Source organism: Sphaerodactylus townsendi, linkage group LG12 (assembly GCF_021028975.2).
Source record: "Sphaerodactylus townsendi isolate TG3544 linkage group LG12, MPM_Stown_v2.3, whole genome shotgun sequence".
In the NCBI taxonomy this organism is placed as follows: Eukaryota; Metazoa; Chordata; class Lepidosauria; order Squamata; family Sphaerodactylidae; genus Sphaerodactylus; species Sphaerodactylus townsendi.
The window spans coordinates 39507234-39578064 of NC_059436.1; the positions used below are offsets into that span (position 1 = coordinate 39507234).

The 70831-nt window shown below is 56.5% G+C and overlaps 2 protein-coding genes across 2 annotated transcripts; one reads left to right on the forward strand and one right to left on the reverse strand.

Moving 5' to 3' along the window:
• Nucleotides 1-3888: 3888 nt before the first annotated feature.
• Nucleotides 3889-6674, reverse strand: B3GALT9 (beta-1,3-galactosyltransferase 9). Its single transcript, XM_048512087.1, has 2 exons — nt 6646-6674; nt 3889-4998 (listed from the first exon to the last, which is right to left on the reverse strand). Exons 1-2 carry the CDS (start codon nt 6649-6651, stop codon nt 3889-3891), a joined length of 1116 nt encoding a protein of 371 aa, XP_048368044.1. The 5' UTR covers nt 6652-6674.
• Nucleotides 6675-14403: 7729 nt separating this feature from the next.
• Nucleotides 14404-44506, forward strand: LOC125441973 (kelch-like protein 20). The gene is made up of 8 exons (XM_048513052.1): nt 14404-14698; nt 16182-16273; nt 26032-26215; nt 33861-34004; nt 37750-37883; nt 39187-39395; nt 41414-41520; nt 43250-44506. The coding sequence occupies exons 1-8, from the start codon at nt 14622-14624 to the stop codon at nt 43350-43352; spliced, it is 1050 nt and encodes a 349-aa protein (XP_048369009.1). The 5' UTR covers nt 14404-14621; the 3' UTR covers nt 43353-44506.
• The last annotated feature ends 26325 nt before the right edge of the window (nt 44507-70831 follow it).

The window sequence follows — 70831 nt, forward strand, 5'->3', positions numbered from 1 at the left end:
CCCCCCCCCCCACCCCCCCCCCCCCCCACCCCCCCCCCCCCCCACCCCCCCCCCCCCCCACCCCCCCCCCCCCCCACCCCCCCCCCCCCCCACCCCCCCCCCCCCCCACCCCCCCCCCCCCCCACCCCCCCCCCCCCCCACCCCCCCCCCCCCCCACCCCCCCCCCCCCCCACCCCCCCCCCCCCCCACCCCCCCCCCCCCCCACCCCCCCCCCCCCCCACCCCCCCCCCCCCCCACCCCCCCCCCCCCCCACCCCCCCCCCCCCCCACCCCCCCCCCCCCCCACCCCCCCCCCCCCCCACCCCCCCCCCCCCCCACCCCCCCCCCCCCCCACCCCCCCCCCCCCCCACCCCCCCCCCCCCCCACCCCCCCCCCCCCCCACCCCCCCCCCCCCCCACCCCCCCCCCCCCCCACCCCCCCCCCCCCCCACCCCCCCCCCCCCCCACCCCCCCCCCCCCCCACCCCCCCCCCCCCCCACCCCCCCCCCCCCCCACCCCCCCCCCCCCCCACCCCCCCCCCCCCCCACCTTCCCTCCCCCCCCCCCCCCCCCCCCCCCCCACCCCCCCCCCCCCCAACCCCCCCCCCCCCCCACCCCCCCCCCCCCGCAACCCCCCCCCCCACCAACCCCCCCCCCCCCAAAAACCCCCCCCCCCCCAAACCCCCCCCCCCCCACACACCCCCCCCCCCCCCCCCACCCCCACCCCCACCCCCCCCCCCCCCCACCCCCCCCCCCCCCCAACCCGCTCCCCCACAAACCCCCCCCCCCCACACGCCCCCCCCCCCCAAACCCCCCCCCCCCCCACATGCTGGCAGGGGCTGATGGGAATTGTAGTCCCTCAGGCTATCTGCCCTGAGAGCCACAGAGTCCCAGGCTACAATCTCTAAGGAAGAGACCAAAGTTCACACCCCCATTTAGCCATGGATGTCTGCTGTGAGACCCAGGGGCAGTCACACATTCTTGGTCTCACCAATGGTGATCCAAAATGGCTGATCAGTTACGCCGTTCTCCATTTTATCCTACAAATAGCCCTGTGAGTTAGCTTAGGCTGAAAGTGTGTGATTGGCCTAAGGTAGAGGTGGCCAACCTATGGTGCTCCAGATGTTCATGGACTACAATTCCCATCAGCCCCTGCCAGCATGGCCAATTGGTTGGCCACTCCTGGCCTAAGGTCACCCAGCAAGCTTCCATGTCAGAGTGGCAATTCGAACCTCAGTTTCCCAGATCCTAGTCTGATACCCTAACCACTACACCATATTTGCTCTCACAAATCTGTGTGCAGAAAACTGGCAGTAACACTAAAGCAGGTTGCATACATTGATTGGTTTTAATTCCACGTTCAGATTTTGCACCCGGGTTAACTGGATCTGACTGCCGTGCCAGTGACAAATATGCCATCTCTCCTTCCCTGAACTGAAAAAAAACCAGCCCCAAGAACTAGAAGCAATGGATGTATCTCGTTGAAATATTGGCTGTTTTTCCGGCTCCTTGATCATGCTGCTCAGTTTTAAGCTTGTTTGCCTTTTAAAAGCCATTTTGTTGCTGCACCATTTCTGGCGATATTTCAGAATCCCAAATTTCTTGAAAAACGAAAAATTAACATTCTCTCTCTCTTTTTGTAACACGTATCAGCTTAAATTCTCATGTTTGTGGGCCTCATTCTCTGAAAACATCTAGACTGTTTGCTTTGAGACTGTTTTAAATAATATTGTCATTAAAAGTTGCTTCAAGCAGGAGAATACATTGATCAGATAGACTTTAACTCAGTTCTCAACCTTCCTAATGCCGCGACCCTTTAATACAGTTCCTCATGTTGTGGTGACCCCCAACCCTAACATTTATCTATTTTACAGATGGAGAACACTGATGCAGAGAGTCTTAGGGGACCCCTGTGAAGGGGTCGTTTGATCCCCAAAGGGGTCCCGACCCCCAGGTTGAGAAGCACTGCTTTAACTGCTTGGGTTCATATATCGCCATTATACTTTGTGTCTGATTGAAATGGAAATGTGAGAGGACTCCAGCAGAGGTTGTGATTTCCAGCAGATGCAAGAAATACAAGCACAATTCATCAACTAGCATTTCTGAATGAGAAGCAATTTTTTAAAAAAACTTTAGGATAACCTCCTGGGGCATCCTATCACTGGTCCATCTGGTAGAATAGTCTGCTATCCATCATGGCTCACTAGATGCCTCTGAAGCTCATAAAACTTCTCAGTACTACTTGCTGCTCCTGAACATGAAGGCTTTCTTTATCTATATGGGGTTAATCCATCTGAAAGCACCCTCCCACCAATTAGTAAGAACTCGGGGAAAGAGGCAGTAATTCTGGCATGGCATCATGCTGCCTTGAAGAAAGAACTTTCTCATGACATAATAATTAAATGTGTGAGGAAAACAAATCTCAGGGACTAACTTTTACAAAGACATTCCATTAAAAAATGAAACATAAAAGGAACAGACCTGATAGTCTTCAAAGAAATCCCGAAAATGTTGCTACAAGAAAGGAAAAATTACACGGAACTAGTAGAATTTCTACAGCATAACAATGTTGTTTTTCGATGGCTCTTCCCAGAAGACTTATCTGCCCATTTAAACAATAAATTACAACATTGAGAATACAGAAAGGGCACAGGACTTCCACTATATTACAAAAATATTTCAAAACACTCAATAAATGGATATCGAATTCTTTCCCGGAGTGACATTATATGTTAAATAAATTTACAATTTCAAAGAAATATGTAATGATTCAGAAGGGTAATTTTTAAAGATAGAAATAAAATGGAATATGGGAACCGGTTTGAGAAAGACAAGAAAGACAATATTCCTATATGAAGGAAGACAAGATACACATGCTTTACCAATAAAATATAGTTGTCAGGAGGCCTGCATTTAGGGGGTTTGCTTATGCTGCACTGTGTTTCATTGGAGGGAGGTTGGTAGGGGTTAATGCTGTTTCTAACTGTCTTTTCTTACTACTGAAGAATGTGTGCTGAAGACCAGGTGGATTCAAGGTCACTGAATGCTTTCCTTAACTGTTATCTATATGTGTTTTCTTTTAGGCGCTCTTTCCAAGGCTGTGGGGGGTGGGGGAAGTGTCTGTGCTCTTATGTGCTGTTTGAGCGGGAAAGCCTCAGTCTTGGCTTTGCCACAGTAGACCCTTATTTCAATAAAGCTGCTGTTCTACAACAAGAGTTTTGTGGATTTATTGGGGTTCTGACAATAGTATTGTCAGGTGATGGAACACTGTCAAATTTAGAATTTACAAACAGAATAGAATAGATATCAAAGAGTTAATACAGAGTCAGTAGTAGCAGCATTAGAAATAAATATATTGAGTTGAAAGCTAATATTTGATGGTTAGATGTGAAATTGCATATAGATATGACAAGTTGTGATATAGATGAACATAATAGGATGTTTGTGAAAAACTCAACAAATACTCAACAAAAATTAATTTAAAAAGAAAGGAAAAGAAAGACCTTTCTCCTGGATCCCCATTTGAAAAAGTGTATTTGAATGAATGTTATATTTTTATTTCTATAAGCTGGCTTCAGAGTTGGTGCTTTTTATCTGAAAAGCATCCTAACAATTTAATAATACTGGCTCTGGTGGGTTTCCTGGGCTGTGTGGTAATTCGATAATAGCTGATAGGTATGTGCAGTCATTGGCGAAGAGGGAAAGAAGCCCCCTTCTGCCTCTTGGTAGTGAGACAACCTATGCTGGGTTAGTGCTACCTAAAAGGAAACTACTTTACACACGATATATCTAACCTACGGAACTCTGCCTTAGGGTGTGATGGCTGTTAACAGCTTTTGCAAACTATTTGGCCAGTCCATTGGGCATGTCAGTCTCGGGACTTTGAGTTAGCACCATCTGAAGTTCCATTATTTAATCAGCAAAATGAAGAGCCTCATTCTGTAGGGCATCAACGCCTAAGTGTTTAAATCCATCTAGGTAAGTCATGACTCGGCAGGACACCAGCCCATAATAGGTTTCCAGTAAGGTACAGGCTTTACCGTCACTAACTTCTTCCCATTCTCGGACTAGCTGGCTGTCTCTTGACACCGCTGAGGTGAAGATGAATTTGTAGCAGCACTGGTTATATTGGATGTGTTTCTTCCCAGAAAACCGAGAGCTGTGGATAGGTGTCACCCCAGCGTTCTTTGTACAGGTTCCCACAAAGACTCCGGGAGGCATCGAAAGAGGAACTTCAGGTGATGTTACATAGATCATTCGTGCTACATCCTGTGAAATGACGAACGCTGTTGGGCTGCAGTAGTCGGAGTAGTACTTCTCTGGATATATTTGCAGGGGGACAAAGTTGGGACTTTGAGGGTCTCTGTTGGGCACCTCATGGTGGACCACTCTCCCTAGATAGACGTTCTCAAGGCGAGTTCTCAAGCTCAGCAAGTAGTCGACCAAATTTGCAAGGTTAACAAACATTTCCTCATCGGTTTTGAGAATGAATCTCGCCCCAGGGCAGAATGTTACACTCCACTCTACTGCCTTTGTGGTTTTCAATGTTTGGTTTTTAGGAGAATCGAGGAAAGATCCTTCAATAAGGTCTCGATGCTCCTGAAACTCTTTCATGATCTCCAGCTGGGTGGTTTCCGAAGAAGGCTTTCCTAACACAAACAAAATAACAGCGCTGTAACCTCTGATGTCTGTCGCGTTAGCCCACGTTTGTCGAATTGTGTTGCGCCTTGACGCATTTTCGGGGTGGCTGAATGTGAGAACCAGGAGGAAGACCTCTTTGTGGATGCAAGCATCTGAACTACTGAGGATGTAAGCTTTTGAGATGTTGGGTTTCAGGGGGGACATGTCCAACTTTCGTGCTCTCTCCCTGACATCGAGCATCCTCATGTCGGTGTAAGTAGTGGAGAGGCCTCGCAGAAAATATTCCTCTACAAGGTCAGCCCCAAAGAGCAAAACATGGAAAAGCGCAATATTAAAGAGGATGAAACAGCACTGGTGAGTCCGGAGCCGGCAGAAGGTTAACTGTGAGGGAAAGAGGAGAGCGTTATCTTCTGCTTCCATGAGATAAGATTTCACGTAATGCGAATATTGCTTTCTACCCAAGGTGGATTCCCAAAGCAACTTATAGCAATTTAAATCCACCTCAAGTGGATTTAAAATGAGAGGGTATGTGTAGGGCAGGGGTCGGCAAACTTTAGCATCCAAAGAGCCATTTGGCCCTGCCTCCCCAAGCCCCGCCCCCTGCCTCCCCAAGGCCTGCCTTCAGCCAAGCAGGCCAGATAGACAGCAGCAGCGACGCCAACGACGGCAAGTTGCATTTGGGACGCAGCGAGCGCACCTCCTTCCCAGCCCCCTCCTTCCTTCCTCCCTTCCTCCCTCCCTCCGTCTGGCATCCTTTTCTCTCCTTCCCAGGCGCCAGACGAAGGAAGGAGGGGAAAGGATGCTGGAGGGAGGGAGGGAGGAAGGAAGGAGGGGGCGGGGAAGGAGGCGCACTCGCCGCATCCCAAATGCAACTTGCCATCATTGGTGTCACCGCTGTGGAGCCACAGTGCGAGGATGAAAGAGCCACATGCAGGTCCAGAGCTGTGGGTTGCTGATCCCTGATGTAGGGGGTAATCTCTCCTTTCTCCTGGCAGTTACAGCAGAAGGAGAGCAGTGCTGGATCAGACAAGGAGTCTGTCCAGTCCCAGAGGGACAACCAGGTGCCCTGGAAGTCCTACAAATGTCACAGGAGCCCAAGTAGTTCTCTGTTGTCTCCCAGCCACTGGCATTCCCAAGTATGCTTCCTTTGAAAATGGAGTTTCTACACAACCAGCTTGGCTGATAGCTATTGGTGGTCCCTTATGAATTGGTCTCAATCCCTGTTTAAAGCTGACTATGGTCATGTCATCCAGTGGTGGTGAGTTCCACAAGTTAGTTATGTGTTATATGGGGGGAAATACTCTTGTGTGTCCCATCAACTTTACAGAGCCTTAACATTCAGGCACTTCCCCACAGATGGAGAGGGAGAGTTGGCTGCCTTGCTGTGCATGAAACTGCAGAACAGAAAATACAGTATTAACAGTAAAAAAAATTGTAAGCTGTTTCCCATTGTGTGTGAATCCATGGACAAACCTTGACTGAATGTGATATGGTCACCAGGAAATGGGAAAAAAACTACTTTGGGCCTCTGATCTAATCTTTAGGCTCCAATAATAACTATCCCTGGAATATCTGATTTAAATAAATTTGCATATGGGGAAAGGGTACAGTTTAATGGTAAGCTTCTGCTTTGCCTACAGGAAGACCCAGATTCAATTCCTGATGAGTCAGAAGTCTTGGGTAGCATCTAGTTAGCAAGCACTTCAACTGAGAACATTTCTAGCTATAAAATGTTCTAGAAATGTTCTTACACTTTTTTTATCCGCTGACTTTCTGCTAAGCCGATGGCTTTTGTTTCAAACTGCGAACAATTAGAAAACAGCACCCTGGTAGACTATTATCAAAAATCAGTCACCACTTCCAATTGCGGGGGGAAATAGCCACCGCTAAGGGTTGGAATAAAGATTGGTGGAAAAACAATAGTTATGGTGACAACCTAGAATCCGCCATGCCCTTAGCTCTTTGCTCCACCAACTTTAGCTCCCTACAAATAAACATAACAGCTGGTAAAATAAGTCAGAAGCTTACCTGCATGGTGCTGGTGGGTTCTGCTGGAATTTTCAATGACCAAGTGTTCAGTTTTGTGTGTACAGGTGCTGTTTCTGCTTCGGAGGCTGTGTTAGGTATATAGGTCTACCAGGATTAAATTACCTCTGTGTCAGCCAAGTCTGGTTTTTCCATTCGGCTCCAAGTCTGAGCGAAGGAAATATAATTCCGGGGAAGGCAGATCATGTTACTGGTGTAGCACAGCAGTATAAACAGTCTTTTGTGCTTTATTAATTTCTGAGATTAAAGGTGCTGTGCAGATGAGAAGAGTCCTGCCTAGACCAGACCAAAGGTGCATCTAGTACAGCATCCTGTTTCCCACAGTGGATATAACCAGAAGCTCTCAGATAGGCTATATGGGAGCCAAGGCTGCCTGCCATTGCAAGTATTCTGTCTGTGAACATGGAGCCTCCATTTCACTATCATGGCAAAATCCCTGATTCTCCCTAATGCAGTGGCTTGAGCTGCATTGTTGCAGGTTCAAATCTCAACTCGGATGCAAAGCTTACTTGCCTTATTTATTTATAAAATAGGCCAGTTCCTGTCTCAGCCACCTTACAAAATGGTGGTTTATAATTTCCACTCTTTGTCTTTGTCTTCTGTGAATCTTGATGACAAAGGCAGAGTATGTGGTGAAATGCCTTCCACTCAGAGGCATAGCAAGGGAGGAAAGTGCCCAGGGCACTGGTGCATCTGCCCCTGCCCCGGAATGCCCGCGCCCCACCCCAGAACGCTCCCGCCATGCCCCCGGAATGCCCTCGCCACACCCCCACAGGGGCGCGCGCTTGGTGCATCCTGCCCCACTCCTTCCCCTTGGAGCTACGCCTCTGCTTCCACCTCAGGATTAATGCTAATATTGGTTTTGCACTCTGCACAGGCCCAGAGGCTATAAGGGATTCTTTGCTGTCTAGTTGGAGAAAAGTGGAGAAATAAGTCAAGAGGGAACAGAGCTAGCTAGTACCATGGAAATGAAATGAAGAATACCACTGGGCAGCCAAAATCCCACCAAAGCTGTAGAGATTCTGGAGGTCAAAGGCAAAGTAAAAGTTCCTGCAGACAGGAACAAAATCCCTGAAGAAACTCCCTGCAGGTCCTCCCTGGGTTTCTTTTGGCCCATTATTCACAGAGCCCTTCCTGCAGTCCCTTTGCAGTGGGGTGTCCTCTCATTTCCCTGTTTAAACATGAGGAGGAGCCCCCCGTCTATCTTGCCGCCACCCTTGTTTATGATGTGACATAGCTCCTCCTTTCTGTTACTCTGCCTTTCATTCAAAAAGATATGATTGCTTGTTCCTAGGTTCTCGGGCCAGGTTTCCCTCTTTAAAGCCTTTCCTCTTAGAGTTTTGAAAAAAGACACTCAGCATGGCCAGCAGAGGTCAGTATCTCACTGCAAAGCAGACATGCCTTTTAAAGCCCTTTGCAAATCTGTTCTGCTCTCAACCCCCTTCCACACGTGCAGAATAATGCACTTCCAATCCACTTCCACAATTGTTTGCAAATGGATTTTGCTATTTCGCACAGTAAAATCCAGCTGCAGAGTGCCTTGAAAGTGGACTGAAGGTGCATTATTCTGCGTGTGCGGAAGGGGTCTCAGAGACACAATGGACCCCTTCCCCAAATCCAGAAAGTATATTTATCTGCACAGAAACCACTTCCTCTAATTCTCCAGGGGCCCCAATACATGGGGCAGGGGCAGTCTTCTTGCACAAACCCCTGTGAAGTAATAAGCAACCAACCTTTTCAAATAAGTTCACACATAACTATGCAGCATGAGATTTTAGCAGCACTTGTTCTAAAGGTGTGGAATCCTCTTCTGTTCTCCCAGTTGTGCCACAGGGGTGTGTCTGTGATAACTACAGTCAGTTTCCCTCTACCCAACACATAGGCATAATATCTAAGGCTGAAATACTTAAAATATTTTTACTAGATTGAGCAATTCACCACCACCACCCTTTAAAAATAAGTCCTTTTTGATGTAAGAAACCACGGCTCTTTATGCAGCAGGGCCTTTTCAGTGGGTGCTCCAAATGGCAGGACTCCTTTCACCAGGTGGTATGGATGTCACCATCTTAAAAAGCTTTCCAACATTATCAAAAGCCTCTGTTCTGGAAGTCCCTTTACAGGCTCTGATTTGGCACTGGCTACCTTGAGGTGTTGTGTTAGAATTTTTTTAAAAAACATTATTAATTTGCTTTAACTTACTGATGTTTCCTATACATGGGCCTTTTCACAGAACTTTTCCCACAGTTTGAATGCTAAACTACAGCCATTTTTCCTTTGAGTCCTCAGTTTTCATTTGATGCCTTTCCTTGTTTTCCTGTTTCCTTGTGCTTTCCCAAATCCAGTCTAAGGTGGTTTGAGAGACTATGGAGAAACAAGGAAAGGACTGAAAGAAGGCAAATAAAAACTAAGAAGTGAGGATGTTTTGAGGAAAAACCACAGATGCTGAGGGGGGAGACCCACCTGGCTGTCCCGTCCCCTTCAGAGATGAATAAATGCCCTCCCTCCACAAATTTGCCAGGTGCCCACCTCTTGGATTTTCAGCACCTGTCAAAGATGGTCCTCCTCACCTGGGAATTTGGTTAACTCCCTGTACTGGAAGGAGGGTCCCTGCATTCTCTATACAATCCCATTTTGTGGGTGGGTGAGATTTTAGATTGTTTTATGGGTTTTAGGATGGGGGTTTATCATGATTATTGGATTTGGTATGGTTTTTATTGTAACCCTCCCTGAGACTGTGGCAAAGGGCAGGAAATAAATGCAAATAAATACATAAACGAATAAAATATATACCCCCTCCCCCTTCTGAATAAACCCAGGAGGCAAGTGCCCTTTCAGCTTCATATGGAGCAGCTCATTTATTAATGGTTCTCTGCATTCAAGAAATTCTCTACTAATAGAAAGCTAGCACATCAAGAAGCTGTCTGGACTAGAGTTCCCCCCACTCTCAAAAACTGTATCCTCTCCCTCTGAATCTGAAATGATACAGTCGATTCTATCACCTTGTTATGCTGTGTGTATGGACTAGTCCACTGAGAGGGGGTTTTTTTTGGAGGGGGGACGACGACAAGTGACAGCTGCTCTAATGAATTCACAGCCTGATATTTCCACCCCCGCAGTCTGCAGAAGGGGATTAGTTTGCCTGCCAAGAATGCTGGATTCTTAAGGAATGTGGAAGAGATATTTTCCCCCACAGGTGCAAAGCTCACTCTGGGGTAAGCAACAGGATTGGCAAGTTGAACAGCTGCTCTGGGGATTCTCTTGGGCAGCCGGGCGACCTCCCTGGTGTATCGGGTTGTGATGGGTACCGCCAAGTGGAGGCAAAGCTGCAGAGCTGGTGAATGCACAAACAGTTTCCAAATACCTACAACATGAGGATAGGGTGTTACGCGGGTCTTTTGTCTCTGTCTTGATGCGCTGATGTTTCTTTCTCGCCCACCTTACTATTAATTACTACGTCTAATTGTAATATTTTAGTGACTGTTAATTGTTGGTTTAGGTAAGGCGTGGAGGGTTCAGTCAAGGATAAGTGGAAGGAACAAAGTAAAACGAGTAACAAAGGAGGGAACTGCTGTTCCCTGGTGAAGAATAGTCAAGCATCGGAGGATTTTGCTCTTGCCATCCAGTCTGCCATTGCTATACTTGTTCGTTCAGTTTCTATTTACCAGATTGGTCCATTTCAGGTGCTACATTTGGGGACATCCAACTATCCTTCTCATCCTGTCTCCTCCTGTTCCCCAGTTTCCCTTGGCTTAAGTTATAATAATTCCTTTTGTGTGGCAAATTATCTTAAGAATTTGACTGTTCCCCACTATTGAAATCTTTTCACTAAGGCCAGATTCGACGTGTTTCCCTCAGAGATGCTCTGTGGTAGATTTGTAGGTATCCCCTATTTTGCAAGAGTCTGTCCACTTAATGGCTCAAAAGTGGAATCACTGATGCGCATTTTGCTTTTCTGTGAATCCTGTCTTAGAATATGTCAGGAAAGGGTTTTGCCATTGCTGGTTAGGTGAGAAAACCACCCACCCTCAATACTAAGATCCGCTTAGGCTAAGAGCAACCGAGCTACCTTGACTGTAGCTATGTTTCTTTCGGAGGCAGTAAAGATCAGACCTCTCATGTCTAGTTTGGATAAATGGCACTGATTATAAAGTATATATTTTGACATTGTTCTGTATGTTTTTATCATATTGGTATTGTTTGTTTAATGTCAGTTTTATAAGTAATTGAGTCAGTAGACGGAAATGAATTCATTGAACTGTCCTTACTGGGGACACTTGCCACCTGTGATCTTCTTGATATGCATGGCCGCCATTTTGTCTGAAACAGGTGACTTTTATAAAACATAGGCAAACAAGATCAAGCTTGCCAATCTTTTGCTGAGCCAAGAGTCTGCTCTCGCTAATTTCCCAGTTTAAAAGGGAGAGACTCCCGCTGCTACAGGTAACACACAGCTCTTCCCAAAGCTGTGCAAGGCTCTTCCATGTGAGCAAACAAAACACAGTGGAGGTTTCTTGGGGCGTCCACACTTTTTAATTTCCCTTCTTTTCTTCTCCTTTTTGTTTAATTAATTCGTGTTCTCTGGCTTCATTCAGGAATCAATATCTCATTTTATGAGCAAATGATATACTGGTTAAGAAAAGGAAGACAAAACAGCTTCAAGTGAAGCAAATTTTTATGAAGCTCATAAATTCAATAATGATAAGAGAAAATTTGTACCCACCAGGCTGAAGACACATGGTATTTTATAACATCATGGCAATGTTTAAGAATTATTTCAAAACATTTTTGTACAATACAGGCACACAGGTACACAGCAAATTTTAACACAATAACAGCAACAGCTAGCCAGAATCTAGATAATTACTGGCCTCGTGAAAACTTCAAGGCTGTTCTGTAAAACAAAATACCTTGTGACCTTGTTATAAAATACCTTGTGACTTTTTAGTCTTCAGCCTGGTGGGTGCAAATTTTCTCTTATCATTATTGTGTGTGTACCTTCCCCTTAATCTTAAGCATGGAGGCTCATAAATACAAGGCAAGGGGAAGGTGGTGAGGTAACACCCTCCCCCCCTGGAGGAGGTCATATTCTGAGTCCTGCTGTGGACATTAAAACAAGCCCCTTGGGAGATGAATTCCTATTGCCATGGCGACAGGATTGTGGCCTAGTTGGGTCACCTTCTAGCATGGAGATTTTCTCTCAATTCAGTTATGGAACTTCAAAGCACTGTTTTGCCTCAGGCCTTGGATCTGTTTGTTCAAGGTCTGTATTTGTTTACGTCATGCTGCTGGTTTGTTTGGGTTGAAAGATCTACCTATGATTCTTGCTTTTTGTTATTGTCGTCAATGTGAAAATATTCATGTACTCCACCTAGAAACCGCAATGTGTTAGTTGTTCTTTCCTACTTTGTGCTATTGACTTTGACCTGGACCAGGTAAGGAAGAAGCTGGAGAGTGGGGTGGATTCAGGTGTCTAAAACATTGGTTCGCTACATTGCTTTTGATAACTCTGTTGCCCTGGGATGATTTACTACAGGGAGAAGTCCTTGACATTGCTTCCAACTTCCATCCTTTTTAATGTGGTATGTTTACTATTCAGTTGAAGCACATTGTGTTGAAGCATCAGGCAATAAGAAATCTAGCAATGGATATGCACGTATCAACTAGCTCTAAACGACAGTCGGAAGTGAATCCTCTCATTGGATGGTACAAGGTGCAACTGGATCATTGAAGGATTATTTATACATAAATAAATAAATTTACTCTGCTTTTACTCCTGAATGGGGATCCAAAGTGGCTTATGGCCTTTCTTGCTCCTCCATTTTATCCTCATGACAACCATGTGAGGTAGGTTAGACTGACAGAATTACTCGCCCAAGGGCACCCAGTAAGCCTCTATGGCAGAATGAGGATTTGAAGTGGAGTTCCCCATGTCGTTCTGACAGTCTAACCATCACACTGGCTCTCCAAACTGAGCAAACCTGCTATTTTTGTCTTGTCCTCAGATGTGCTGTTTGCCAGTTTATAAAATGGCAGCCCACAATGGGGCGGGGAGAAGGGAACTGTTAACAGAAGACTCTGAACCCAGGGGCTACTCAAAACTGCACAGAGCCCTGCCATTAACCTCTTAGGTCTCTGCAAAAACCAAGTTGAAGTGCACACAATGAGGCACGTGGAGTACTTTGTGGTGAGCATATCTTGTCTGAACTACAGTTGCATACCAGGTGAGTTTCTGGCCCTTTCCGCACATGCAGAATAAAGCACTTTCAATCCACTTTCAATGCACTTTGCAGTTGGATTTTAATGTGCGGAATAGCAAAATCCACTTGCAAACAATTGTGAAAGTGGATTGAAAGTGCATTATTCTGCATGTGTGGAAGGGGCCTCTGACTGTCTGTGCATTTGGTGGAGTTCGGCCCTTTGTGCCCTTACTGTTTGCTGTGCGACTGTGTGCTTCACAGTGGGGTTTCCTTGTGTTTGCAGGGAAAGATTCCGGGTGTGAAGCATCCCTAGTTCAGCTGAACTGATTTGCCATTTTGCCTGCCTGCCTGCTGCCGCCTTGCCTGCTTCCTTGCAGTCCCCTTTTTGGCACCGTTTATTTCTGTCTCCCGTCTTGGGTCCAGCATTATTTTGCTGGGTTGAAGAGGCTCCAGCAATGGATCTCAAATGCTTATATTTAATGTTTAAAAAAGTTTAAAGGAAAAGCACTTCAAATTGCTCTGTAATGTAGTGGCAGAACTATTGCCTGCTCGCCACTTCCTGCTTCCGTTGCCTGCCCCCCACCCCCTTCTTGGTTTTGCTGACTTTTGTTCAGTGTTACTTCATTGACAGGTTGATTCTTGTAATTGAACAATTGGATGCATCCCAGTTCACCTGCATGCATCCAAACAGCTTGTCACATTGTCAGATTCCTGCTCGCCGTGAGCTAGCAAGGTGGGAACCGAACCAGAGACTGTCTGAGCAGACCAGCGTGTAAGTAGTAGTAGAAAATGAGCTTGGTTTTATACCCCACTTTTCTCAACTATAAGGAGTCTCAAAGCAGCTCCTTCCCTTCCTCTCCCTACAATCGACACCTTGTGAGGCAAGGGAGCTGAAAGGGTTCCAAGCAAAGTGTGACTAGCTAGCCCAAGGTCACCCAGCTGGCATCATGTGGATTAGTGGGGAATCAAATCTGGTTCTCCAGATTAGACTTCACCTGCTCTTAACCACTGCAACCTGTGGCTCTCCAGATCATGGACTACAATTCCAATCAGCCCTGCCACTTGGCCATGCTGGCAGGGGCTGGTGGGAATTGTAGTCCATGAACATCTGGAGAGCCACAGGTTGCAGACCCCTGCACTATACCATGGTAGCTCCCAGTACTTTATTGGCTGACATACAACCCTTTTTAGCCTTCTCTGCCCCCATTTAGATAGGAGCCTTGGATGAAGGGTCCTACATTTACATTGAAGGCACCTCAACAACACTTCCTTGCCATTACACAGGGTGGCAGTAGCCCCTTGACCAAGCACTGACCTTAAACCCAGAAGAGCAATTCCCAGCATCTCTATTAAAAAAAGAGAGAAGATCTTAGCTAGCATAGCAGGACTGGAGAACTACCCTACTAGCTAGAAGAGACAATACAAAACCAGACAAACACTTGGTCTATCTTGGGGTAAGGAAGCTTCATTTGCTCATATTACATGTGACCTGGGGGGGGGGGGGAGTTCATGTGTATGGTCTTGACTCTTGAGCCTCTTTATCGCCAGCTGACTACCAAGTCCTGAGCTGGAATCAACAACTGTCCCGAGAATATCGGATATCTTGTTAGGCTCTGCAAGACTCATGGCCTTCGGCTAAAACAATGGAATTTCACAAGCACATGGCTGGGTCTGCCCACCCCTCCCAGCCCTTGGATCTATGCCCGGCATTCCTATTTTTGGCCTCTGAGTTTGCATATAAGCTTGTGGCTTTGCCTCCAGATGACCGGTTGCTCTTGCATTGCATTGAATAAGGAGCATCACTGGTGTACAAGGATGGGTATCTATGAAGAAAGAGGGTGAGTAGTATCTAAACCCATTATATCTCAAACTGGTGGTAGAGTTCAGGCTTGTTAAGAAAGGCCTGAGATACCAGCGTGGTGTTTCTACATGAATAGCTTTTTGTCTTTATGAATGTTACAGACCGTTAAGCAGAATGTTAAGTGGTCCAGAATCAAAGTTTGTGAAAAGTGTGGGTTATAACCCTGCTACTCTTTTTTAAATCTTGCCATTCCTGCAGTTGGGCCCAAACTTGTTCTGGCTTGAGAGCTAAGCAGGGGTTGGCCACAGTTGGTAGTTGGATAGGAGACTACCAAGGAAGTCTGGTGTGGCTGTGCAGAGGAAGGCAACGGCAAACCACCTCTGCTTACCTCTTACCTTGAATCCCCCCTGGCTGAGGTTGTCATGAGTCAATTGTGACTTGAATGCATGCTTTTTCCCTCTTCCTTCAAAGAGTGGAGGTAGAGCACAGGTTTTGTATGCTGAGAATCAAAGTTGGTATTGTGTACTCTGACTGGATGCAGCTCTTGGGTAGAGGTCTTTCAGATAGCCTAATACCTGAGTTCAAATTGCCTGAGACTGGACTTGGGAGCTTCTGTATGCAAAACCCGTGCTCTGCTACTGAGCCCCAGATCACCCCAGTATGTGGTCCTCTCCTCCATCCTACCTTCAACAATCCACTGAGAATGATTTGAGTCAACAACATTCCTTAGATCATTCACTGAACTTCACGGTTGTGCAGGGATTTGAACCCAGATCTCCCTAGTCCTGGGTTCAACAATGTAACCAATGCACCATTGTTACCGTTGTGTCGGGGCCTGTTGTCAGCTATGGTCACTTCCAGGTTTCTGAATTAACCCAATTTTGATTAGATGTCCTCAAACCAACCTTCGCCTTTCTGCTTCCTCATTTCCAGCAGTGGCTTTCCTTCTTTTTCATTTCCAGCAGTGGCGTAGTGGTTAAGAGCAGGTGCATTCTAATCTGGAGGAACCGGGTTTGATTCCCCGCTCTGCCACTTGAGCTGTGGAGGCTTGTCTGGGAAATTCAGATTACCCTGTGCACTCCCACACACGCCAGCTGGGTGACCTTGGTCTAGTCACAGTTCTTCTGAGCTCTCTCAGCCCCACCCACCTCACAGGGTGCTTGCTGTGAGGGGGGAAGGGCAAGGAGATTGTAAGCCCCTTTGAGTCTCCTACAGGAGAGAAAGGGAGGATATAAATCCAAACTTCTCCTCCTCCTCCTCCTTCTTGCTGCTCTGGATGCTATCAGAAACTTTTAAAAACATCTTTGCATCTTTCATGGGGTCAAGAAGGATCAAGAGGCTTCGTTAAAGGGTGTTTTAAATTGGCCAGGCTTATGCCTCGTATTCACTTTGCCAACTATGATGTTTTCAAAACCAGAATCCTAATCCTTCCAAGATAAACCATGGGGCGGGGGGGGGGGAGTTGGGGGGGGGTGTTAGAATTGAGATGGTTCTGACCAGCATATTTTGTGCCACTATAGAGAACTGGTTAAACCGAAGAGGAAGCTGATTGGCCAGAGAACCCAACATGTAGCTTCCCAAAGTGACCAGCAAGTAGAGCTACTGTATGCTAGTAAGTAAATTATCTTTTCTGCCATTTTTGTTTGGGTGAAAAAGTTGTCTTGGAGATTCTTGAAGGAGGGGGGGAAATACAGGCCTAAGTTACTTCAGCTGATTTCTCCTTTAGCACCAGACTTCAGGAATCCCCCATTTAACTAAATGATAGCAATCTTGGTGACTTTTCCAACTGGCCAAAATAGAAAATCTACAAATTTAGCAATGTCATGACAAATAGTTCTTATTTGGGAAGGGTCTGCTGCTTGATGGTAGAGTATTTGCTTTTACTCACAGAAGGTTCAATCCGTAGGTGAATGGGCTTGAGTTACCTCCTACATAACACATTGTCTTACCTATTATGGGTTTGATCCTAAGAATCCATTCCGCTGGACTTATGGAACCTTCCCAATATTTTGTGAAGAGTCCAACCTAATTTTTTTCTCCCCCTTTGCCTTCCAGGAGTTTAGGGAGGTGCACCTTGTTCTTCTCTTCTTTTTATCTCGCAACATTCCTGCGAGGTAGCCTATCCCTAGAAGGATTGACTAGCGTACGGTGCAGGACCTGGCAGGGAGTTATAGTCAATTTCCCCTGTCCCATTCTAACCATGCCTATCTCTTGTAAGAATGAGGACCCCAGTATCACTGTGAAGACTCTCCCTGGGAAAAATTGTTGGTTGTGAATTTGAAGAAGGGAGAAGAACTTCTCTTGATCCAACTCTGTCCTCCAGATGTTCGTGGACTACGATTCCCATCAGCCCCTGCTAGATGGCCATTTGGCAGAGCTGATGGGAATCATAATTCATGAACATCTGGAGGGCAATGTTGAACACCCCTGGTGTCAGCTGTATTAAGATACCTTTAATTACTTGGAAGAGGGGGAAGAGTTTCTGAGTTACAATCACTGATATGACTTGGTCTAAGATTCATAATGCAATTGCTTTATTTTTTTTCCTTGGGAAAATATCCTGCAGCTTCCTTTCTTAGAATTCTAGCAAAACTCAATACAGTGTTCCAGACTAGGATAACTGAAAACCATGCAGACGTTCTGCACATCTCTCCCCCTCACCCCCGTCCCCATTTGAGGTAGGGATATAATTGATACTGAAATATTAAGGGTTATTTCTCTGAGCTCAGCTTGTGATGTGATCCATTGATTGAGCTGCTACACTTTGTAGAAAAGAGAGAGTTCCTGCAGTGTTTTATACTTGCCTTAATTTTTTTTCATAACAGTGAGGATCAGATTATCTTTGTTTTGGAAGAAGGAACTGTTGTTTCCTGTACAAAGAGACAATTTTTAACCATTACTCTACTGAATAAACCAGATTAAAGGGCAAGAACCTCAAGGAGAGCAGATGCACCCTTCTTAGTTCTTGCTACAGCCTTTTACCCCCTTACCAAAGGTGCTCATGGATGTTGGGGGAATCCATGAAAACGGCATCCTAAATAATATTATCTGGCCCCTGTTTTCTAAGCAGTAGGAAGTTTTTAGGATGCTGTCTTGTATGGAGTTATTTTTCCTTGTCTGAAGAGAGCAAGTCAGGAGATAGCACTGACAATTTACAGTGCAATCCTAAGGGGATTTGGTCACTTCTTGGCCCATGGGCTTATATGGACTAATAAGAATGTGACTCTGCATAGTTGTCAAACTCGCGTCCCTCCAGATGTTATGGACTACAGTTCCCATCATCCCCTGCCAGTATCATGCTGACAGAGGATGGTGGGAACTGTAGTCCATAACATCTGGAGGGCCACGAGTTTGATACCTGTGCATATAGGATTGTACTGTTAGTATTCTTACACTGTTGGCAGCGAGGAAACATATGGGTGAAAATGGGGTTGTCAGATCTCCCTTGACCACTGGGAAACTCCTAGAGATTTTGGGATGGAGTTTGGGAGCACAGGGGGCCATAATGCCATAGAGTCCATCCTCCAGTGGGCCATAATGCCATAGAGTCCATCTTCCAAAGCTCCCATTTCCTTCTGGGAAATTGATCTCTGTAGCCTGGAGATTAGCTGAAATTCTGGAGGATCCACAGATCTCTCCTGGTGGCTGACATCCCTAGGTGAAAGTGTTAGTTTTCAAACCACATGACTCCTCCAAAGTACACCAGGACTAGGTGGTGTGAACAAGGAACTGGGAACCAACTTCACCCTCTGAAAGAGATGTGATGTTGGGGGTGGTGGTGGTGGTGTCTGAACTTGGGTGGCTGTGACCTGTGTTCCAGGCTTTGCCAACAACAGCTGGCCAATAATGCTCAGGAGCAGGAGCAGCAGCAGCAGAAGGCCATTGCTTTCACATCCTGCATGTGAGCTCCCAAAGGCACCTGGTGGGCCATTGCGAGTAGCGGAATGCTGGACTAGATGGACTCTGGTCTGATCCAGCAGGCTAGTTCTTATGTTCTTATGTTCTTAATAATACCTCTGAAGTGTTTGAGCTATGATGCTGGAGAGAAGGTCAGTTTCCTCTTATTGCATGGCTAGAACCATATTGTTAAAAAAAACCCAGAGTTTTTTTGGAGAGCTGGGAATCATGATGTTGTGTAAGGAGAGCTGTTTTCTATGTTTTACAAGATATAGGCATAACTTTCTAAAAATAGGGCCAGAGGACTGGGGTTTCAATGGTTTCTTCGTAACTTTCTTAAGATCACACTTAGATGTTTGTCACATCTAAATATCCTTCACACCTTGTGATCCGGCCAGCTTGGCGAAGAGGGTGTGTTCTTCCCAAAATTGTTATGGGGAGTAGGGGCAACTGGGAAAAGGGATGATGTATCCATGTCCATCTGTAGATGCCAATCAAAGTTTAGAACTTTGCCGCTGTGTTGAAAGGGTATCTTCCTGGTAGGGGTGCCAACTCCAGGTTGCAAAACTCTTGGAGATTTAAAGATTGAGTCTTGGGATGACAAGGACAGACCTCAATGGGATGCAGTGCAATAGAGCCCACCCTGCAAAACATCCATTTTCTCCAGGAGAACTGATCTGTTCCTTTGTGATGAGCTGTAGTTCCAGGGGATCCCCAGGTCCCACCTAGAGGTTGGCATCCCTACTTTCTGGATGAGACTATGGCCTGGGAGGGGTCAGTGGAAACATACCCAACTTGGAACACTCCTTTAGAATATCTTGAAAACATGACCTTTTCATTTAAAGGAGCAGCAGTGGCATAGGAGGTTAAGAGGTCATGTATCTAATCTGGAGGAACTGGGTTTGATTCCCAGCTCTGCCGCCTGAGCTGTGGAGGCTTATCTGGGGAATTCAGATTAGCCTGTACACTCCCACACATGCCAGCTGGGTGACCTTGGGCTAGTCACAGCTTCTCGGAGCTCTCTCAGCCCCACCTACCTCACAGGGTGTTTGTTGTGAGGGGGGAAGGGCAAGGAGATTGTAAGCCCCTTTGAGTCTCCTGCAGGAGAGAAAGGGGGGATATAAATCCAAACTCTTCTTCTTCTTCTTCTAAAACTTGAGAACTTCTATTTAAAGTAGGAAACTTTATGAACAAAATAATTTAGTGGAAGTTGGTTTTGTCCTCCCCCCCTCAAAAAAAAGTGGTGGTACTCTACACATCTGATCCACCTTGCTGTGCCCACCCTGGATTTTCCCAGTAGAAGTTTCAAGATCGCTGTGTTGCTCTGAAGGACGGCACTGTGTTAGGATGCTTGGAGAGCCAACCGATAGCTTAAGGGAGCCAGTTACTTAAGGGAAGTTATTTTAATAAGTTCATCCCACTTATTTTTAGTCGTGTTTTTTGTGTTAATAATAATTCATAGGCACAGAAATACACACACATGCATAGGCTTGCCAAGGACATTTTAAGAAGTTTCAGATGATTAGAAGGATGGAGTGGATTCCCCACATTCATTGTTTAGGAGCTCCCACCCCAACCATTGGAGATACAATGGCTCTGGTTAGCAAGGAAGGCCAGCTTTGGTCCTGCAGCTGCAAGATCTGCTTCTTTCCAGACATATGCGAGCCATTTACTCTTGTCTGAGCATCGCAGTGCAGTCTCACTGGAGGATTATACTTGTGGAAGTTGGGACTACTTCTGATGAAGGAGCCTCGAGACAAGTGATAGCCAGTAGCCTGGCAAAGAACAATAAAGGATTAAAGATTCAAGTGTTAAAAACAGACTGGAGGATCTGATCCTGAATTGGCCATACTATAATAAGTTGTTTATTTCCATTCCTCTGTTTTGAAACAAGATTATGAACTTGTGAGAACATAGATGATTGATGTATTGTCGAAGGCTTTCATGGCCAGATTCAATTGGTTGTTGTGAGTTTTCCGGGCTGTGTGGTTGTAGATGTGGTAGATCTTGTTCCTAACGTTTCGCCTGCATGTGTGGCTGGCATCTTCAGAGGTGTATCACAGAGAAAAGTCTGGACACCGTGTGTAACAGACTTCCTTCTGTGATACACCTCTGAGCTCTCAACCCTTCCAAGCTGCAATATCAAAATAAAGATCTATCGAGGCTCAAGGCCTCACACAGCCTGGAAAACCCACCACAACCAATGGATGATTGAATTATATATGTTACCAAAAACCTTAGAGAAATTATTGGATTCCACATAATGAGCAGACACATGGTGGATTCTGCGCAACATAAATATAACATCTTCAGGACATTGTAAAAAGATCCGTTTTTGGATTTTGTGTTCCCACAGCACAGGAGAACAGTAGCATTGTCAATCAAAATGGATTTCCCCCCCTCCTGCTTCACGGAGATCTTGTAAGTTTCACAGTGCATTTGCCATTCCATGTGCTGGAGGAGATTCTCTGTGGAGATTCCCCACAGAGGTTTCCTTTGCTTGTAGCTCAAACGTTTGCTATTTCACTGTCAAAAGTAGATGAATAAAGTTTGTTCAGTCTAGCGATTCCGTACATGTGTCATTTTTTCCTTTATGGTTATCGTGCTGACTGCAAAGCTACGGCAACACAAATATGTATATTGCAGCTTCTTTAGTCATGTCACTGTAGCTTCACAGACAGCCCCCTCAAAACAAAGAAGAGGAAAAACAACACATGCATGGGATTGTTAGGCTAAACAAATTTATCCGTCTACTGCAGGAGACTCAAAGGGGCTTACAATCTCCTTTCCCTTCCTCCCTCCCACAACAAACACCCTGTGAGGTAGGTGAGGCTGAGAGAGCTCCATAGAACTGTGACTAGCCCAAGATCACCCAGTTGGCGTGTGTTGGAGTGTACAGGCTAGTCTGAATTCCCCAGATAAGCTTCCACAGCTCAAGTGGCAGAGCAGGGAATCAAACCTGGCTCCTCCAAATTAGAGTACACCTGCTGTTAATCACTACGCCACTGCTGCTGGAGAGGGGTTGTTGCCTTCTTCCTATTCTAGATGCAGTTTCTTGGGTCTGTAGCACGGCAGACTTCTGGCATCCAAGCCTTATGTGGTTTGGGAGTAACATATCTGCAGGATTACAAACTCCCTTATGAACCCTCTTGACCACTAAGGTAATCTTTGGAAGCCCTGATTTTTCAAAGGATAGGTGGTTGGCAACTAGGGTTGCCAACATCCAGGTGATCTCCTGGGACTACAACTGATCCCCAAGCAATAGAGATCAGTTCCTGTGTAGAAAGTGGACACTTTGGAGGGTGGACTCTATGGCATTATATTGAAGTCCACCCCACTCCTCAAACCCTGCCTTCCTCAGTCTTCACCCCTCAAACTGGTATTGTGCCCAGAGATTCATGAAAATCTAGCACCGTTCCTTCCTACAATCTCTGTTTCTGCTGTCTTCATTGAGAAGAGCTACTGCTGCTCGTGTCTCTCATATTCCGTCCAAAACACCTGTCCCCAACCCTTTGGTTGGAATGAAGTCACCTTTTCAAACCATACTTCCAAAACAGATTTTCTCTACTGTCATGAAACTATCTCCTAAGCATTGTAATGGGACATGAATTAGTCATCCTGAGTCATTAACTGATCACCTGGCAGACACAGGACTGCCTGACACTTGTACTTCTGTTCTTATAACCAGAGACGTGGGGGGCGGCGGGGGGAATGGCACCTGGGGCAACACCTGCTCCAACCACCCCCTCCCCTGCACCCCCATGCCCCACTTTAGCCAGCGGGAGCCTGCTGTGGGCTGCCCCTCGATCTGTCCCCGCCTGGCTGCTCTTTCAGCCTATGCTGGCTGAAGGAGCAGCCTGGTGAGGCCGGGCCAAGGGGCGCCCAGAGCGGTTCGGCCAGGCTGCTCCTTCAGCCAGCGGAGTCTCCGCCGGCTGAAGGAACAGCCTGGCAGGGCGGGGTCAAAGGGAGCATGTGGGGGCAATCCTTTGCACCCCCCTCATGACCAGCTGGCATGCATCCAGGGACATGTGACCCCCACATGTCCCCGTGAGCGTTCTGTTTATAACACCAGGGGAAGCCAGGAGTGTTTACAGGCTTCATTAGATGAGAAGACTGCTACCTTTCCCACACATTCATGCTTTCGTTTCTCTTTGATTTGCAGAGCCTAACACTCCTGTATATAAACTTTCAAATACATTCAGTCTTCAGTCCTGTTCAGCCTGTAAAATAATCCATAAACGCAGACTGCATTTAATGATCTCCCAGAGCCAGCGTAGCAACCTGCATGTAACATTTCAGAGACTGTATTTCCTTCTGTGGCTCTTGATGCGTGCCCTGCTTACTCTGAAGCAGTTTGCTTTGTAGTGGGGTCTCCCTGCAATTTTCTGTTTACATGTGAAGAGACCCCACTGATTGCTCTGAGCTGAGCTGCCATTTTGCCTGGTCACTCCCAAGTTGGCTTCCCACCCTGCCTTTAATTGGAAGCGGGGGCCTTTTTAATGTTCTATTGCTCTTGCAATAGAATGCTAGCATGACTTTTTTAAAGGCCCATTTTTTCCCCTGGAAATGCTTGTCAAGGAGTGGCTAGAACTGTTCTTGCACGAGCAGGGGAAAGTGGAGATGAGTAGGAAACCCAAAGCAGGGTAAATGGACACTGCTCTAATGGCACTTTCCCCACTTTTGGAAACTGCGGGGATTATCAGATCTGCCATACGGTGAGTTTGGACGGGGGGAGCCTGTGTGCAACAGAAAATCTGCCCCAATGAGAATGTATGCTCACCACGGGGAAGACCATAAGTACATAATAGGCCTATGTATGCAGCACCATTTCCTTTGCAGCCAGTGGGGCTCACATAATGATGGAGACTTGACATAAGGCAACTCTGTGTCTTGGCGTGTTTCCCAAGTGAACATGGAATCCTGCTTCAGCGCTCCATTTCTCATTCCTCAGATCAGTACAGGAGCATCCTGCCCTCCCTTACGCATTGTGGATGGCTCCACTCCCCAGACTGTATTTATTTTGCAGTAATCCTCCTGCTGCTGATTATAAACACCTTTCTGGCTTTTGTCCCTTTGGCTGAAAGTGTGCTTGATCAACATAATTATCTAAAACATTCAGTGAGCATTTCACAAGGCTGCAACATCTGTTTCAGGGGGTGTTGAGATGCAGGGTGCCTTAGAGCCAAAGCTACAGAGAGTGTGGTGCAGTGGTTAGAGTGTCAGACTGAAATCTGGAAGACCTGGATTCAGATCCCCACTCTTCCATGGAAGCTTGGTGGATGACCTTGGGCCAAACACACACATTATCTCACAGAGTCATTGTGAGGATAAAATGGAGGAGGTGATACAATAAAAGCCACTTAAGGTCACCCTTGGAGGGACTCATGGAGAATGAATGAATGAATGAATGAATGAATACATACATACATACATACATACATACATACATACATACATACATACATACATACATACATACATACCACAGCTGGATTCTCCATATTGGAATTCCAAATAGGTAACTGTTCATTAAAAAACCAGCCACGGGAAGGCTGACTAGGATTTTTGTTGCCTCTTCTCCATCACACTTAAGCCATTTCCAGAGGCATTGCGTCAAGGGGGCGGGGGGGTTGCACAATGCACCTGGCGGGCACCCCGCAGAGGCATTCCAGGGGCGTGGTGGGGGCGGGATGGGGCGTTCTGGCGGCTTGGAGGGGCGTATGGTGCAGGCGCATGCCAGACACGCTTCCCCCTTGCTCCGTCCCTGGCCATTTCTCTAATCAGGTTAAGTCCTGGAATGGGAAAAAAAGTGATATTTTCAGCCAGAAAAATGGTAAATAGTTATTCTTCCACCCCTAGTGCTGCAGCCCTGATCTAGATCAGCCCCCCCCCCGGATGCTTGGTTAAATTATACATTGGGTATATGAGTGGTAGGATACCAGAATCCCATATAATTTGACCCTTGGTGTTTGTGCACTGGGGCTGGGTCATGCAAGGATTGGGGATCAGAAATCCAGGGCAAATGGGATAAATGGGGGCAGGTTATGCATACTCTTACTGTGACATGCTTCTGAAGATGCCAGCCATACATGCGAGTGAAATGTTTGGAGCAAATTCTACCAGGCTATGGCCACACAGCTTGGAAAACCCACAATGCCCAGTTGATTCCGGCCGTGAAAGTCTTCGACAGTACATTAAATGGGGCAATCAGCTCCTAGCAAATGGCCCCCTGATAAAATGCCCCTGATAAACGAGGGCAGTTGGTATGCTTGGAACTCTTTCATATTTTACAGTGTAATTTGATGCAGATTTACTTAATTTGATCAAGACACTACTGATGTGAATTAATATAATCTGGTCTAATTGTGTAGGATTGCACTGTTGATTAAAATCAGGGCTGGTTAATGAAAGTCTCATTATTTGTTTTATTGATCTGTAGTCAACCTTTGTTGCTGAGATTCAGGGTTGATTAGATGGTGTAAAAACAATACAACCAAAAGGCATGAGGAATCTATCAAACAAAATTCGAAGGAATGCAGGAGAGCATCAGATGTGAAAAACGTATGACTCACAATCATAGGTATAGAGAAAACTGTTCCTTTTGTCAATCAAGCTGTGCACAATGAATCCTTCCCTACCCTGATGTATTGGGTGATCTCTTCCCTCTTTAAGACTAGACAGAGTTCCTTCTGCTAATGACATGTGCTGGGGTTAGTGGGTGGGGGGAAGTCTCATTTCTGGAAAAGATGACGCTTTGTTGGTTGGCAGGCTGCCAGCCATCAGGGAAAGTTCACACTTGTCTCTGCAAATAGAGCTGCTAATGAGGACATCTATGGTCATTTTTGCACTGCAGAAATAAAATGTCCTATAAACCTGAATCCAAAAAATACAGGAAGAAATGGTGCACACCCCTAAAGCAGAGGTCTAGATCACAGTGGTGATGATTACGGCGTGAGCAGATCAAGAACAAATGCCAGAACTTTGAAAATGTAAAACTCCATGTAAACAGGTTTTGGTGGGTTTTCTGGGCTGTGTGGCTGTGGTGTGGTGAATCTTGTTCATAATGTTTCACCTGCATCTGTGGCTGGCATCTTCAGAGGTGTATCACAGAGAGAAGTCTGTTACACACACCTCTGAAGATGCCAGCCAGCGGCATCAGATCAGGAAAATGATAGAACAAGATCCACCGAACCACAACCACACAACCCACTTTCTACAACCTATGTTGAATCCCGAAACACGTGAAAGCCTAGTCGACACTCCATGTAAATGTTTGTGTAACTTCTCAAAATTTTGGCTCCACTGAGCTCCTTGCTCCAGTGTTTGAAACCATCCATATTGGCAAGGCTACATTCATCCATTTCTCATTTGCCCTGATTGTGTATGCACCCCAACTTTTCCTCCTTTTGAAAAATAGGGTTCTGATTGCTGTTGGATTTCACTGGTCCAATTTCCCCCACTCTTGTTTCCTAGTTGGGGGGCTGAGCCACGGCAGCAATGTTAGCGGTGTGGAGTGTTACAACCCCCTGGACCACGAATGGAAAGTGCTCGGATCTGTCTCGAGGCATCGCAGTGGCGTTGGAGTAGCTCCCCTGAATGGCTCCATCTATGTGGTGGGCGGCCATGATGGTGTGGTTTGCCGTCGCAGTGTTGAGAGGTAACTCTGTGGTTGGAATGATTTGTTTGCTTCACTTGTCTGCCTTTTTTGCTGAGTCTTAAAGTGGAAATAGGTAAGCACTTTTGCATTGTTAGCCATGCTGCAAAAAGCACACTGCATGCCCTGGTAGTCTGCTATGGTTCTTTGCAACTGATTGGCAGGGAAAAAAATTCCTCCCACCACTCCAATTTCTGTCTGCTCCCCTGGCTTTGTTTAAACTCCAAAACGTCACCCCTTGCAATCAAAGTGGGCGGAGTGTGACTTCGACACAATGGCCATCAGCCACCAATGTTCAATTAAACTTGCAAGGTCCAGTCACTTGTGTCAGTTTTGAAAAAAGCATCTGTCGCCACAGAATGAAATGAAAACCTGGAGGAAAAGTCATGGCCGTGCAAAGTTAGGAGACAACAGGAAATGCTTTCCAATTAACTGAGAATGAAACCATGAAAGGAGGCTGAGAAGTGTAGGGTCTCTTGGCTGAGAGAGAGGTTTTTCGAAACATTTACCGTCTCTTTTAAGTGCTGAGTTCTTAGAATCTGGCAGTTTTGAACCATCCCTCCTGAGCTGCTCAATCAGACATCTGAGAAGGGACCGAAGTGGTTGTTGAATGTCTGTAAAATAGCTATGCGCATAGCAAGATGACAGCAATAGGTCTGAGTTTCCAGAAGCAGAGAGTGTTGGGACATAAATATCTGCCTTGATGAAGGCCTCGGATGTTTGCAGCATTAGCAATGCAGCAGGTTGGGCGTATTTTCTCCCTTCCTTTCCAATGTAGCAGGGAAGCACCGTAAAGAGGGTGTTGCATCTGCGCTGAGTAGACCTGGGTTCAAGTCTCTGTTCAGCACCAATGTCACCTTGGCTGTGGAAATAAGTGGCTGTGAAATGAAGAAGGAGAATCCCTGTGTGATGTCGAATACCTTGGTGGAAGCTGGGGACACAAAAATTAAGGATTAATCAAAATATTAAAAATGGAACAGGAAGATCCTCAAAGAATTCTTGTTAGGTTGGACCAAGGCTTTATCCAGAGGACCCTCCTGCCCCAATCTAATACTTGCAGGTGTCAGGGATGGCACCTCGTTGATTGAGACACATTCCTAGCACCATGCCATGGCGACATAATATGTACAGACAGCGATTGTATCTCGGTGATTGAGATGTATTCCTGTCAATGCAACTGCTCTGAGATATATGTACTTTGCCTGCTAAATGTTACCACTGCGATAATGGAACATTCTTTCCTTGATCTTACTTGTATGGTTTCAAAACTTGCAGCACTTAGGTGCCCGTGTAACTCTTTCTCACATTCTTTGGGAAAATGGGAGGGGGGATTGTTTTTGGATAAAGGAGGTCACTCACAAAGGCCAGGTCTGGCAGAACTGGCTTCCTGCAAGGTAGCTGCTTCGTTACCTTTCCAATAAACTCTACTGATCAACAGTCTGGAGCCTATTTATTGATTCAGGGATCGAGACCTAACAGTAGGAAACCTTCAGGGAGAATTTCCCTTTGTTTGTTCAGCAGTAGCTGGCATTTGGTAAGCTGCCTCTGAACAGGGAGGTTTCAAGTATTCATCAGGGCTCATAGCCATCGACGGACTTCTCCATGCATTTGTCACATCCTCCTTAAAGCCAATGAAGGCAAGGAATTTGAAGGCAGTGAGTTCTGCAGGGTGCTGCTGCTTTGGGTGAAGTACTTCCCTTTGTCTGTTCTGAATCTGAAGACTATCAATTTCATCAAGTGACCGCCCCCCCCCCCCAGTTATACTCTTTAGGGAGGGCATTCTACAACCATCAGAAGTCTGATGGGAAGTTACATGAGACTGGGCCTTCTCTGTGCTGGCACAGAGAGATGATAGAAATTCCTTTCTCAGAACGTACATTTAGCACTGTCCCTTTTAGCATCAGAAGGCAAATGAAGACCATCTTCTTTAAGGAAGTGGATTTAGTGGGAATAGTAGAGGAATAATAATTCTGTACAACAGTGGTTTCCAACCTTTTTACACTAGTGTACCCCCTGGCAGCCCACTTCCCTAAAATTGTACCCCCATATTTGCAAACCCATTATGTAATTTTTATGTACCCTTGGGGGTGTGAATATTCCAGGCTGGGAACCACTGCTATACAACCTCCCTTATTTTACAAGTTCAGTTAGAGATGTGCTTGTAACACTTTGATTTTCTACCAAGTATCACGGGCCTCCAACTAGTAGAAACTGCTAAAGGCTTTTCTCTGCCTGCTGCAGTTGTTGACTGCATCAAAAAGTGGAGAGCTGAAATGGCTGACAAAAATATCAGCAAATATTCTAAAGGAATGACAGGATCTTAGCTTGTCCCTAACTGGAATCCCTCTCAGTTCTCCTTTTGGGGCATCTTTGGGCTCGCAACAATAATAGAGATGGCATGAGATCTTCTCATTACCTTTCTAAAAGATGTCAAATCCTGACAGGCGCTCCTCTTTATTCCCTTGAGCCGCACTGCGGCAGATGATCTCCTGACAACACCGAAAACAGGCTTCACACTTGGTTAGTGACATACCGAAAGTCACATTTAGGGTAGCTGGGTAACTTTCTCCCTGAGGGAGAAAGCGGAGCTGCTGGCAGCAAGCACCGAAGACCCAAAATATCATTATTAACACAATCTGTGTGAATCCAATGTCTTATGGTAGAAATGAAGCCAAATTATGGCCCCCACTGATCTTTTCTGTCCTCACTAAGTAGATTCAAAAGGCGTCTGCTAAATCTTTCACTGCAGACTGCTTTATGAAAATTTCATCAGCTGCGTATTCTTACTTTGCTTAATTTTGCCTCTTTGTCATGTGGTAGGCAAAGAACTAAAGAGCTTCTCCTTCCTGGTCCATAAGAATTGTTTTAGCCCTCCTCGTTTGGCTTGAATGTACTAAACATACTTTCAAATCATAGGGGCAAGAAACTTGGCTCAGTTTTGTGGTCAGGATTGCTATTCTGTTTGTGCAAAATTGCACTATGTTATTTAATCAGGCATTTCAAGACGAGAGCCATCTGGAGAAAGGGGCTTACAATCTGAAATCTGTCTTATGGATTATGAAAGTTTGACTAAGCCATTTCTGCACAGCCAATTACAATGTCGTGCCGTTGGTGTTATTGGCAACGCTGCAGCAATGGAGCATTTGCATGGGCGGGCGCTCCATGGACGGTAACACCTCAGTTGAACCACGGTGCTTCTCACGGCTGCACTTTGCAAACGATGTTCTTTTTTCCCCAGGGTAGATGTCACAGGTGTTCGGTGCCAGGATTGGCCAGTGCGGGCCACCATTGTGGGAGGTGGGCTCCGCAGCACTGATTCCTGGGGGGTGCTTCACACGATGCCAGCAATGAAGCGCTATAGTTGAAAAGACTCGCTCACTGAGCGATTTTTGAATATACCATTGTGGGGCCGCTGGAGCATTGCTGCATCATTGCAGCGTCATTTCTGTAGCGGCAGCCGTGTGAACTCCCCGCCCATAACACTGTTTTTACTGGCTTTTTGGGCCAGTGCAGAGACGGCCTGAATGGGTGGGGGTAGTCCTTCCTTCCATTTAGTCTTACTTTCAGTAGAGAACAGAGATGAAAGGTATTATTCCTCCTAGCTGTCTTATGCAGATCCATGAACAGGATTCTTTTCTTGTAGGCAGCAGCATTCATGAGATCAAATGACAGTTGTTTTGGCTCAAAAATTCCAATTGCTACTCTAGGGGCTTCCTGATCAGGACAAAACTGCAGGTATTCTTTCCTAACCACTTTGACAAAGTTTGATAGAAATATTGCCATTAAAACAGAACTTCCAGTGCAGATACGGTGCTAGATGGCCATGCCTGGCTTTGCTCTAGGGTGCCGAAGCTCAAGTGTGCAGTTCTGAAGAGAGCCTCTCTGGATGGAGAGAGCCATGGAAGACTCATACACTCCTGAGATGATCATGCATCAACACTCACCATAGTGATCTTCTTGCATTGAGAAGCTGAAGTTAGCAGTATTTGCCATCTTTTCCAACTTCAGCCATTGACACTCCCCCATGGAAGGAAATATCCAAGCCTTGTATCCCTTATAGATGGAACGAAGATAGGAAAAGATTGAAAGAGGAGTCCATTGCCTGCTGCCGATAAGCCCAACAAAAATCAGGAGATCTTTCTAAAAGGTATGGAATAATGTGCAAATGCACAATGTAGACAAAGACTTTAAATAAAACTATACTAAAATACATTCCCAGAGAAGAAGGCACCAGAGTTAGAAAGCCATTTTATCGCAAAAATTTTTTCCAGAACTTTATCTCTCTCTCAGTTGACAGGCTACCAAAACAATGGAAAAGAAATTACCCCAGAAATAAGTTGGCAGCCAGAAAAGAGGGAGGAATTTGATCCCTGCCTTAAACTAATGAAAACTTTGGGAAACTGTGGAAACAGCAACACCTATTGGGCAATGGCATCTACTAGAAATGGGTCAATTTCTCTTGAAATGGCTTACAGGGCCATGAACCTTAAGAACATATCTGCCAGTATGCTAAGTCTTAGGGCAGAAATAGACTCTCTGAAAGACTCTGTCAATAACAACATTCCCCAGATGATGTCAGAACTTTTAAAGGATATAACAGAAATGAAAGTTGAATTCCAAAAAAATAGAGCAAATAGAAGAAAAGGTGAAAAAATCCAAAGAAGAAGTAAAAACTTTAAAACAATTGAAAGTGAAAATACATGATTTAACAATTATTTGATTGGAATATCAAATTAAATAGAAGACCTTGAGACTTGGGAAGATACTAGAGGATCCAAGTCCAGCAAAAGAGGAGAAAAATAAGAAAATTGCCTCAGTCCTGGACAACCATTTGAAAATCAAAGAGGATGAAATGGTGTCAAAAGTTGAAAAAAATCTACAGTCTCACATTAAAAAATCTGAAAGTGAAAGGACTGTGAAGAAATATTGTCATCTATTTCTACTCTAAAGAAATGGCAGATCAAATTTTGGAAATACACAGGAAATCAGCCATCAAGATGGAAGACAAGAGCATCATCATGATGAGGCAATTCCCTTTAATTGTCTTACAGAAAAAGAAAGTCTTACAGAAAAAGAACAGTCCAGGTGCTCGGGAGCAACAGCTGCAGAAGCCCATTGCTTTCACATCCTGCATGTGAGCTCCCAAAGGCACCTGGTGAGCCACTGCGAGTAGCAGAGAGCTGGACTAGATGGACTCTGGTCTGATCCAGCTGGCTTGTTGTTATGTTCTTATGTTCTTAAAGATTATGCATTCTTGGTGGATATTTTAAAAAGAAATCTGATAAGATTTGCATGACTCAGATGGGAAGGAGTTTTCTTTACATACAAGAAACAACAACAAAGAATTACTTTGATAATGAGTGCCAAGGAGATCTTCAAGAAAATTAAAGAAGACTTCAGATAAAAATGTTCTGCATGATCAATTAATGAGTTAAGAGGATTTCTCTTGAAATTGCTAAATGGGTTCTTTAGAGATTAGTTATAATAAAGTTGAGATGGTAAATTCAGTAATAATGTTGAGAGAAGGGGGTAAGGGAGGGAATAAGGGTTATATTAAAAATTGACTATGGGAAACTAGGTAAGGAGGATAAGATGCTCCCCCCTCCTTTATTTTAAACTGCCTTGAATTGTACGTTGATTTAATAGAAAAAGTTAAAGAAAATAGAGGAACCTATGTGGAGCTTGAGGTTCAATAATGAATGAAAAATGTCATAGATAAGTTTGACAGCAGGATATGGGCAGGGAATCAATTTGTTTTATGTCATTTATGTAGTCTATACTGTCTATGTAATTCAAACCTGTGTTGTATGAGTAGTCTTGTTGTAGTTGTCAAAAACCCAATAAAATGATTTTTTTAAAAAAATGAAGTATTGCCCTTAAAACAGATGCTAATTTTTTAAAACCTAAGAATAACAAATAACAAGCAAATAGACAAAATGGGAAAAATGACAATAAATGGGATGAGAATACAGTGACTATGTAGGCTGAGGAAAAACAGAGGCAGAGTTTTGCTGAATGTCCCTGGTTTTACTGAATGTCCCTGGTGTAATGCCCAGAATCTCCAATTTAAAGTGTCAGGTAGTAAGCGATGAAAGACTTCTGCATGAGACCCTGGGGAGCTACCTCCAGTCATAGTAGATATAGCAGATAGACAATGCTGCCTTTGAGAGACCAATGGTTTGACTCAGCGTAAGGCAGGTTCATGTACACATCCCTTGATAAAGGTTGAACACTTTCCCCCTCTTCTATTTGATTGCATGTTGGAGAATGGATGGCTTTGCTTGTTTCCCTCCACTAAGGCTTCCAGATTTATTTTTTCTGCTTGCCTTTTGATTCACCAATGAGACAGCCAAGTGTGAGATAAAGCAACTGGATGACAATTTGCCTTGCGACCACCTGGAATAAGCTCACCTCCAGATTGCTGCTACTGCTGCTATTCTGTACCACCCTGAATCCTCTGTCCCTTGCATTTAGAACTCTGCATCTCCCCTGACGGTGGCCATTCCCACATACATATGCATTGTTCACCGTTTTTGTCCCTGGATGATGCTTAGCTAAACGGGTCTCTCTTGAAAAGGACCACAATGGCAAGAGATGGGAAAGTTCTTTTTTGGTACTGATGTGCTTTTTGATAAGCTTGTTATGTTTTCAGAGGAGAAGCCGTTTTACATGCATGTGTGAACTTGTTCCAACTGCAGTGGATCTCCTCTAGCCTCTGGCTTGTCCTCCTGTCCTGGCGAAGCCCGAATAAGAGAACAAGCCAATCTGAATGCTGATCAGATCATATTCGGGCAGGACATATTTGGACAGATTTTGGTCTGAATATGCCCAAATGGGCCTGGATTCTGGCCAAATTGGTGATTCGGTTTATCCGAATCACCAAGCCTACTGGCTTTACATTGCTACCAGTACCAGCTTTGAATCCAACTATCGCACTAGCTACGACACTGTGACTGCATCTCCACAGTATGCTTTTCTTATTGCTAAACAGCTGTGGGAACTTTTATTTAAGATTGGGGCTATTGTGGGGGAGTATTTTAATTTTAAATTTGCTCCGTTTCTGGCACTATTGCTATGGATCTCTATAATATGAGCCCTACCCCTCACAGTCATAATCGCATCCTGTTAACGCTGTCTGTATTGATTGCATGATAACTGCTTTTTGTTTGAGACTCTCAGCCTCCTCTGGGTTTCTTTAGCGCACAAGTTATTGCTGTTTTGTCTGACTGATCGCTTTGACAACCCAATTACTGCTATATTTCTTGCTAAAAGGCGGCTCAAAGTCCCCGGCTCATTCCACAAGTGTTTCATTTGAGGGCTGAGATTCTGCGTCTAAATATACATTTAATTGAGAGAGCAGGCATGTGTCAGAAATGTGTCATGCCATATTTCCAGCGCCACGTTGTTTCTCCGCAAGCCTGTCACCCTTCCAAGAGGGATCGCTTAGCTGAAAGGCTAGCCCAACCAACCTGAGAGGCAAGCCAAGAGGTTGGCCGGGGTCTTATTTGGGATTCCGAGGTCAGCTTCCTTGCAGGCGTTCTTTACCCTGCAGCAATCGTTCCTCCTTACATGGCATGCGACAGGCGTTTGCCCACCTCAGCAGCTTCTAATGACGGATGTTTCCATTTTCCTTTTTCCAACGCTGAAGGTATGAGCCTGAAACCAACTCATGGAAGCGGGATGTGGCCCCCATTAATGAAGCCAAGCGGGATGTGGCCGTTGCTGAGCTGGAAGGCTATCTGTACTGTGTTGGTGGCTACGATGGGCTGTTGTGTCTTAGCACCACAGAGAGGTAGGCCATATCTCACGAACAACCTGATAATAAGTGGTGGCAGGACACCGTTTGTGGGGGGGGGCACTGCACAGAAGGGCCCACCTGAGGCATTATTTAGAGAGGGGTCTTGTGCACTTGATGGGACATCTTCTGTGGTTGCTTCTCAGCTATAGAAAGCCTTACCAGAAGCAGATCGCCTCGTGCCTGGAGAGTTCTGAACGAACTATAACTATTTCAAAGTCACACACCAGGCTTCGTGTGGAGGAGCGAAGAAACAAATCCAGAGTTCACTGCTCAGGTAGATGAGTGGGGAATCAAACCCAGTTCTCCAGATTAGACTCCAGCTACTCTTAACCACTACACTTGCTCTTAACCACTACACTTGTTCTTAACCACTACACTACACTATGCTGGTTAACTTAAATCTCTTTTGATCCATTTTTGAACAGATGCCCCTGATTGCTTCTTTGCAACTTGAAGCTGGCAGGGGACATCTTATAGATCCCCGTTCTTTTTCTCATGAGAGTGCCTCTTCCAATATCATCTGGACAGAAGCATTCCATTCTTTCACACTTACATCTCTCAGTAGCATTGTAGATTACCTCTTGTCTCATATGTGGGAAGGAATGCTTCTTCTCACAGCATAGAAGAGGCATTTTTCTCTTTGTTGCGAGATGGAATGCTTCTTCTGATTTGGTGGCCACCATTCATTTTTGATGGCAAGTTAACTCTATGTTGGTTCTGATGAGTTTTCCGAGCTGTGTGGCTGTGGTCTGGTGGATCTTGTTCCTAACGTTTCGCCTGCCTCTGTGGCTGGTATCTTCAGAGATGTATCACAGAGGGAAGTCTGTTTCACACTGTTTCAAGTTCAACCCAAACACTTAATGATTGGTTCCCCACCCTGGGACATGGACAGTATACCACACTAAACTTTCCCTTCTCACTAGACACAGTGTGAAACAGACTTTTCTTTGTGATACACCTCTGAAGACGCCAGCCACAGATGCAGGCGAAATATTAAGAACAAGATCCACCAGACCACAGCCACACAGCCCAGAAAACCCACCAGAACCAGTTGAATCTGGCCATGAAAGCCTTCGACAATAACTCTATGTTGTTTTCTCTGCTTGCAAAGGAAATATTTACTTGCTGTATAAGACACTTATAAAGTGTTTTGTAAGCGTCGTCTTGTAAGCATCGTTTACAGGAAGTAAACATATCCTTTGTAAGCAAAGAAAAGAACATATACAGCTCTATATGGATGTGAAGTACTAAATTCTAAATGAAAAGGAGAACACCATAAGTGTGCTTGATGTGCAGTGTGAGAGAAGGGCTTGCTGAGTGTGAAAGAAGACAATGTATGAAGAAATATTGAATAAAGATTGGAAGGGAGGAGGATTGATGGAGATCATGAAGACGAGGCAATCGAGTACAACAGAGTACAGTTTAAGAAATGAGGGATGATATAATTGAAAGGAAACTGGAAGGCAAAAAGGCAAACTCTGGCTATGATGATATAAATCAAAGAGGGAGAAAATGGGCTGGAGATATTGTTATGGAGATCAGGAAAGGTATGCAAAAGGCGGGTGAGAGCTGTTGAAGACATGGCTACAAAATGAGACACAAAATGAGTGGAATAGCAATAGGAGTAAGTCTCTCCCGTTGGTTTTGCTGTGCAGTTTACAACTGCACCATATTAAGGGATATTTCCTCCCTCTGCAATTGCAGGAAGCACATCATGTTGCTACAATAGCCTTCCAGTGGAATAGATCAACCTGTCCAGGCAGCTGGGAGGAGAATTTCAAATTTCTTATCCTTGCTATTCTGCTCCTGTGTCTGCTCCTCATGTGCAGGAGCGGGGAATCAATCTGGTTCTCCAGATTAGAGTTCACCAGGCTTAACCACTACACCACACTGCTTCTGATCCCTGCTGAGGTCCCTCCCCAAGTTCCACCCTCCAGTGCTTCAAAAATTCCCCAGGCCTTGGTTGGAAAGCCTGCCTTCTATTGAGATTGAAAATTACCATGTGGAAGAATTAAAAAGCGGTTCCCGCAGTCTTACATTAATCAAAGTCCTTGATGCCTTAATAATGATCTTGTCTGTCTCATTGCTCCTTAGAATCAGTCTTTCCACTTTCCCAGAAGAGACTCTAAAGGAGCAGCAGTGGCGTAGTGGTTAAGAGCAGGTGGCCATTTTCTCCATGTGAACTGATTTCTAATTTGGAGGAACCGGGTTTGATTCCCTGCTCTGCCGCCTGAGCTGTGGAGGCTTATCTGGGGAATTCAGATTAGCCTGTACACTCCCACACATGCCAGCTGAATGACCTTGGGCTAGTCACAGCTTTTCAGAGCTCTCTCAGACCCACCCACCTCACAGGGTGTTTGTTGTGAGGGGGGAAGGGCAAGGAGATTGTAAACCCCTTTGAGTCTCCTGCAGGAGAGAAAGGGGGGATATAAATCCAAACTCCTCCTCCTCTTCTTCCTCTTCCTCTTCCTCTTCCTCTTCTTCTAAAACAAGCAGATCAAAACTTTGTGGTCCAAGTAGGGTTGCCAGCTGCCATGGGAAAATACCTGGAGCTTTTGGGGGGTGAAGCCTGAGGAAGGTGGAGTTTGAGGAGGGGAAGGGACTTCAGAGGGGTATAACACCATAGACCTGTTTCCAAAGTGGCCATTTTCTCCATGTGAACTGATTTCTGTCACCTGGAGATCACTTGTCATCCCAGGAGATATTCAGCCATCAACCTAAGTCGAAGACCTTCATTGAATGAATTCTTTAGGCTGGGGCTAAGGCACTTTCTGCCCTGTTTTACAAAGTTCTGCTCTAGAGATGAGGTTGCAGCTCCTTAGAAGCTGGTTTGGTAGCATCACATTGCACTTCTTCAGGTACTTGGTAGGTAGGGTCTACAGACTGGTGGTGGTCCACAGACTGGAAAATGGGTTCCTCTGCTGTAGAAAATCACTTTGAGCATGAATGTAGCTCTTTTCTTTCATCATGTCATGAGCCAGTCCCTGGCAGACAAGGAATCTGATGAAGAGCCAGATGACATCATAGACCAGGAGCTGGCCCCTCAAGAGGAGAGGAAAGTAACAAAGCCAAGCTCTTCTTTGCCAACCAAGGCTGAACCAGATGCAATGTCACTGGGAGAGCCTGCAGCAGCCCCAAATGAGCTAAGTAACAGGTCAGCTGCACAAAGGAGGCAGCAGCAGCAGCGGCAGCTCAGAATTAAAAGGAGACATGCCCACATTGCAGCTCGATGTGGCAAAAGGCTCTGTGAGCAAAGAAACAGCAAAATCGGAGGACAGAGTCCTTGCAGGATCCTGGCCTCATTAGCAAGGGCCTCCCATATAAACCCTGTCTTGGGTGTGGCTCTGCCTGGGTGCAGTGAGTGTATTTCACAGGGAAGCTCCACATACCTTGATTTCTGTTCCACGCCTCAAACCTCAGTTCCTCGCCTTCCTACTTGCTTGCTTGCCTGTCTGATCTCCTGGACTACCTGACCTTGGGCTGCCTGACCACATCTGTGCCTTCTGCCCACCCTGACCTCAGACTGTCTGATAAACCATAGTTGATGCCCACCTGCAACACACATCACTGCTGTTGACTGTTGTGTTTTTTGAGATGTGGGGATATGGTTTTGGAGGGAGGAGCAGGAGTACAATTTGAAGCAGGATTGAGCCCTACTACCTTCTGTTTCTCAGACTCTATCAGCTAAGCACTGCTTTTAATGTTCATGCATTTGCATCACTATGTATGTGCTTTTTAGGTATGACCCTCTACTAAACAGGTGGTGCAGAATGGCACCCATGAATCGCCGCCGGAGGGGCCTAGGCTTGGCTGTGCTCGATGGTTACCTGTATGCCATTGGGGGGTCCGATGGCTGTTCCCCATTATATTCAGGTAATGGGAAAGGCTGATAACAGATCTGGTTTAATCTGAAGAAGTCTGGGGGGAAAATTACTCTTGAATATTCAGTACTAAATAAATTAATGAATTGAGTGGTTTGTTCTGTTGCATTCTGCCTTGCCCCAGAACAGCCTTGCCCAATCAGGTTATTTCCACAACTAATCTTCCCAATCATACTTTGGTCAATGCAGGTAGGTAGTGCCTAGGAAGGGCAGAGTTTGGGGAGGATTTGATGTCACTTTTGGATGATAATCTAGGCACCATCCCCTAGTCTCTATAGTCTCTAACATAGAGAGTAGGGAAAATTCCTAGAGCGTAAGTATGTGTTACACATTTCTCTCCGCCCCCTTTTCTTAATTTCATCAGGAGCAGGCAGTTGAGACTGAAGGCAGGTTATTCCCCACCCAAGCAGGTAAATAGAAGCAAATCCACAGTATCCTTTACCTCTGTCACAGCTCCTCCCATAAAGGTACTGATCCCTTCTTTTTGCTCTGTACCTCAAATAAAGCTTATCCAAGTCAAACCTAGTGCCTCTTGCATCCACAGTAAGGGTCATGCCCTAAACTACCACCCTTCTAGTGGCAAATCCAGAACAGACATGTTGAGGCTCTTCTGGGTGATACTGCACTAATGACGTACAATTTACTGATAATCCATTTATTTACAAATATAAAGATTGATCAGACACTCAAGAAGTGTGGAAGCAAGATTAACCCTAAAGCATCCTGAATTTGCCATTGGGTATATTTAGTTAACATATCAGAGTTTTCCCAGTCATGGGATCATGGTACTGAGTGCAGTAAAATCAGTCTTCCCAAGAAGTAAATTGCAAAAAGGTAAAACTTACATTTATTCAGGTAGAGTCTGTTCTCATTCTTGTTGCATTTGAAAGAAAGATAGAAATCCTAATCTAAAGTATACATTTCCCTATACAAGCAGCCACCTAAATCTGGTGCCATGTGAGTACAAGCTTGGAACATTTGCTTCTACAGGAGAGACCTGTAGAAGCATCTCAGTCCATGCAGGTCCAAAGTGATACAAAGAACAATTTGCTCCTGAGAAGGAAGGAGGGGGGGGTGGGGGGGGGTCAGAGGGCAACTCCCAGGAACAAACAAAGGGAGGAAAATCCCACCAAAAGATGACACCTAGAGAGATTTAGCACCTCCCAGTGTCCAGCAAGCTGTCTCTCTGTCAGTCCAACCACTGTTGCTTTCATTGGTTCTAATCAACAACTATCCATGTGATACAACCGGGTAGCTGAGGAAGAGGATTCTTATCACTTTGTCTTTTGTCTCAGTGGAACGTTACAGTCCCACAGAAGATAGGTGGACCCCTTGCTCTCCCTTGCGGACCTGTAGAGAGAACCTCGGATGCGCAACCTTTCAAGGGAAGATCTATGCGGTCGGTGGGCGGGACGACATCACAGAACTGCGCAGCATTGAGCGGTTTGATCCTGTTGCCAATGAATGGTCTGCTGTGACACCAATGAAGTCCAAGAGGAGTAAGGTACCGGACCACAGCTGTGTTATGGCAACTTGGGGAGAGTGGTGGTTAGTTAAACCACCAGGTAGCCCTTTTCTGAAGGACTCTTAATTTCTCTAGTGTGGCCCTCTACCTTTTAGCCCATGCTTTGCACATCAGAAAATCTAAACAAAGCACACTTTCCATGATTTCAAAGGGAAATGGACTGAAAAGCATACAACCATCTAACTGTTACAGTAACCAAAGCTTTCACTGATTGCTGAAAGGTAAGGCTGTCTTTATTTTCCAGCTTCGATGAAGAAGGAAACAAATTGAACAGTTATATAGCTGTTCCAAAATGGCTTGCAAAAATAAGTTTAAGGCCCATTAGTATGGTGTAAGATATCAGTTCAAAAGACACAAATATTAACTGAATGTTGTGGTGTGGTGATAATAGAATCATAGAGTTGGAAGAGACCCCAAGGGCCATCAAGTCCAGCCCCCTGCCATGCAGGAACACACAATCAACGCACCCCTATCAGTTGGCCATCGAGCCTCTCTTTGAAAACCTCCAAAGTTAAAACCTCCAAAGATGGGTTCATTTCATTCTACAAGGGAAGTTGTGTGCTCCTGTTTAATACAAACTGATAGAAACCTCCCTTTTAGCTTGCTTTTTAAATGGCAGGGCATCCTATACCCCAACAGTCTTGTTGTGAAATCTCTGAGCAAGGAGCATTCCGGAAGTGCTGTGTGGTGTCTCTGGTTGCCACCTGCAACTCCTCAGTTAGGAAGTGACAGAGCCTTTTCTGTGGTGGTGCTTCATCTGAAACTGATACATTAAAGCAGGACTCCAAATGAGGAGCCAATACAGAAAAGGCCTGTCTTACATCTAAAGGCAACTGGGAAGGATGCACATATACTGGGTTGGAAATTAGGATTTTCTGAAGAAGCCTGTCTGTGTATCCCACCTTGGGGAACTGAAGAAGATGGTGATCAGAAGATGGGGCCTCTGGGGAAGGGGGAATTATCTGCCCTCAGATCTACCAACCACTGAATCTTAGTTTACAATGATCAGCTGAATACAGATATGTTGCCTCAGTCATGGAATCCTTGACTAACAGGAGGTTCAAGGCCATTGGGGAATGACAGGCAGAGAGTGGCCATTAGGAAATGACAGTTCGTTGTGTTTTTGGTGCAGTCGCACATGGGACTGTGCAGGTCAGCTGTGGAGAACTGATCAGAAGGTTTCTAGATGCTTCAGAGTGCTTGAAATGCTCTTCCCCTCCAACCTGGAGCTGAGAATGAGCTGAGCGTGTGTGGGATGTCACTAAAATAAGTTGTAACTTATTTTAGATGTTCTGTCTAGCTTTTCAGTTGCTGGTGTTGTACAGTTCGGTGGCCCACTTTCTTAGAGACATTTTGTTTTACAATATTTGAGCTTTATCTACTGTTAACTATGTTTCAAAAGCCTTCTAAGCTAAGACTGTGTAGAGTCACCTGCGAAGACCTCACTGATTGGGCAAGTAGCTGGTGGTTCTTGAGAAAATCTGTACATTCAGAACTTTGTAGGTCAAGTCCTGAACTTGGATTTCTAGCTGGCTCCTCATGAAGTCCTTGCAGCACATGGACATGGTGGCATTCCAAACGTTGGCCAGGGGTAGTCTTAATCAATTGGTGAACAGGACAACTATTCCAGACTCTATGCTCAATGATGCTTCAAGCACCCATGGCCCTGCCCCTCTAACACACAGCAGAATCCCACCACTGCTCATGCTTGCCCTAAGTAGCTACCTACAGTAGCAGTGGAAGCTCCCACTGCCTCATAGGGGGGGAAGGCTGCCCCCTGCTTGGCCATGGCAAGAGAGGTGGTAGTGATTCTGGACTTTGGATTCGAATCTCTAAGTGTTTCAAAGCTGTTATTGCCAACATGGCCAACACTACCAGAGGAACCTGGTAATTGGACTCTTCACCAACATTTACATAAACAGGGTTTTTGCATGGAGTGTTGGCCTCTGCCTTAATTCTTTGTTGAAAAGTTGAGAAGGCTTTTGTTCTTCGTGCAGGTGAGCCTTGTTGCTGCTAATGGCTACCTCCTAGCCATTGGGGGATATGACGGAACCGTTCATGTAACCACAGTAGAAGCATTTGACCCGGAGATGAACAAGTGGAGGTAGGCTGGTATTTGAAGGATTCAGTTCCTTCTAAACATTCCTAATGTCTATTGTCTACTGAAATTCCCATTTTTTTGGAGTGTATGAAAATTAAGATAATGTAAATTTTAAGGGTTTTAATGCTGATGTTTATATTTATATCTGTTGTTTTATCGGCCTTGTTTATGGGCCCTGTACACCGCTCAGAGCCCTCCAGGGATTGAGCAGTTTATGAAATAACACAACAACAACAACAACAACAAATAAATAATCCATCCCACGAGTCCATGAAAGTAAGGATAAACAATCCCTGTGATGCACTTTTGGTTTGCCCAGTAGCGAGCATACATTCCCCTGGGGGAGCATAGTTTTGGCTGTGGATGATGCATTTTCCACCATTCCAAACTCACTATACCATATATCCTGGAAGTACCCCAGTTCTGAAGAGCGGGGACAGTGTGAGGTTTTCCCTGCCTGCGCAGGGAAAGTGAAGCAGCCCCAATGCCTGTATAGCTAGCTTTGCACTTGCTGCCTCCCCCCACTCACAGAGGAACAGTTCCATTCCCTCCTCTGCAGGCACTTCCGGGGAATAAGTGGTGCATCTTTAAAAAAAATTAACATCAGTGGTGAGAATTAAAACAACTTAAAAATGTCAAAGAGTGCGAAAAAGGCAGCGATCATAGCAATCTTAAAAGACTTGGAAGTGGGGGTGGGGGGGGATGTCACATTGGACTGAAGCAAGCAGAGGGCACTTCTTTGCATTCAGCCAGGGAAATGGGAGTCTCCACTGTGGAACAGGCAGCCTCGGGGTAAGCACAGCATGCATAATGAACCTGAATGTCTGTATGAGTCTCTGCTCTGATTTTCATCCTGACTGGAAGGTGGCAAATTCAGACCAGTCGCTCATGCAGATGAAAGGGGTTACTCCCCCAAGAGGGTAATTCAAATGTATGGAAAGTGGTTGAAGACACTTGATTCATTGTTTTAGAATAGGCTGACTGGAAACACTTAGATCCTGTGCAATTTGCATCAGCATTGAGTTTTTTCTTATTTTGCGTCTTGCCTCCCTTCCCTTTTTACATTATCAACACAGGCACGTCGATAAAAAAAATCAGTCTTCATGTGATCATATGCAGTATTACACATCAAGATTTTGGTGTGTTGTGTTCCGTTGATATGCATACATTCTCTTGCACCTTGATTAGACATTCCTGAGAATCTTAATACAACTGTGGATAAGGATCCCCCAAAGCTGCATTTCTGCAGAGTTTTTATTGATGCATGCTTACATGCACTTTGACAATGAGAATGGAAAGAGACACAAAGGAATGGTAAAGTGCAGAGGCGTATGTGAAAAGATGTGGAAATTAAAATTGAATGATGGAGGCTGCATTGGTTCTAGGTTAAAAAATGAAACCGAGTGGTGGTCTGTAACTTCAACATCCAGGGAGAACTTCAGATGAGGATTTTAAATGTTCCTGTCTGTTTCCCGCTGGAATAGCCAACCTGTTTTTTCCCCCTAGTCAGTGGTGGCGAACCTTTGGCACTCCAGATGTTATGGACTACAATTCCCATCAGCCCCTACAATTGGCCATGCTGGCAGAGGCTGATGGGAATTGTAGTCTATAACATCTGGAGTGCCAAAGGTTCGCCACCACGACCCTAGATGTTAGATATGGCTTCTGGTGTTGTCTTCCTGTTAAACCTCTCTGCAGCTCTGACTTTCTGTTTTTCTTCCGCTTCTTGCAGGCCCTTTGGCAACACGCAAACTTGCCACCCAGGTGGAGGCGTTGCTGCAATCAAATTGGCTCCTTACGTGAGAGAAACTTCCCAATTGGCCCGGAACAGATAGAAGGCCAATTCTGGCTTCTGGTTTGGTGGGACAGTTAGTTAGGCTTGAACAACAGAAGGAGAAGAGGAGAGGGGTTGGTGGCGGGGAGGGTCTAAGGCCAGGATGGAACACAACATGGCAAAGCGGGGATAGGATTTCTCTCCTGCCTGAATGGAAGTTCAGAAGTGTGCATTTTGCAGGAGGATAGGGAAGTACTTAATCCTTCCAGTGCCTACCACATGTCTCCCCTATAAACACTACCCCTGGCCTGTCCATTCTTTCTCCCCCCCCCCCTTTCCAGCCATACTTGGACTAGAAAGAAGTCCCTTTGGGAAAAAAACAGCCTGAAAAAGAAGTCACAGCAGGATAAGCCTCTGGAGGGAGAGGGCTAAGCACCTTTCTTCCATCTTTCAGCCCCACAAATGCTGGTCCCACATTATTGGAAATCCCTTGCTTGCAGCATCATGCCTACAGAGTGGTGGTTGTATCCAGTAGAAGGAAGAGGCAGAAGGAACTCATTTAACTCACGTAACCTCTTCTGATTTAATGTATTGTCAAATACTTTCACAGCTGGAATCAATAGGCTGTTGTGGGTTTTCCAGGCTATGTGGCCATGGTCTGGTAGCTTTTGCTCCTAATGTTTTACCCACATCTATAGCTGGCATCTTCAGAGGCATGTCATGTTACTGTGACATGCTTCTGAAGATGACGTTCACAGTTGCAGGCAAAACATTAGGAACTAATGGACACATCCACACTAATAGACACAGCCACACAGCCTGGAAAACCACAAAACTCACCCCTCTGGTTTCTTCGTACAGTTGATGGCCTTGGAAATTTCTCCTCATCTCTCCATCTAGAAAGTGGATATTTAGAGATCAGGGCCTTGATAAAGGATAGCCTTACTTGTATTGATAATCTGTCATTGACAATATAGTTATCATTAGTTTTTACATGCATGCATCTCTTTGGAATAAAATGTTTGTAAAACAAACCAAGATGTGGAATGTAGGCTGAGAATGGCACTGTAGAGAACACCTTAGATCTTGACACAGGGATACTATATAACCTTGACCAAGTCTCTTAATTCCTCAGATGACATCTAGCAGGGTGGATTGTTGTGTTACAAGAACTGCAGTGTGTATGATAAACCATAAAACAGCAATCTCGCAATCTCTCTGACTCCTGGCCTCTTAATTCTTGAGCACAATTTCTAGGAAGGAAAGATGCCAGCTACCAACGATCTTCACATTTAATGTTACTATGGTTATTTTTAAAAAGCATTTCTCGAATCTAAGATTGGGAACAATTAACTTCTAGGTTCCTTATTAAAGTCACTGAACGCTGCATACAATTCCAATTTAATGTACAAAATAAAGATTGCCTATTTGGGTTGATTGCTTATAACACGAAGAACACCTTTGGTGTCTCTATTGACTCATGTATGAATTCATACAGTGCCCATTAGGCCCTGATACCCTCGTATACTTTTCTGTCAGCTCCTAAAGGTACAAAAATAAAATATCAGCCCTGAATGGCAGGGCTATAGAGAGAGGGAACTGCACCCACAGCACGTGTGTGCCCTACACCCCCTGCCACGCCCCCGCCTGCCCCTCCACGCCCCTGCACTGGTGAATGCTCAGTGTGTTGCACCCTCCTGTCCCCTTGGCGCTACACCACTGCTGAATGGGTAACCTCATTTTTATTGCTTGCTTTAGAAATACCTCTAAGGCAGGGGTATCCATTCCTGTTGGGGACAATTTTTCAAGTTTGAGGACAGGGAGTTGATGTCAGCACAAATTCGGCTGCATGTTGCTCTGTGTGTGTGAGAGGTAAGAGGTATAATCACAAAATGATTGCCCCAGGAGTGCTGGGTCTGACCACAGAAAGGTGGGAGATTTCAAACCACATATCTTGCTAGGATGAAGGCAACTGTTTTCAAATGGATGGTTCTCGGAGACACAAAAGTAATGCTCCCTGTGTACTTCTGAAGCTCTTCTTGTTTCAGCGGGGTGGAAGAAAGTCAAGGCTGTCTCATTGTTTTGGGAAAGGGATGCCTTGCGAAAGAAGCAAAGGAGCTTTTGGGTCCACTTTGACAGGACCCATGTTGAGGGTCATTTGTCCATTTCTGTAGTGTTACCCAAAATGCTGGGGTCTGCCCCTTTTTAGAGTGGGGAATTAGCAAAGGGCAGACCTTGCTTAATGAGAGGCTGGGCAAACGCGAGCTATTTGTTGCCAGCTTTTACAGAGATTAGTTTCTGCAAGAAATCCACCAGAGAACTTTGTAAAAGTTTGTCAGGTTTTATTACAAAAAATAATAATAAAAATACAAGCACACAAATGGTCAAAGCACACAGAGAAACCACTCAGTCCTAGGATATAGATAGTGTTGAGTGGGCAGATTGGAGATAGGTGGAGGGTTTGGGGGATTTTTTGGGGGGTGACATCTTACCAGATCTTGAAGAGGCTTTAGGTCTACAGATTTCTTGCAAAAGCTGACTCTCGTGTACATAGGCAGCCAAGCTCTCATGTTGCCCAGCCTTTTGTAAAGCCAAGAGCCTGCTCCTGCTAATTCCCCATGCTAAAAGTGGGAGACTTCCCACCACTTCAGGTAAAAAACCTCCAGATGGATCATAGAGATCTCATTGAATGACAACTGTTTTGGAGATGACACAGATCACTTCCTCTGGAGAAAAAGGCTGCTTTGGCATGTGGACTCTGATGTTGTACTCTGCTGAAGTTCCTCCCCTCCCCAAACTTCCTCCCCTCTGCAGGCTCCACCCCCAAAATCTCCAGATATTTCCTAACCCATAGCTGGCAACCAGTGGTGGGATTCAAACAATTTAAAAACCGGTTCCGGCAGTGGGATTCAAATAATTTAACTGGTTGTTTACAAGCACCATTTTAACAACCGGTTCTGCCGGAATGGTGTGAACCGGCTGAATCCCACCACTGCTGGCAACCCTATACGACAGGGCGTAAAAGGTCAAGGAAAATAGCCAGAAGAGGAGGAAACCTTAGGAACTGATCCTGCAATGCATTTGGTGGTCCTCTCCATCTCCCACTTGTGAATATGCTCCATCTCCCAAATCAGACCACTGTCCCCCCAGCTCAGCAGTAGCGACTTCCTGCCAGCAGGAATTGCCAAGATTTGAAACTGGGACCTCCTACATGCGTTCCAACTCCCTGACTGCTGCTTGCTTCAACTCTGTTTGTGTTCTTTATTGCAGAGGTGGTGGTTTGTTTTTCAACAGCTTTTTTTAAGGGACTAGTTTTCTATTAATTAACTATCAGGCAGCCTGAGACTTTGTTCTTAAAAAGAAAGCAGGATAGAATTTGTTTTTAAACAGAATGAGAGACTGACCCCTTCTGATTTGAAGTTCTTCTGATTTGAAGCAACATTAGAGGCTGCAGCTATTGGGGAGGGGGAATGCCCAACAAATTGCAGATATCAGCTTTATGGGGGAAGCACTCAGCCTGCTGCTGTTTCCCCATAATACTTCGTTCTTCCCTCCCTTGCCAGGAAGTGAACCTCGGAAGCAGCAGCATCAGTTATTTTGGTTTGAAACAGCATTAATTAGCTCATCAGGGAAAAATAACACTCATTTTCACTCCTGCACATTTTATTTACTGCCTCTCCCCACACCCACAATGTGTTAAAAAAATGTGATGGAACATGGGGTGCATTATGTGTTCTGGTTAAGCAGCCAGAGACACAGTCAGTGTGACTTCTGGATTCATCATGGAATGGGAGCACAAGAAGGTCTCAAGGAATGATTTTCCATTGCATGGCGGGCTCTGCTTTGATTCCATTTTGATCTGATATAAAAACACATTTCGAAATGTTATGCTATTTCCTTAATTACCTGGAGGAAAGAAAATGGGGGGAAAAACAGTCAGGGAAAGAACTAGGTCATTCCACCTAGACTTTTCTCCCAGGCAGTACCTAGTTACTTGTGCATCAAGAATGCAATAGCCAGCAAGAGCATGCTGAAAAGCAGGCATGTATTACTTTGTCTCGATACAAGAAGATTATCACCACCTTAAAATTTGTCCCCTTTACCCTCAATTTTAGAATGAATTGTTCCTAATGAACAGATCTGCTATAATTGCACTTTGGCCCTTACAAGCACTGTCCCTGAAAAGGGCCTTACTTGTTACATCCAGCCACTTTTCACCAACCATCTACAACAGGATTCCTTCTGGAGTTCCAGGCTCAGACCTCAACCCACCAAGAATGTCAACAGATGTCAATGAGGTTCTCTGGGCAGCACACCTGTGGTTAGACCAGGAGGTCAAGGGTTAAGTCCTGTGCAGAAGCCAGTGAAGATCCCAGTGGGTGATCAGGGGGACAGGAGGAACCACACCCACTCTGATGTCACACCAAGCTTCTTCTCAGCAAGCTGTGTCTGCAAGGATGTGCTCTTTTAGCCTACCAGTTCCAGTGCAAAATAAGTCAATTACAGCTTTGGGTACATCTTCAAGGGAACTATTAAATAATGAGCTAAAGCCTTATCTTCATCAGACAGCAAATATATCAAATTATAATAATCATATGAACATACTGGACAGTATGAGATCAATGGAGCCATAAAAGAAGTTCTTATAGGAGGATATAAATCACAACTGAATAAAGAATGAGAAAATGCCTCTGTCTTGGCCTTTCTTCACAGGCAGCTCTCAATAGGACTATCACAGTAGCTCTCAATACTTTCCCCAGCTTCAAACCTCTCTGCAGCCCAATGGTAATATGAGGTTACTAGCAAGGCAGAAGCACAATCTCTTGCAGTGGCGGATCTGGTAGGGTCTCTGCTATGGGCAAGAGTAGGAGGTACATTGAGGAGTACCTTTTGCTGCTTCCATGTAGCTGCCACAGAGGACTAAAGCTTGGCTGGATATTGGAAGCACTACCAATCTTCCAACCACTGTTTGTGCTCAGTATTTGCAAAGGCATATATCAAAAAGGTAACAAACTGAGCTCTGCAGATGTCCCTTTAAATGTGCTCTGAAATGCAGACATTAGCATGCACTCCTATTCTTGGTACTTTAGCTGATGATTTTCTTCTGTTATGTTCTTCTGTGAAATGCACAACAGCAGGACAGGCTGCCCTCTTTAAGTCACTGGGGACAGAAACAGGCAGTGGGGTGGGTGATGTGGCGAAGGCACCAGATAAATATGGGCCATGGCCAGTTGTAAATGTACCAGTTCAGTAGGCCACGAGCAGTGGTGGGATTCAAATAATTTAACAACCAGTTCCAGTGGTGGGATTCAAATAACTTAACAATTGGTTGTTTACAAACACCATTTTAACAACCGGTTCTGCCAAAGTGGTGCGAACCTGCTGAATCCCACCACAGTTGTTTTCCATGAGGTTCTCTTCTGAAGCTGCAGGGGAGAAAGGTTAGCTAGTGCTCAGGTATGGAGGTGAAAAGAGCAGCTTGTTCTGGTATCCAGGAGAGTAAGGAGGGAAGCTCTTCTGAAATGCCAGTGAGGCTGAGCACTATAGTCACACTAAATTCTGCAATGTAGCCCAAGAGATAAGATGTTGGAGTGAGAACCAGAGGCATAGCTAGGAAAAATGGAGCCCAAGGCAAAATCTAAGTTTTCCACTGTGGGGTCACATATTCCTGGATGGAGACCATTTAGCCTGGGTCATCTTGTGTGCCACCTGGCCGGACACCTGCCCCAGCCGCTGCCCCCTGACCTGGCTGTGTGCCCATGGGGGAGGGGAAAGGAAAACTCAGGTTTTGCCCCAGGATCCATTTCCCCTAACTACGCCTCTGTCATACTGATAAATGGCATCGAATCTGCAAGCTGCATCTTTATACACTGTAAGCCTGTGTACATGATTCAAACAAATCTACAAATCCATCAGATTAAGGTCGAGAATCCAAACACTGACAAACATAAAAAGGAATATAAAAATGAACAAAACTTTAGTCACCCTACCCAAAACTCATAGCAAGAAGGTGAGCAACCAGTTGTACCCAAGGGGGCTGGGGGGCACGAGATGCACTGGGCGCGTGCCCCTGTGGGGGTGCGGCGAGGGTGTTCTGGGGGCGTAGCATGGCATTTTGGGGTGGGACGGGGGCGTTCCAGGGCGGGACGGGGGTGGAGGACGCACCAGTGCACCGGCGCTTTCCCCCCCTTGCTACGCCTCTGCCTGGAAGCCTATATATAGGCCGTGTTAGATGAAAGCAGTTTCCAAACAGTGACTAAATTCTGAGTGCAAATGAATGGCTGTTAGCAATGTTCTCAAAGTTTCAAAACTCCGCTATTTAGTGAAATTAATGAACAATTTCTTCCAAGGACTGACAGTAATTTTGCTAAATTAACGAACAATTTCTCCTAAGGGCTGAACAAGAGAATGAGCTGGCTCAACACTTACCGCCCACTAGAGGACAGTGCACCATTTACACCCCTACCTACGCTTTCTCGAGTTTGTGCCATCTTGCTAAGAACTTTAAACCGCAGCCCTATTCCAGAGGATGATGAAAAACGTCATTACACGTGTAGGCAGGGAATCATTGTTTTTTTGAGACTGACTATCTCCAGTCATGACGATCGCCCCCATCTCTTCAGTTTAATGAAAAGGAAAGCAGCTGGGAATGTCTGCTTGTTCTGACCTTCAAAGGGGGTTATGTACTTCCACGTCCCTAGATTTTGTAAAACTCCTGTCAGTTTTGAATCTTTTTCAATGCTGCATGTTAAACAAATCTTTCTGCAATATTGTATTCTCACTTGAACAGCTTTTTAAAAGCATCCCTTCAGGCTGACTGGTGATATGTAGTTTGGATTTAGTTCCCCAGATAATTTCTCATGGCCCTTTGCTGTTCGGTGAATATGTATGAAGCTGGTCCATCTTGTTTCGCATTGTCTGCTTTGACTGACAGCAGCTCTCCAGCGTCTCAGAGGTGGAGAAATGTGTCTTCCAGTACTTGAGAGCCTTAAACTGGAGACCTTGGGGATTGTTCCCGCAATCTTCTGCCTGCAGATTTCATCTGGTTATTTCACTTTGTGAGATTCCTAAGTTTACAGAATTATCTCCCCCTCTAGGAGTTTCTCCCTGCCCAGATTTAGGAATGGTTGCTCGTTCTTTCACTCCTAGCTTGTGTTCAGCCAGTGGGTGAGTAATAAGTCCTTGGATTTCCCTAGCAACCTCAGTCCCAGGTGCCCCATGCCTCCGCACACCTTGAACATCATTGAGTGTTAAGAACATACTGTTTGGAGTCAAAAGTTCCCATCCCACCATAGTTTCTCCTTATCTATAAATGTCATATCAGGTAAAAACAGAATGCAATAATTTTTGAAAAACCTAACTGGGAAAACCTAACAATACAAAGCTCACAGTGTTAAAAAAAATGAAAAATGTATATTTGTATGATATTCAGTTGTATACTCAACACACTTTGTTATAAACACACACATGAAAGGGGAGCAGAAGAGAGTCAAATCTCTCCTTTCTCTCCATGCAAACAAGTGTTACAATGCAACCTACTGAGGGCGGGGATCTTTGAAAGTGGGAGGAGCCAGTTGCAGCCAATGGGACAGTGTGGCTCCTCCCACTAGAATCATTTTTTTTTTTAGCTAGCCCTTTCCAGAGTGCTGTGAAAAGAGAAGCCAAGACATGGGCTTGTGGCTGGCAGCTGATTGTTTGGGGTGAGTGCATGAGCAAGTTTATTTCCAACACATAAGCTATGTCATTCCACCCCACTGTCTATTGAACTTAGGAGGCAGCTTTTGGAGCTGTTTGCAGCCAGTTATGAATTTGCTTAAGAAGCAAGACATGTCCCATCTTTGTTTATCAGATTGACAACAACTAGACAGGTTTTCACCCCAAGCTACCTAAACAGCGGCTCCATCACAGTTTTCAATATGAAAACCCCATGTAATTCAATATATCTCTGACCCTGAGCTCTTTTGCCAGGCGAGATTTGCTGCTCTGCCGTTTCCTCCTTGCGGCCTCCTTAGGCCTGAAACTGCCTTCCAGAACACCTTAATCTTTCTCACTTTCCCTCAAACCCACCTTTCCCAAGAAGGCTTTGGTACAAGCCATTAGCCACTCTACCTTTCTGAAACTTAGCCTAAAGTATGTGAACAAATTCTTCCCTTTTACTCCTACATCCAATTCACTTGCTGTCTCCCTTGTGCCAAATTTTGGATTGTAAATTCCTTGGGGCAGAGACCCATCACCGGGTACTCTGTAAAGTGCCATGTACATTGAAGGAATTGGATTTATTATTATGTTGCTGTAACTGTTGTTCTGCATTAACACTCTGGTTTGTGCAGAGGAATTATTTCATATAGTTGAGTAACAATCCTTCCATATCAACATTTTGGATAAAGGGATGGGGAAATGTGCCTCTTTTTTGCAGAGACTACAGGCATCAAGAAAAATCTGAAAATCACCCAAGCAATCACAAATTGTAACCCGGCTATGGAGAAACCTAATACAATGTGAACATGCAAAATAAACTATTTATTCGCATAGATCACAAGTATGTGTTTTATTCCGATCAAGCTTTGTTGCAGAATAATATTTAGTCCAGTATGCTGCAAGATCAATAACATAGTATACAATAGGTATCAACAGAACGTTATACAATAACATTTAATACATCATACAGTCACTATAAGATGTAGTGTACATCCATAATATTAATCTCAAATCCCTTTAGGAGCACCCAGATTTGTTGTCCAAATCTGTAACGAAGCTTGAGTTGAATAAGACACACACTTCTGATGTATCAGAATAAATAATTTGTTTTGCATGTAGACAATGTATTAGGTTTCTCCATAGCCAGGTTACAATTTGTGATTGTTTGGGTGATTTTCACTTTTGTTTTTCATAACCCCTTTCCATTGTTGATATCAAGAAAAAAATATGTCTATCCTGGACTGCAGGTCCCATAATTGCTGCTAAAATGTGAGATCATAGACATAGCAAAAATAAAATAAAATAAAAAGATCCTGTGATTACTCTTTTTTTTAATTTGCAAGATTTTCAATCCTCTAACCTTTTGTGCAGATTAAAACTTAGATTAATAAGGCTAGATATAATTTCCAGGGAGTTATCTTCATGCATTTCCCAGGACTTTGAAAGTATTGCAATCACTGCAAAACTTCTAATAGACCTGCAATATCTCTTTCCATGGACTCTCAATCCATCCCACAACCCAATGAAATTAACAGACAAGCCCACATTCTCCATATGTGGCAGAATGCACATGGAAATCATTTGGGACTGGGCTGACTGCACTTTTTGCAGGAATCCCCTACAATCATGAGGATTAGAAGCTTGATTTTTTGAAAACAAAACGAAGTCAAGGAACCAACTTTGTATTTCAGGCCTCCGACCTTTCTGTATAACATTGGAGTTTGTGTTCCACCTCTGTGCTTTGTGGTGGCTGACTCACTTGTCTTTTTTTAAGAGCAGTCTGTTGCTAAGCAGTTGGGGTGCATTCAGTGACATCTCCTGCTCTTGGCTCGTTCCCTTCTGGAAAGCGGTTGTCAGAGGATCCTCCCTTGGGGATCAATCCACCTCAGAACAAGAGAACTCGGAAGCCAAGAGAAGGAGGTGTTGACAACCCCAGGCAGAGAAACAGCCTGGCCCCAGCTGCCTTGCCGTCTATAGGCAGCAAAGAAGGCATCAGTGAGGGCAGGGTAATTTGAACAATCCAGCAGTGCTACGGAGGACCATCTGTGGGGGGCTGCTTTTCCCACACACCATGGGAATCTAAATGTGCATCAAAATGAATGCTCCAGTTCACAACAATGGAGAACTCTGCTGCTTGCTCACTCGGCACATTTATTTCTATCTGGCCAGTTTGCTGCAAGGGAAGAGATCTGAACTAATTTTGAAAGAACATGAGGAAAGCCCTGCTGGATCGCATCAAAAGACAATCCAATCCAGCATCTTATTTTCCACAACCAGATGCCCCTGGAAGGCCTGCAAATAGGACACAAAGATGGATCAAGTGAACATCCATAAGGCCAATGTTGACTTTGATAATCAGTTTAATGGATATATTCTGACTTGCCAAACCTTACAGTGGAATAAATGTAGTAGATACTCTTTGAGGGACTTCTGGAACCAGGTCTTATTTTGCAGCACGCAGCTACCCATCTGGAATATAGAGTAGTTGTAGCAGGTGTGCCCTTTAAAAACAATGAAAAAATAGTCTAGGGGCACCTTAAACACTAACAATTTTGTTTCAATATGAACCTTCACAGCTTGCTTCCTTAGGTATCGGAGGGAGTGAGCTGTGACTCCTAAAGCACATATGTGTCTAAGCCATCATATCAGAGTTGATTTACGGCAACTCAGTAAGGTTTTCCAGGCAACAGATCAACAGAGATGTTCACCGCTGCTTTCCTCTGTCCCTGCAAGTCCCTGGTGGTTTCCCATCTGATTTTTAACTGGAGCCAACTCTGCTTAGCGTCTGAGATCTGACACGATCCTTGGCATCTGGTTTCATTTTCAGAGTTTGCCAAATGGAATTGATTTCAGCCTTGCTTTTCCACAGGACAGCAAAGTAAATCGAACAGTTTTATTAAAGGGAAAATAATAAAAGTACAAGTGCACAATAATCAAAGCAGCAGAGTACATACACAGTCCTAGGATGTGGGTAGTGTTGAGGGGATAAGTTTGGAGATAGACGGAGGGAACTGGGGAATTTTTAGGGGTAATGCTGTACCAGATCCTGAAGTGGCTTTAGGTCCAAGAAGCAGAGTCCAGGGCCCAGAAAGCAAATGGCACACAGCGCAACTGAATCCAAAGGCAGGTTCAGAAGTATTGGGTGCTGAGTGTTGGGGAGGTGCTATTTTATAGGGAGAAACAATGGCCGTTTCCGCACGGGCAGAAAATGACGGCCTGGAGACGGTAAAAACACCGTCTCCAGGCCGCTGGCTCTACGAAGGCGCAGCTGCAGCAGCAGCCGCAGCATACCAACGCCGCGCCCACGACCTGGAGCCGGCGACACGGCGGCTTCCTAGTGCTCTTTTTGAGGAAACGCGCGAAATTGGCGCCGCACCCGGCCGAACGGCGGCGGCTTCACTCCGACTTTCCCCACCCGGCGCTCACCTTGTCCCTGGAGCTCCGGCGCGTGGTGGAGGCATGGGGACTCGCCCCCCCCCCCCACCCCCCCCCCCCCCCACCCCCCCCCCCCCCCACCCCCCCCCCCCCCCACCCCCCCCCCCCCCCACCCCCCCCCCCCCCCACCCCCCCCCCCCCCCACCCCCCCCCCCCCCCCCCCCCCCCCCCCCCCACCCCCCCCCCCCCCCACCCCCCCCCCCCCCCACCCCCCCCCCCCCCCACCCCCCCCCCCCCCCACCCCCCCCCCCCCCCACCCCCCCCCCCCCCCACCCCCCCCCCCCCCCACCCCCCCCCCCCCCCACCCCCCCCCCCCCCCACCCCCCCCCCCCCCCACCCCCCCCCCCCCCCACCCCCCCCCCCCCCCACCCCCCCCCCCCCCCACCCCCCCCCCCCCCCACCCCCCCCCCCCCCCACCCCCCCCCCCCCCCACCCCCCCCCCCCCCCACCCCCCCCCCCCCCCACCCCCCCCCCCCCCCACCCCCCCCCCCCCCCACCCCCCCCCCCCCCCACCCCCCCCCCCCCCCACCCCCCCCCCCCCCCACCCCCCCCCCCCCCCACCCCCCCCCCCCCCCACCCCCCCCCCCCCCCACCCCCCCCCCCCCCCACCCCCCCCCCCCCCCACCCCCCCCCCCCCCCACCCCCCCCCCCCCCCACCCCCCCCCCCCCCCACCCCCCCCCCCCCCCACCCCCCCCCCCCCCCACCCCCCCCCCCCCCCACCCCCCCCCCCCCCCACCCCCCCCCCCCCCCACCCCCCCCCCCCCCCACCCCCCCCCCCCCCCACCCCCCCCCCCCCCCACCCCCCCCCCCCCCCACCCCCCCCCCCCCCCACCCCCCCCCCCCCCCACCCCCCCCCCCCCCCACCCCCCCCCCCCCCCACCCCCCCCCCCCCCCACCCCCCCCCCCCCCCACCCCCCCCCCCCCCCACCCCCCCCCCCCCCCACCCCCCCCCCCCCCCACCCCCCCCCCCCCCCACCCCCCCCCCCCCCCACCCCCCCCCCCCCCCACCCCCCCCCCCCCCCACCCCCCCCCCCCCCCACCCCCCCCCCCCCCCACCCCCCCCCCCCCCCACCCCCCCCCCCCCCCACCCCCCCCCCCCCCCACCCCCCCCCCCCCCCACCCCCCCCCCCCCCCACCCCCCCCCCCCCCCACCCCCCCCCCCCCCCACCCCCCCCCCCCCCCACCCCCCCCCCCCCCCACCCCCCCCCCCCCCCACCCCCCCCCCCCCCCACCCCCCCCCCCCCCCACCCCCCCCCCCCCCCACCCCCCCCCCCCCCCACCCCCCCCCCCCCCCACCCCCCCCCCCCCCCACCCCCCCCCCCCCCCACCCCCCCCCCCCCCCACCCCCCCCCCCCCCCACCCCCCCCCCCCCCCACCCCCCCCCCCCCCCACCCCCCCCCCCCCCCACCCCCCCCCCCCCCCACCCCCCCCCCCCCCCACCCCCCCCCCCCCCCACCCCCCCCCCCCCCCACCCCCCCCCCCCCCCACCCCCCCCCCCCCCCACCCCCCCCCCCCCCCACCCCCCCCCCCCCCCACCCCCCCCCCCCCCCACCCCCCCCCCCCCCCACCCCCCCCCCCCCCCACCCCCCCCCCCCCCCACCCCCCCCCCCCCCCACCCCCCCCCCCCCCCACCCCCCCCCCCCCCCACCCCCCCCCCCCCCCACCCCCCCCCCCCCCCACCCCCCCCCCCCCCCACCCCCCCCCCCCCCCACCCCCCCCCCCCCCCACCCCCCCCCCCCCCCACCCCCCCCCCCCCCCACCCCCCCCCCCCCCCACCCCCCCCCCCCCCCACCCCCCCCCCCCCCCACCCCCCCCCCCCCCCACCCCCCCCCCCCCCCACCCCCCCCCCCCCCCACCCCCCCCCCCCCCCACCCCCCCCCCCCCCCACCCCCCCCCCCCCCCACCCCCCCCCCCCCCCACCCCCCCCCCCCCCCACCCCCCCCCCCCCCCACCCCCCCCCCCCCCCACCCCCCCCCCCCCCCACCCCCCCCCCCCCCCACCCCCCCCCCCCCCCACCCCCCCCCCCCCCCACCCCCCCCCCCCCCCACCCCCCCCCCCCCCCACCCCCCCCCCCCCCCACCCCCCCCCCCCCCCACCCCCCCCCCCCCCCACCCCCCCCCCCCCCCACCCCCCCCCCCCCCCACCCCCCCCCCCCCCCACCCCCCCCCCCCCCCACCCCCCCCCCCCCCCACCCCCCCCCCCCCCCACCCCCCCCCCCCCCCACCCCCCCCCCCCCCCACCCCCCCCCCCCCCCACCCCCCCCCCCCCCCACCCCCCCCCCCCCCCACCCCCCCCCCCCCCCACCCCCCCCCCCCCCCACCCCCCCCCCCCCCCACCCCCCCCCCCCCCCACCCCCCCCCCCCCCCACCCCCCCCCCCCCCCACCCCCCCCCCCCCCCACCCCCCCCCCCCCCCACCCCCCCCCCCCCCCACCCCCCCCCCCCCCCACCCCCCCCCCCCCCCACCCCCCCCCCCCCCCACCCCCCCCCCCCCCCACCCCCCCCCCCCCCCACCCCCCCCCCCCCCCACCCCCCCCCCCCCCCACCCCCCCCCCCCCCCACCCCCCCCCCCCCCCACCCCCCCCCCCCCCCACCCCCCCCCCCCCCCACCCCCCCCCCCCCCCACCCCCCCCCCCCCCCACCCCCCCCCCCCCCCACCCCCCCCCCCCCCCACCCCCCCCCCCCCCCACCCCCCCCCCCCCCCACCCCCCCCCCCCCCCACCCCCCCCCCCCCCCACCCCCCCCCCCCCCCACCCCCCCCCCCCCCCACCCCCCCCCCCCCCCACCCCCCCCCCCCCCCACCCCCCCCCCCCCCCACCCCCCCCCCCCCCCACCCCCCCCCCCCCCCACCCCCCCCCCCCCCCACCCCCCCCCCCCCCCACCCCCCCCCCCCCCCACCCCCCCCCCCCCCCACCCCCCCCCCCCCCCACCCCCCCCCCCCCCCACCCCCCCCCCCCCCCACCCCCCCCCCCCCCCACCCCCCCCCCCCCCCACCCCCCCCCCCCCCCACCCCCCCCCCCCCCCACCCCCCCCCCCCCCCACCCCCCCCCCCCCCCACCCCCCCCCCCCCCCACCCCCCCCCCCCCCCACCCCCCCCCCCCCCCACCCCCCCCCCCCCCCACCCCCCCCCCCCCCCACCCCCCCCCCCCCCCACCCCCCCCCCCCCCCACCCCCCCCCCCCCCCACCCCCCCCCCCCCCCACCCCCCCCCCCCCCCACCCCCCCCCCCCCCCACCCCCCCCCCCCCCCACCCCCCCCCCCCCCCACCCCCCCCCCCCCCCACCCCCCCCCCCCCCCACCCCCCCCCCCCCCCACCCCCCCCCCCCCCCACCCCCCCCCCCCCCCACCCCCCCCCCCCCCCACCCCCCCCCCCCCCCACCCCCCCCCCCCCCCACCCCCCCCCCCCCCCACCCCCCCCCCCCCCCACCCCCCCCCCCCCCCACCCCCCCCCCCCCCCACCCCCCCCCCCCCCCACCCCCCCCCCCCCCCACCCCCCCCCCCCCCCACCCCCCCCCCCCCCCACCCCCCCCCCCCCCCACCCCCCCCCCCCCCCACCCCCCCCCCCCCCCACCCCCCCCCCCCCCCACCCCCCCCCCCCCCCACCCCCCCCCCCCCCCACCCCCCCCCCCCCCCACCCCCCCCCCCCCCCACCCCCCCCCCCCCCCACCCCCCCCCCCCCCCACCCCCCCCCCCCCCCACCCCCCCCCCCCCCCACCCCCCCCCCCCCCCACCCCCCCCCCCCCCCACCCCCCCCCCCCCCCACCCCCCCCCCCCCCCACCCCCCCCCCCCCCCACCCCCCCCCCCCCCCACCCCCCCCCCCCCCCACCCCCCCCCCCCCCCACCCCCCCCCCCCCCCACCCCCCCCCCCCCCCACCCCCCCCCCCCCCCACCCCCCCCCCCCCCCACCCCCCCCCCCCCCCACCCCCCCCCCCCCCCACCCCCCCCCCCCCCCACCCCCCCCCCCCCCCACCCCCCCCCCCCCCCACCCCCCCCCCCCCCCACCCCCCCCCCCCCCCACCCCCCCCCCCCCCCACCCCCCCCCCCCCCCACCCCCCCCCCCCCCCACCCCCCCCCCCCCCCACCCCCCCCCCCCCCCACCCCCCCCCCCCCCCACCCCCCCCCCCCCCCACCCCCCCCCCCCCCCACCCCCCCCCCCCCCCACCCCCCCCCCCCCCCACCCCCCCCCCCCCCCACCCCCCCCCCCCCCCACCCCCCCCCCCCCCCACCCCCCCCCCCCCCCACCCCCCCCCCCCCCCACCCCCCCCCCCCCCCACCCCCCCCCCCCCCCACCCCCCCCCCCCCCCACCCCCCCCCCCCCCCACCCCCCCCCCCCCCCACCCCCCCCCCCCCCCACCCCCCCCCCCCCCCACCCCCCCCCCCCCCCACCCCCCCCCCCCCCCACCCCCCCCCCCCCCCACCCCCCCCCCCCCCCACCCCCCCCCCCCCCCACCCCCCCCCCCCCCCACCCCCCCCCCCCCCCACCCCCCCCCCCCCCCACCCCCCCCCCCCCCCACCCCCCCCCCCCCCCACCCCCCCCCCCCCCCACCCCCCCCCCCCCCCACCCCCCCCCCCCCCCACCCCCCCCCCCCCCCACCCCCCCCCCCCCCCACCCCCCCCCCCCCCCACCCCCCCCCCCCCCCACCCCCCCCCCCCCCCACCCCCCCCCCCCCCCACCCCCCCCCCCCCCCACCCCCCCCCCCCCCCACCCCCCCCCCCCCCCACCCCCCCCCCCCCCCACCCCCCCCCCCCCCCACCCCCCCCCCCCCCCACCCCCCCCCCCCCCCACCCCCCCCCCCCCCCACCCCCCCCCCCCCCCACCCCCCCCCCCCCCCACCCCCCCCCCCCCCCACCCCCCCCCCCCCCCACCCCCCCCCCCCCCCACCCCCCCCCCCCCCCACCCCCCCCCCCCCCCACCCCCCCCCCCCCCCACCCCCCCCCCCCCCCACCCCCCCCCCCCCCCACCCCCCCCCCCCCCCACCCCCCCCCCCCCCCACCCCCCCCCCCCCCCACCCCCCCCCCCCCCCACCCCCCCCCCCCCCCACCCCCCCCCCCCCCCACCCCCCCCCCCCCCCACCCCCCCCCCCCCCCACCCCCCCCCCCCCCCACCCCCCCCCCCCCCCACCCCCCCCCCCCCCCACCCCCCCCCCCCCCCACCCCCCCCCCCCCCCACCCCCCCCCCCCCCCACCCCCCCCCCCCCCCACCCCCCCCCCCCCCCACCCCCCCCCCCCCCCACCCCCCCCCCCCCCCACCCCCCCCCCCCCCCACCCCCCCCCCCCCCCACCCCCCCCCCCCCCCACCCCCCCCCCCCCCCACCCCCCCCCCCCCCCACCCCCCCCCCCCCCCACCCCCCCCCCCCCCCACCCCCCCCCCCCCCCACCCCCCCCCCCCCCCACCCCCCCCCCCCCCCACCCCCCCCCCCCCCCACCCCCCCCCCCCCCCACCCCCCCCCCCCCCCACCCCCCCCCCCCCCCACCCCCCCCCCCCCCCACCCCCCCCCCCCCCCACCCCCCCCCCCCCCCACCCCCCCCCCCCCCCACCCCCCCCCCCCCCCACCCCCCCCCCCCCCCACCCCCCCCCCCCCCCACCCCCCCCCCCCCCCACCCCCCCCCCCCCCCACCCCCCCCCCCCCCCACCCCCCCCCCCCCCCACCCCCCCCCCCCCCCACCCCCCCCCCCCCCCACCCCCCCCCCCCCCCACCCCCCCCCCCCCCCACCCCCCCCCCCCCCCACCCCCCCCCCCCCCCACCCCCCCCCCCCCCCACCCCCCCCCCCCCCCACCCCCCCCCCCCCCCACCCCCCCCCCCCCCCACCCCCCCCCCCCCCCACCCCCCCCCCCCCCCACCCCCCCCCCCCCCCACCCCCCCCCCCCCCCACCCCCCCCCCCCCCCACCCCCCCCCCCCCCCACCCCCCCCCCCCCCCACCCCCCCCCCCCCCCACCCCCCCCCCCCCCCACCCCCCCCCCCCCCCACCCCCCCCCCCCCCCACCCCCCCCCCCCCCCACCCCCCCCCCCCCCCACCCCCCCCCCCCCCCACCCCCCCCCCCCCCCACCCCCCCCCCCCCCCACCCCCCCCCCCCCCCACCCCCCCCCCCCCCCACCCCCCCCCCCCCCCACCCCCCCCCCCCCCCACCCCCCCCCCCCCCCACCCCCCCCCCCCCCCACCCCCCCCCCCCCCCACCCCCCCCCCCCCCCACCCCCCCCCCCCCCCACCCCCCCCCCCCCCCACCCCCCCCCCCCCCCACCCCCCCCCCCCCCCACCCCCCCCCCCCCCCACCCCCCCCCCCCCCCACCCCCCCCCCCCCCCACCCCCCCCCCCCCCCACCCCCCCCCCCCCCCACCCCCCCCCCCCCCCACCCCCCCCCCCCCCCACCCCCCCCCCCCCCCACCCCCCCCCCCCCCCACCCCCCCCCCCCCCCACCCCCCCCCCCCCCCACCCCCCCCCCCCCCCACCCCCCCCCCCCCCCACCCCCCCCCCCCCCCACCCCCCCCCCCCCCCACCCCCCCCCCCCCCCACCCCCCCCCCCCCCCACCCCCCCCCCCCCCCACCCCCCCCCCCCCCCACCCCCCCCCCCCCCCACCCCCCCCCCCCCCCACCCCCCCCCCCCCCCACCCCCCCCCCCCCCCACCCCCCCCCCCCCCCACCCCCCCCCCCCCCCACCCCCCCCCCCCCCCACCCCCCCCCCCCCCCACCCCCCCCCCCCCCCACCCCCCCCCCCCCCCACCCCCCCCCCCCCCCACCCCCCCCCCCCCCCACCCCCCCCCCCCCCCACCCCCCCCCCCCCCCACCCCCCCCCCCCCCCACCCCCCCCCCCCCCCACCCCCCCCCCCCCCCACCCCCCCCCCCCCCCACCCCCCCCCCCCCCCACCCCCCCCCCCCCCCACCCCCCCCCCCCCCCACCCCCCCCCCCCCCCACCCCCCCCCCCCCCCACCCCCCCCCCCCCCCACCCCCCCCCCCCCCCACCCCCCCCCCCCCCCACCCCCCCCCCCCCCCACCCCCCCCCCCCCCCACCCCCCCCCCCCCCCACCCCCCCCCCCCCCCACCCCCCCCCCCCCCCACCCCCCCCCCCCCCCACCCCCCCCCCCCCCCACCCCCCCCCCCCCCCACCCCCCCCCCCCCCCACCCCCCCCCCCCCCCACCCCCCCCCCCCCCCACCCCCCCCCCCCCCCACCCCCCCCCCCCCCCACCCCCCCCCCCCCCCACCCCCCCCCCCCCCCACCCCCCCCCCCCCCCACCCCCCCCCCCCCCCACCCCCCCCCCCCCCCACCCCCCCCCCCCCCCACCCCCCCCCCCCCCCACCCCCCCCCCCCCCCACCCCCCCCCCCCCCCACCCCCCCCCCCCCCCACCCCCCCCCCCCCCCACCCCCCCCCCCCCCCACCCCCCCCCCCCCCCACCCCCCCCCCCCCCCACCCCCCCCCCCCCCCACCCCCCCCCCCCCCCACCCCCCCCCCCCCCCACCCCCCCCCCCCCCCACCCCCCCCCCCCCCCACCCCCCCCCCCCCCCACCCCCCCCCCCCCCCACCCCCCCCCCCCCCCACCCCCCCCCCCCCCCACCCCCCCCCCCCCCCACCCCCCCCCCCCCCCACCCCCCCCCCCCCCCACCCCCCCCCCCCCCCACCCCCCCCCCCCCCCACCCCCCCCCCCCCCCACCCCCCCCCCCCCCCACCCCCCCCCCCCCCCACCCCCCCCCCCCCCCACCCCCCCCCCCCCCCACCCCCCCCCCCCCCCACCCCCCCCCCCCCCCACCCCCCCCCCCCCCCACCCCCCCCCCCCCCCACCCCCCCCCCCCCCCACCCCCCCCCCCCCCCACCCCCCCCCCCCCCCACCCCCCCCCCCCCCCACCCCCCCCCCCCCCCACCCCCCCCCCCCCCCACCCCCCCCCCCCCCCACCCCCCCCCCCCCCCACCCCCCCCCCCCCCCACCCCCCCCCCCCCCCACCCCCCCCCCCCCCCACCCCCCCCCCCCCCCACCCCCCCCCCCCCCCACCCCCCCCCCCCCCCACCCCCCCCCCCCCCCACCCCCCCCCCCCCCCACCCCCCCCCCCCCCCACCCCCCCCCCCCCCCACCCCCCCCCCCCCCCACCCCCCCCCCCCCCCACCCCCCCCCCCCCCCACCCCCCCCCCCCCCCACCCCCCCCCCCCCCCACCCCCCCCCCCCCCCACCCCCCCCCCCCCCCACCCCCCCCCCCCCCCACCCCCCCCCCCCCCCACCCCCCCCCCCCCCCACCCCCCCCCCCCCCCACCCCCCCCCCCCCCCACCCCCCCCCCCCCCCACCCCCCCCCCCCCCCACCCCCCCCCCCCCCCACCCCCCCCCCCCCCCACCCCCCCCCCCCCCCACCCCCCCCCCCCCCCACCCCCCCCCCCCCCCACCCCCCCCCCCCCCCACCCCCCCCCCCCCCCACCCCCCCCCCCCCCCACCCCCCCCCCCCCCCACCCCCCCCCCCCCCCACCCCCCCCCCCCCCCACCCCCCCCCCCCCCCACCCCCCCCCCCCCCCACCCCCCCCCCCCCCCACCCCCCCCCCCCCCCACCCCCCCCCCCCCCCACCCCCCCCCCCCCCCACCCCCCCCCCCCCCCACCCCCCCCCCCCCCCACCCCCCCCCCCCCCCACCCCCCCCCCCCCCCACCCCCCCCCCCCCCCACCCCCCCCCCCCCCCACCCCCCCCCCCCCCCACCCCCCCCCCCCCCCACCCCCCCCCCCCCCCACCCCCCCCCCCCCCCACCCCCCCCCCCCCCCACCCCCCCCCCCCCCCACCCCCCCCCCCCCCCACCCCCCCCCCCCCCCACCCCCCCCCCCCCCCACCCCCCCCCCCCCCCACCCCCCCCCCCCCCCACCCCCCCCCCCCCCCACCCCCCCCCCCCCCCACCCCCCCCCCCCCCCACCCCCCCCCCCCCCCACCCCCCCCCCCCCCCACCCCCCCCCCCCCCCACCCCCCCCCCCCCCCACCCCCCCCCCCCCCCACCCCCCCCCCCCCCCACCCCCCCCCCCCCCCACCCCCCCCCCCCCCCACCCCCCCCCCCCCCCACCCCCCCCCCCCCCCACCCCCCCCCCCCCCCACCCCCCCCCCCCCCCACCCCCCCCCCCCCCCACCCCCCCCCCCCCCCACCCCCCCCCCCCCCCACCCCCCCCCCCCCCCACCCCCCCCCCCCCCCACCCCCCCCCCCCCCCACCCCCCCCCCCCCCCACCCCCCCCCCCCCCCACCCCCCCCCCCCCCCACCCCCCCCCCCCCCCACCCCCCCCCCCCCCCACCCCCCCCCCCCCCCACCCCCCCCCCCCCCCACCCCCCCCCCCCCCCACCCCCCCCCCCCCCCACCCCCCCCCCCCCCCACCCCCCCCCCCCCCCACCCCCCCCCCCCCCCACCCCCCCCCCCCCCCACCCCCCCCCCCCCCCACCCCCCCCCCCCCCCACCCCCCCCCCCCCCCACCCCCCCCCCCCCCCACCCCCCCCCCCCCCCACCCCCCCCCCCCCCCACCCCCCCCCCCCCCCACCCCCCCCCCCCCCCACCCCCCCCCCCCCCCACCCCCCCCCCCCCCCACCCCCCCCCCCCCCCACCCCCCCCCCCCCCCACCCCCCCCCCCCCCCACCCCCCCCCCCCCCCACCCCCCCCCCCCCCCACCCCCCCCCCCCCCCACCCCCCCCCCCCCCCACCCCCCCCCCCCCCCACCCCCCCCCCCCCCCACCCCCCCCCCCCCCCACCCCCCCCCCCCCCCACCCCCCCCCCCCCCCACCCCCCCCCCCCCCCACCCCCCCCCCCCCCCACCCCCCCCCCCCCCCACCCCCCCCCCCCCCCACCCCCCCCCCCCCCCACCCCCCCCCCCCCCCACCCCCCCCCCCCCCCACCCCCCCCCCCCCCCACCCCCCCCCCCCCCCACCCCCCCCCCCCCCCACCCCCCCCCCCCCCCACCCCCCCCCCCCCCCACCCCCCCCCCCCCCCACCCCCCCCCCCCCCCACCCCCCCCCCCCCCCACCCCCCCCCCCCCCCACCCCCCCCCCCCCCCACCCCCCCCCCCCCCCACCCCCCCCCCCCCCCACCCCCCCCCCCCCCCACCCCCCCCCCCCCCCACCCCCCCCCCCCCCCACCCCCCCCCCCCCCCACCCCCCCCCCCCCCCACCCCCCCCCCCCCCCACCCCCCCCCCCCCCCACCCCCCCCCCCCCCCACCCCCCCCCCCCCCCACCCCCCCCCCCCCCCACCCCCCCCCCCCCCCACCCCCCCCCCCCCCCACCCCCCCCCCCCCCCACCCCCCCCCCCCCCCACCCCCCCCCCCCCCCACCCCCCCCCCCCCCCACCCCCCCCCCCCCCCACCCCCCCCCCCCCCCACCCCCCCCCCCCCCCACCCCCCCCCCCCCCCACCCCCCCCCCCCCCCACCCCCCCCCCCCCCCACCCCCCCCCCCCCCCACCCCCCCCCCCCCCCACCCCCCCCCCCCCCCACCCCCCCCCCCCCCCACCCCCCCCCCCCCCCACCCCCCCCCCCCCCCACCCCCCCCCCCCCCCACCCCCCCCCCCCCCCACCCCCCCCCCCCCCCACCCCCCCCCCCCCCCACCCCCCCCCCCCCCCACCCCCCCCCCCCCCCACCCCCCCCCCCCCCCACCCCCCCCCCCCCCCACCCCCCCCCCCCCCCACCCCCCCCCCCCCCCACCCCCCCCCCCCCCCACCCCCCCCCCCCCCCACCCCCCCCCCCCCCCACCCCCCCCCCCCCCCACCCCCCCCCCCCCCCACCCCCCCCCCCCCCCACCCCCCCCCCCCCCCACCCCCCCCCCCCCCCACCCCCCCCCCCCCCCACCCCCCCCCCCCCCCACCCCCCCCCCCCCCCACCCCCCCCCCCCCCCACCCCCCCCCCCCCCCACCCCCCCCCCCCCCCACCCCCCCCCCCCCCCACCCCCCCCCCCCCCCACCCCCCCCCCCCCCCACCCCCCCCCCCCCCCACCCCCCCCCCCCCCCACCCCCCCCCCCCCCCACCCCCCCCCCCCCCCACCCCCCCCCCCCCCCACCCCCCCCCCCCCCCACCCCCCCCCCCCCCCACCCCCCCCCCCCCCCACCCCCCCCCCCCCCCACCCCCCCCCCCCCCCACCCCCCCCCCCCCCCACCCCCCCCCCCCCCCACCCCCCCCCCCCCCCACCCCCCCCCCCCCCCACCCCCCCCCCCCCCCACCCCCCCCCCCCCCCACCCCCCCCCCCCCCCACCCCCCCCCCCCCCCACCCCCCCCCCCCCCCACCCCCCCCCCCCCCCACCCCCCCCCCCCCCCACCCCCCCCCCCCCCCACCCCCCCCCCCCCCCACCCCCCCCCCCCCCCACCCCCCCCCCCCCCCACCCCCCCCCCCCCCCACCCCCCCCCCCCCCCACCCCCCCCCCCCCCCACCCCCCCCCCCCCCCACCCCCCCCCCCCCCCACCCCCCCCCCCCCCCACCCCCCCCCCCCCCCACCCCCCCCCCCCCCCACCCCCCCCCCCCCCCACCCCCCCCCCCCCCCACCCCCCCCCCCCCCCACCCCCCCCCCCCCCCACCCCCCCCCCCCCCCACCCCCCCCCCCCCCCACCCCCCCCCCCCCCCACCCCCCCCCCCCCCCACCCCCCCCCCCCCCCACCCCCCCCCCCCCCCACCCCCCCCCCCCCCCACCCCCCCCCCCCCCCACCCCCCCCCCCCCCCACCCCCCCCCCCCCCCACCCCCCCCCCCCCCCACCCCCCCCCCCCCCCACCCCCCCCCCCCCCCACCCCCCCCCCCCCCCACCCCCCCCCCCCCCCACCCCCCCCCCCCCCCACCCCCCCCCCCCCCCACCCCCCCCCCCCCCCACCCCCCCCCCCCCCCACCCCCCCCCCCCCCCACCCCCCCCCCCCCCCACCCCCCCCCCCCCCCACCCCCCCCCCCCCCCACCCCCCCCCCCCCCCACCCCCCCCCCCCCCCACCCCCCCCCCCCCCCACCCCCCCCCCCCCCCACCCCCCCCCCCCCCCACCCCCCCCCCCCCCCACCCCCCCCCCCCCCCACCCCCCCCCCCCCCCACCCCCCCCCCCCCCCACCCCCCCCCCCCCCCACCCCCCCCCCCCCCCACCCCCCCCCCCCCCCACCCCCCCCCCCCCCCACCCCCCCCCCCCCCCACCCCCCCCCCCCCCCACCCCCCCCCCCCCCCACCCCCCCCCCCCCCCACCCCCCCCCCCCCCCACCCCCCCCCCCCCCCACCCCCCCCCCCCCCCACCCCCCCCCCCCCCCACCCCCCCCCCCCCCCACCCCCCCCCCCCCCCACCCCCCCCCCCCCCCACCCCCCCCCCCCCCCACCCCCCCCCCCCCCCACCCCCCCCCCCCCCCACCCCCCCCCCCCCCCACCCCCCCCCCCCCCCACCCCCCCCCCCCCCCACCCCCCCCCCCCCCCACCCCCCCCCCCCCCCACCCCCCCCCCCCCCCACCCCCCCCCCCCCCCACCCCCCCCCCCCCCCACCCCCCCCCCCCCCCACCCCCCCCCCCCCCCACCCCCCCCCCCCCCCACCCCCCCCCCCCCCCACCCCCCCCCCCCCCCACCCCCCCCCCCCCCCACCCCCCCCCCCCCCCACCCCCCCCCCCCCCCACCCCCCCCCCCCCCCACCCCCCCCCCCCCCCACCCCCCCCCCCCCCCACCCCCCCCCCCCCCCACCCCCCCCCCCCCCCACCCCCCCCCCCCCCCACCCCCCCCCCCCCCCACCCCCCCCCCCCCCCACCCCCCCCCCCCCCCACCCCCCCCCCCCCCCACCCCCCCCCCCCCCCACCCCCCCCCCCCCCCACCCCCCCCCCCCCCCACCCCCCCCCCCCCCCACCCCCCCCCCCCCCCACCCCCCCCCCCCCCCACCCCCCCCCCCCCCCACCCCCCCCCCCCCCCACCCCCCCCCCCCCCCACCCCCCCCCCCCCCCACCCCCCCCCCCCCCCACCCCCCCCCCCCCCCACCCCCCCCCCCCCCCACCCCCCCCCCCCCCCACCCCCCCCCCCCCCCACCCCCCCCCCCCCCCACCCCCCCCCCCCCCCACCCCCCCCCCCCCCCACCCCCCCCCCCCCCCACCCCCCCCCCCCCCCACCCCCCCCCCCCCCCACCCCCCCCCCCCCCCACCCCCCCCCCCCCCCACCCCCCCCCCCCCCCACCCCCCCCCCCCCCCACCCCCCCCCCCCCCCACCCCCCCCCCCCCCCACCCCCCCCCCCCCCCACCCCCCCCCCCCCCCACCCCCCCCCCCCCCCACCCCCCCCCCCCCCCACCCCCCCCCCCCCCCACCCCCCCCCCCCCCCACCCCCCCCCCCCCCCACCCCCCCCCCCCCCCACCCCCCCCCCCCCCCACCCCCCCCCCCCCCCACCCCCCCCCCCCCCCACCCCCCCCCCCCCCCACCCCCCCCCCCCCCCACCCCCCCCCCCCCCCACCCCCCCCCCCCCCCACCCCCCCCCCCCCCCACCCCCCCCCCCCCCCACCCCCCCCCCCCCCCACCCCCCCCCCCCCCCACCCCCCCCCCCCCCCACCCCCCCCCCCCCCCACCCCCCCCCCCCCCCACCCCCCCCCCCCCCCACCCCCCCCCCCCCCCACCCCCCCCCCCCCCCACCCCCCCCCCCCCCCACCCCCCCCCCCCCCCACCCCCCCCCCCCCCCACCCCCCCCCCCCCCCACCCCCCCCCCCCCCCACCCCCCCCCCCCCCCACCCCCCCCCCCCCCCACCCCCCCCCCCCCCCACCCCCCCCCCCCCCCACCCCCCCCCCCCCCCACCCCCCCCCCCCCCCACCCCCCCCCCCCCCCACCCCCCCCCCCCCCCACCCCCCCCCCCCCCCACCCCCCCCCCCCCCCACCCCCCCCCCCCCCCACCCCCCCCCCCCCCCACCCCCCCCCCCCCCCACCCCCCCCCCCCCCCACCCCCCCCCCCCCCCACCCCCCCCCCCCCCCACCCCCCCCCCCCCCCACCCCCCCCCCCCCCCACCCCCCCCCCCCCCCACCCCCCCCCCCCCCCACCCCCCCCCCCCCCCACCCCCCCCCCCCCCCACCCCCCCCCCCCCCCACCCCCCCCCCCCCCCACCCCCCCCCCCCCCCACCCCCCCCCCCCCCCACCCCCCCCCCCCCCCACCCCCCCCCCCCCCCACCCCCCCCCCCCCCCACCCCCCCCCCCCCCCACCCCCCCCCCCCCCCACCCCCCCCCCCCCCCACCCCCCCCCCCCCCCACCCCCCCCCCCCCCCACCCCCCCCCCCCCCCACCCCCCCCCCCCCCCACCCCCCCCCCCCCCCACCCCCCCCCCCCCCCACCCCCCCCCCCCCCCACCCCCCCCCCCCCCCACCCCCCCCCCCCCCCACCCCCCCCCCCCCCCACCCCCCCCCCCCCCCACCCCCCCCCCCCCCCACCCCCCCCCCCCCCCACCCCCCCCCCCCCCCACCCCCCCCCCCCCCCACCCCCCCCCCCCCCCACCCCCCCCCCCCCCCACCCCCCCCCCCCCCCACCCCCCCCCCCCCCCACCCCCCCCCCCCCCCACCCCCCCCCCCCCCCACCCCCCCCCCCCCCCACCCCCCCCCCCCCCCACCCCCCCCCCCCCCCACCCCCCCCCCCCCCCACCCCCCCCCCCCCCCACCCCCCCCCCCCCCCACCCCCCCCCCCCCCCACCCCCCCCCCCCCCCACCCCCCCCCCCCCCCACCCCCCCCCCCCCCCACCCCCCCCCCCCCCCACCCCCCCCCCCCCCCACCCCCCCCCCCCCCCACCCCCCCCCCCCCCCACCCCCCCCCCCCCCCACCCCCCCCCCCCCCCACCCCCCCCCCCCCCCACCCCCCCCCCCCCCCACCCCCCCCCCCCCCCACCCCCCCCCCCCCCCACCCCCCCCCCCCCCCACCCCCCCCCCCCCCCACCCCCCCCCCCCCCCACCCCCCCCCCCCCCCACCCCCCCCCCCCCCCACCCCCCCCCCCCCCCACCCCCCCCCCCCCCCACCCCCCCCCCCCCCCACCCCCCCCCCCCCCCACCCCCCCCCCCCCCCACCCCCCCCCCCCCCCACCCCCCCCCCCCCCCACCCCCCCCCCCCCCCACCCCCCCCCCCCCCCACCCCCCCCCCCCCCCACCCCCCCCCCCCCCCACCCCCCCCCCCCCCCACCCCCCCCCCCCCCCACCCCCCCCCCCCCCCACCCCCCCCCCCCCCCACCCCCCCCCCCCCCCACCCCCCCCCCCCCCCACCCCCCCCCCCCCCCACCCCCCCCCCCCCCCACCCCCCCCCCCCCCCACCCCCCCCCCCCCCCACCCCCCCCCCCCCCCACCCCCCCCCCCCCCCACCCCCCCCCCCCCCCACCCCCCCCCCCCCCCACCCCCCCCCCCCCCCACCCCCCCCCCCCCCCACCCCCCCCCCCCCCCACCCCCCCCCCCCCCCACCCCCCCCCCCCCCCACCCCCCCCCCCCCCCACCCCCCCCCCCCCCCACCCCCCCCCCCCCCCACCCCCCCCCCCCCCCACCCCCCCCCCCCCCCACCCCCCCCCCCCCCCACCCCCCCCCCCCCCCACCCCCCCCCCCCCCCACCCCCCCCCCCCCCCACCCCCCCCCCCCCCCACCCCCCCCCCCCCCCACCCCCCCCCCCCCCCACCCCCCCCCCCCCCCACCCCCCCCCCCCCCCACCCCCCCCCCCCCCCACCCCCCCCCCCCCCCACCCCCCCCCCCCCCCACCCCCCCCCCCCCCCACCCCCCCCCCCCCCCACCCCCCCCCCCCCCCACCCCCCCCCCCCCCCACCCCCCCCCCCCCCCACCCCCCCCCCCCCCCACCCCCCCCCCCCCCCACCCCCCCCCCCCCCCACCCCCCCCCCCCCCCACCCCCCCCCCCCCCCACCCCCCCCCCCCCCCACCCCCCCCCCCCCCCACCCCCCCCCCCCCCCACCCCCCCCCCCCCCCACCCCCCCCCCCCCCCACCCCCCCCCCCCCCCACCCCCCCCCCCCCCCACCCCCCCCCCCCCCCACCCCCCCCCCCCCCCACCCCCCCCCCCCCCCACCCCCCCCCCCCCCCACCCCCCCCCCCCCCCACCCCCCCCCCCCCCCACCCCCCCCCCCCCCCACCCCCCCCCCCCCCCACCCCCCCCCCCCCCCACCCCCCCCCCCCCCCACCCCCCCCCCCCCCCACCCCCCCCCCCCCCCACCCCCCCCCCCCCCCACCCCCCCCCCCCCCCACCCCCCCCCCCCCCCACCCCCCCCCCCCCCCACCCCCCCCCCCCCCCACCCCCCCCCCCCCCCACCCCCCCCCCCCCCCACCCCCCCCCCCCCCCACCCCCCCCCCCCCCCACCCCCCCCCCCCCCCACCCCCCCCCCCCCCCACCCCCCCCCCCCCCCACCCCCCCCCCCCCCCACCCCCCCCCCCCCCCACCCCCCCCCCCCCCCACCCCCCCCCCCCCCCACCCCCCCCCCCCCCCACCCCCCCCCCCCCCCACCCCCCCCCCCCCCCACCCCCCC

What these genes read in the sequence shown, in the direction of transcription:
- LOC125441973 (XM_048513052.1), top strand. Translation starts at nt 14,622, where the DNA reads ATGACCGGTTGCTCTTGCATTGCATTGAATAAGGAGCATCACTGGTGT. An exon ending in TGCCGTCGCAGTGTTGAGAG is followed by an intron (nt 26,216 to 33,860) that starts GTAACTCTGTGG and finishes CCAACGCTGAAG; the next exon opens with GTATGAGCCTGAAACCAACT. An exon ending in CTGTTCCCCATTATATTCAG is followed by an intron (nt 37,884 to 39,186) that starts GTAATGGGAAAG and finishes CTTTTGTCTCAG; the next exon opens with TGGAACGTTACAGTCCCACA.